The sequence below is a fragment of the Bos javanicus genome, chromosome 9 (genome assembly GCF_032452875.1).
Source record: "Bos javanicus breed banteng chromosome 9, ARS-OSU_banteng_1.0, whole genome shotgun sequence".
Classification (NCBI taxonomy): domain Eukaryota; kingdom Metazoa; phylum Chordata; class Mammalia; order Artiodactyla; family Bovidae; genus Bos; species Bos javanicus.
Window position 1 is genome coordinate 81,488,554 of NC_083876.1, and position 72,089 is coordinate 81,560,642.

The following is a 72,089-nucleotide window of genomic DNA, read 5'->3' on the forward strand; positions in this document are numbered from 1 at the left end:
TTTTTAAAGAACTTGTAGTCATACAGAATTTATGTCATATTTATATAAGCTACATTGTATTTATATTATATTCAAGTAATTTGTCAACACTGCTGCTGCTGCTGCTAAGTCGCTTCAGTCATATGTCCGACTCTGCGCGACCCCATAAACGGCAGCCCACCAGGCTCCCCTATCCCTGGGATTCTCCAGGCAAGACCACTGGAGTGGGTTGCCATTTCCTTCTCCAATGCATGAAAGTGAAAAGTGAAAGTGAAGTTGCTCAGTCGGGTCCAATTCTTTGCAACCCATGGACTGGAGCCTACCAGGCTCCTCCGTCCATGGGGTTTTCCAGGCACTGGGTGCCATTTATTCTTTTTCCTTGAAGAGCAGTGTACTCTTTACTTAAGCTGGAAAGATGATGTAGCAGGGCCGTAAAAGAAATAAGGAGTGAATGGATTATGTCCAACACTCATATCTACATTGTAATCAATTAGGAATTTCAATTGCATGGGGGCGTTTGTTTTGTAAATGTTTCTCTGTGACTAGGGATGTTGAGTTGTGTCAAAAGTTCCTGTTTCATAATTGACCTTTGCCATCGTCAGCCTACAGAAAATGGGGTTTTAAGAAATCAGATGGGGTGGCCTGCTTTCAACACCCAGTACTGGTGACACAAGACCATGTCAGCTGCTAGAAAGGATTCCTGCTCACACTGGGACACGTAAGGAAGGTGAGGAGCTGTGCACCTGAGAAGACCATCTGTCAGCTTCTCCACGGTCTCCTCAACAATCTCATCGTTCCAAGCAGGCATCCTTAAGGAAAGCTGAATCTGTGACTTCTCTGCTCGGACTTCAGTCTGTTTTCATTGCGTCACTTTTTTGTACTAAGCTCATCTTTAAAATACTCATCATTTAAAACACACTTGTTTTTTGTGGCGCCAATATTGTACTTTTACATTTTCTTTAGGATCACAAAGGAATGCTGGTTGTGGTCTATGAACTCACAGAAATTATAAACCACCTTTGATGAAGGAATCCATCCATTTGAAGCGTGTGTTAAAGGGAAAAATAAGACAAATAAAGACATGGAGCTGCCTCAAGGGGATGAAATGGATGACGAGGAAAAAAAGAAGACCACGTCTCAACCACAAAGTAAGGCTTTTTGCTATAGGCTTATAGTTTCTAAATGGATGGCACAAATTCTTCTAAATGAATAAACTATAGATGTAAAAATGTTTAGTCTATTTGTGAACACTACACTTTTGAGAACTAATTTAATTATTCAAATTCGAAACCAGCATTTGCTAAACATTTGTAAAAGGCATGGCTTATTTGTTACCTTCTGTTGGTGATTTTTTTTTGTTTCACTTTTATCAGTTCCTCAGGACAGGGCTATGGTGCAAAAGGGATTTACCAGAAGTGAGCATTGATCAACAGTCTCATCTTAAAATACTTTTGCAAGTTGTTATGCAAAATCACAGTTGCAGAAAAATTGAGGTATTAAACAGATCAATTATGCTATCTCTAGTCCAGATTTTTTTAGCCCATTCTCTTTCACAGAGAAGGTTCTGTTTGTATGCATAGAGTAGCCAATACATGCTAAACTTCGGGCCTCTTACAGCAAGTATGCCAGTATATCAGAGGAAAGTTTTCACTTATTTGCAATTTCTGTTAAATTGAAAATACAATGGTGTCATTTCAGGAACTATAAGCAAAGATAACATTTAACTAATACCAAGATAGTACAATTTGCAACCTCACTTTCTACCCCTTCTTGTGTACCACGCACAGAAAAATAAGCTTATTAAAAAGGAAATTGCTTTTCTAAGAGAGATGTCTGTTGCATGCTTTATTTTTTGAATATAAATAAGTAATTTAAAAATATTTTTAAATTTTTTAAATTTTTATTGGAGTAGAGTTGATTTGTTACTACAATGTTGTGCTAGGTTCAGGTGTACAGCAGAGTGAGGCAGTTATACACACGGCCACTCTTTTTTAGATTCTTTTCCCATATGGGCCATTACAGAGTATTGAAAAGAGTTCTCCTTATTAGTTATCTATTTTATATATAGTAGTGTGTATATCTGCATTCTTGTTTCTTTTCTTTTTTTAGTAGTTTTTCTAAGCTTACTCTGAGTTTGCTATAACAGGATGAAATAAATCATTTGCTTTGGAAAATTTTTCTTTTTTGTTTTTTCTGTGGGCTTTGAGTTGCTCTTGGACACTTTTTTGTAGTTCAGAATATCAACTTTTGTGTTGGGCGCTAAGATTTGGATCCAGGCTCCTTTGCTTGCAGGTCCTGAGACAGTGGGCAGGAGATTTGAAGGCTCTTTTCCTCCTCGGTCAGATGGGGTTGAGTTGTGCATACCTCATGCTTTGTGATGCAAATGATAAGTGTTGGTTATCTTTGATATGAACCTGCCCTCAATGTGGGAGACCCAGGTTCAATCCCTGGTTCCGGGAGATCCCCCTGAAGATGGGAATGTTTAACCACACCATTATTTTTGCTTGGAGAATTCCATGGACAGAAGAGCCTGAGGGGCTACATATAGTCCATGGGGTCACAAAGAGTTGGACATGACTGAGCGACTTTGATCTATTAGCATTATGGGGTTTATTTTTTTTTGTAATGATCTGTTGTTTGCTAATATTTGTACATTTAAATCTTGAGTTTCCAAGGTGTCTTAATCTGTTTGGGCTAAATGGTACACAAAAATACTCAGACTGAGTGTCTTATAAATGACAGAAATTTATTTCTCACAGTTTTGGAGGATGTGAAGTCTTATATCATGGTAGTGATGAATTTGGTGTTTGATGAGAGCTTGCTTCCTGGTTCATAGATGGCTATCTTATTGCTATATCCTCTCACAGCAGAAGGGGCAAGAGAGTTTCCTGGGGCTTCTTTTATAAGGGTACTATTCATGTTCTTAAGGTTTCTATATTCATGACTTCATCACCTTCCAAGGTTCCACCTCCCTATGTAACCACCATCACATAGGGATTGGGTTTAAACATATGAATTTTAGAGGGACAGAAACATTCATTGTATAGGAAAGGTTAGCAACTTTGTTCTCCTATATGCTGTGTGTGTTGAATAACAATGGCTTGTTTGAAGTACTGATGTACTAATTTCCTCACATACCTTTAAAAAAGAATTATTTGGGAAAAATAAATAAATATGTTTAAAAAAAGCTTATTAGATACTGGATAAATGAAACCTTAAAAATTTACCTATTTACTTTATAAAGTCTTATTTCTGTATTTCCATAAATTACATTTTATATAAATAAGTGATATGCAAAAAGATTTAGACGTAAATCTGAGAATATTTTTCTAGTCTGAGTGTACTAGAGAAAAATTTATATCATATGACGTACAACATTGTTTCTTTGAAAAGCTTACCAGTGGATCTAAATAAGATGAAAATATCATCAGGGAACATTTTTCATAGACTGTGGGTATAAACATTTCAGAGCAGATTCAGGTTCTATGCTCTGGTGGCTCAGTAGTAAAGAACCTGCCTGCCAGTTTAAGAGACCCTGATTTGATCACTGGGTCGGGAAGAGCTCTTAGAGAAGCAAACGGCAATCCACTCCAGTGTTCTTGTTTGGGAAATCCCATGAACAGAGGAGCCTGGCAGGCTATAATCCATGAGGTCAAAAACGGCTGGACACTACTTAGCAACTAAACAACAATACCTATGCTCTAGCTACCATTTAAGGATGCTGTGTCAGTTAGAGTCTCAATGTGAAAGAAATGGCACATTCAAATTAAAATAATTCAAGGAAGATTTATGAATAAGGGTACTATTGTAAAGGTGTGAGCAGAGAGGGAACTGAAAGGGACCTCTGGGCTGTCATATCCCAGGCCTGAGAACCATGAGTAGAGAGAGGTAACCGGAACCAAGGGAGAGGGAATCACGTAGAACAGACCACATTAGAGAAGAATGAGCTTATGCTGACCCAAGGAAAGCCAAAGGGCACAGGAGCCTGTTAGAATAGTCCATTCTTAGCCTTCTATTAAAATGAAAAAAAAAAAAAAGAATTAGTCCATTCAGATCAACCTCCCAGGGTTGAGAGCAGAACAGAGGGTGACAGAAAGTGGATCTTAAGGAGCAAACAGAAGATAGCTACACACATGCTGACATTATAAAATCTAGAATTCATTTTTTCTTGTTATATCCATTGGTGGCAAGTGTTTCTCTGGTGGCTCAGATGGTAAAGAATCTGCCTGTAATGCAGGAGACCTGGGTTTGATCCCTGGGTCAGGAAGATCCCCTGGAGAAGGACTTGGCTACCCACTCCAGTATTCTTGCCTAGAGAATTCTGGAAAGAGTGGCCTGGCGGGCTACAGTCCATGGAGTCGCAAAGAGTCGGACATGACTGAGCAACTAGCACTATTCATAAAATAGAGTTAAAGCTTTATAAACATGCAATAGAATCCTTAGAGGAATTGTAAAGCAACTTTTTCAACAGTAGGATAAAAGAACAAAGCTTAAATTCCATGTTCGGTTTTTTTAAAAAGTCTTTTAAAGCTACACCAGTGCTAGAGACAAATTCCAAAATCTCGTTATACCTGGCGTCAACCTCTAAAATGTTCTCTCCGTGCCCTGAGCTCCCTCAAGTTCCACTTGGGGCTTACGTTGGTTATTTATTCATTCGTTATTTAACAGATATCAATAGTAATAAGTAGAATGGTCACAATCTCCACTGTGAATCTGAGAATGTTTTTCAAAATTTATGGTTTAGTAGGTAAGTAGTTTAAAGGATGTAAAGAAAGATTTAAATAGTTTATAGGGATTTTCCTGGTGGTCCAGTGCTTAAGAGTCTGCCTTCCAATACAGGGTACACTGGTTCGATCCCTGGTCAGCAAACTAAGATCCTGCATGCTGCATGGTGTGGCCAAAAAAAAAAAAATGTTTTTAAACTTAAATAATTTATAAGTCTGTGTACATAAAGGCAATCATCCAGAATAACAGAACCACATGCTCATCAAAAGTCCAAATTAATATTTAAGCACAAAATTTGGGAGAATTCACAGAGTAGCCATTTATGTACTAAAAAGCCACAGACATTTTAGGCAGTGTACTTTCCCCTCTCTGAAGAAGATCAAACCAGTTAGCCTTGAGGGAAATCAATCCTCAATATTCCTTGGAAGGACTGATACTGAAGCTGAAGCTCCAGTATTTTGTTTATCTGATGTGAAAAATCTGACTCATTGGAAAAGTCCCTGATGCTGGGAAAGATTGAGGGCAGAGGAGAAGAGGGCATCAGAGGATGAGATGACTGAATGGCATCACCGATGCAATGGGCATGAACTTGGGCAAATTTTAGGAGATGGTGAGGGACAGGGAAGCCTGGAGTGCTGCAGTCCATTGGGTTGCAAAGAGTTGGACATGACTGAGTGACTGAACAACAACAACAACAACTTCCTCTCTTATTTAAGAAGGATTTTTATCTTAAACATTAGTTATCCAGGTCTGGGAAAATGTATCCAAATATAATTAGTGAGACAAAGAATAAGTGGCTACAGAAGGCAATGGTATCCCACTCCAGTACTCTTGCCTGGAAAATCCCATGGATGAAGGAGCCTGGTAGACTGCAGTCCATAGGGTCGCTAAGAGTCAGACACAACTGAACGACTTCACTTTCACGCATTGGAGAAGGAAATCGCAACCCACTCCAGTGTTCTTGCCTGGACAATCCCAGGGACGGGGGAGCCTGGTGGGCTGCCATCTGTGGGGTCGCACAGAGTCAGACACAACTGAAGTGACTTAGCAGCAGTAACAGCAGCAGCAGCAGCAGCAGCAGCAGCAGAATCTAGAAAGTGCTGTCCATCACAGTAGCTAAAGAGCTGTCTGCAATAATGGAAATGTTCTATTCTGTACTGACTGATACATTAGATACTAATAAGCACTAGTTATTATGGTGACATGTCAGTAATGAGACTGATGAACTGAATTTTAAAATCTGCTTAATTTTAATTAATTTAAATTTAAAGAGCCACATGTGGCTACAGTAAGAACAAGATGTATGAGGTGGGGCTTGCTGAATACAAGTTGATTCATTTAATCTCATTTCCCTTTTCTACAGAGGTAATAACAGTTATTTATTTACTCATGCAACATCATGGGCCCAGCAGGATGTCAAATAGAGAGGAAATTAAAGATAGGTTATATGAAAATAACAAGTGTTAACAAAGAAGTGGAAAATTTGGAACACTTATGCGTTGCTGTGTGAATGTAAAGTAGAGCAGCTGTTGTGGAAAACAGTATAATGATCCCAGAAGAAATAGAATTACCATTTTGTTATTGTTCAGTCACTAAGTTGTGTCCAACTCTTTGAGATCCTGTGGACTGCAGCATGCCAGGCTTCCCTGTCCTTCAATATCTCCTGGAGTTTGCTCAGATTCATGTCCATTGACACATCCACAACTGAGCATCATTTTTGCTTTGGCCCAGCAGCTTCGTTCTTTCTGGAGCTCTTAGTAATTGCCCTTTGCTCTTCCCTCCTTGCATATTAGATAGCTTCCGACCTGGGGGCTCATCTTCCTACATTATATCATTTTGCCTTTTCATGCTGCTCGTGGGGTTCTCATGGCAAGAAAGCTGCAGTGGTTTGCCATTCCCTCCTCCAGTGGACCACGTTTTGTCAGAACTCTCCACTAGGACCCATCCATCTTGGGTAGCCCTACACAGCATGGCTTATAGCTTCACTGAGCTATGCAAGCCCCTTTGCCACGACAAGGCTGTGATCCATGAAGGGGAGAATTACCATATGATCCAGCAATTCCACTTCTGGGTCTCTACCTCAGAAAAATGAAGGCAGAGACTGAAAAAAAATATTCAGTCTTTAAAAGGAAGATTTTGACACATGTTATAACATGCATAAACTTTGAAGCTATTATACAGACTGAAATAAGCCAGTTATAAAAGGGCAAATATTGCACAGTTTTACTTATTTGTGGTCTCTAGAGTAGTCAGAGACAGAAAGTAAAGTGGTGGGTGCCAGGGACTAGGGAGAGGGGGAATGAGGAGTTAGTGTTTAATGGCTACAGAGTTGTCAGTTAGGGAAAATGAAAAAGTGCTGGAAATGGATGGTGGTGGTTGCACAACGTGAGTGTACGGAATGTAACCGAACTTCTCATTTTTTAAATGGCCACAATGGTACGTGTTATGTCACATGTATTTTATTGCAGTTTTAAAAAGATAGGTTAAACACCTGTCCTCAAGGAATTTGAAAATTAGCATAGAAAAGAGAAATGGGAGCTGGTGATTGCTACATGGTGTAGGGATATAAAATGGCTATTTATAATATTGTATGAAAGGAGAGATTGCTCTATAGCAGAGATTGGCAGAATGTCATAAATCAACTATAATTTTAAAAAGTGAAATGAAATGACTGTTTACAGATGATCTTCTAACACAGAGACTGAATGGGTTTATGAGCCCTTCCCGTGAGGGATGGCAGTGGTACACAAGATGATGTACGCAGTATCCAGGGGGTGAACCTTTATGTGGCAGTGGTGCCCTTCTTCAAGTGCTTGCCCTGCTTTATCTGAGCTTTACCCTAAAGTACTAATGGATTCAAGAATCCAGACTGGAGGGAGACTTCCCTGGTGATCCAGTGGTTAAGATGCCATGCTGTCATTGCAGGGGACTCGGGTTCCCTGGTCAGGGAGGGAATTAAGATACTCCCTTGCAGTGCAGTACAGCCAAAAGATAAATAAAGAAGAATTTTAAAAAAATCTAGACTGGAGGTGAAAGCCACATCTCCAGAAAAATGTCTGTAAATATAGAAGACCTATCTGGGAGCCTAGCCAGGGTGGTCAGGCCAAGTGCAGAGAACCAGGTCAGTCTAGATCTTGCCATTATCAATATCTGCATCTATTCATAGTCTGCTGTCTGACAACCAACTTTTTTTTTCAACTGAATCTCTCTAACCACTCCCCTCCCAACTGCAGCAATTTCTTGATACCCTGGATCTTCTGATCCATAGACCTAATATCCTTTCACATGGCCTTATAACTATCATTCATGTCCTCTCTTCTCTCCTTACTCAGTTTAGATGCCATGGTCCTGAATTATGGTTATTCCCTTGCACAGAGCCTCAACACTCTGGTCCCTGTCGCCTCTATCATATTCATCTGGCAGCTCCAAACTCTGATTATCTCTGGACCTCTGCCTAATTTTATTGGTGCCCAAGTAGACACCTGAGGTTCATGAAAACACAACTATACCAACTGGTCTCCCTTCACATTCATGATTCCCGATTTCAAATGAACTCTTAGTACCACTTAACCATCTGACTATATTTTCAAAGTCCATTTGCTCTCTCCCTGACCCAAGATGCTATTTCCTACTTTCCCCTCTCTTCTCAAACTTCCTCTTACTCCTCACTCTCAGCTGATGACCTTCCTTCTTCATTGATAATACATGTTCCTGTTTCCACATTCAGTAGCATCTGTACCCGTACCTGCCTCCCCCTCTGCTGCCATGAGGGGAGAAACCTATCTTCTCTTTTTATTCCCAGCTTTCCATCTGTGCACTGGATTCCACCTCTGCTCATCGAGAGATGAGCTCGAGATTTCATCTCTCTGCTCAAGAGCACTGCTTTGGCAATTATCCCTTTTCTCTTCTGTCTTGTCACCTTTTACTTGTCTTCTGGCTCATAACCGTGAGCGTACAAATATGTATATTTTCTAATTAAAAAAAAATTCTCCCTTGACCATACATTTCCTTCCAGCTATTGCCACCTCTCTCTGGGCTCCTCAGAAGTATTGGTCATCACACACCACTGAACCCTTATCAATTTTGCCATCAACCTCCGTATGGCTAAGCCCATTGCTCAGTTTTCATTCCTAATTTTACCCACTTTAGCAGCCTTTGATAGAATTGACCACTCTTGAAATATTTTTTTCATTTGGCTTCTGGAACATTCTTCATCAGTTTACCTCCTATCTCACTGATTACACTTTCTCATTCTCCTTTCTTGTTCTTCATCTTCCTGACCTCTAAACTTTGTAGTACCCTATGACTCAGACTTCAGACATCTAAATTCTGTGTGCTGAAGACTTCCAGATTGAAACCATCATCCCAGACTCACCAGTCCAACTGATATTCTTGAAAACTTAAGACTCCAAACTTCAAGTGTCCAAAATGGAGCTGTTAGTCCTCACAAACCTCCCCTCCCCTCCCCCAACCCCCACAATTTGTTTCCCAGGCAGTCTCCTCATCTCAGTCTAAGGAACTTCTTTCCTTTAGTTGCTCCAAGGAAAACCCTTGACTCATCCTTGACTCCTCTCTCTCTCCCTCCACATCCAATTAATCAGTCAGTCCTCTCAGCCCCTCCTTGGGTATAAATCCAGAATCTGTCCAGTTCTCACCAGTTCCACTGTCATGGCTTTGTGTCAATCCGGGTTTTCTGCAGAAACAGAACCAATAGGAGATACATCTATATCCAGAGACTGAGATAGAAGGAATTGGCACACGTGATTATGGAGGCTGAACAGTCCCAAGATCTGCAGATGACAAGCTGGAATGCAGAAAAGTTGGTGTTATAGTTCTAGTCTGAGTCCAAGGGCCTGAGAAGGAGGAAAGCAAATGGCCTAAGTTTCAGTTTGAGGTCAAGTCTGAAGTCAGGAGAAAACTAATGTCCTAGTTCAAAGACAGGCAGGCCTAGGGAGAACAAATGCTGTCTTACCCTGCCTTTTGTTCTGTTCAGGCCTTCAACAGCTTGGATGAGGCCCACCAACACTGAGGAGTGCAATCTGCTTTGCTCAGTCCATGGATTCAGATGTTAATCTCATCTAGAAACACCCTCACAGATGTACAGAGGGTTAAACAGAATAATGTTTAACCAAATACCTGAGCAACCCCAGCCCAGTCGACACATAAAATTAATCATCACGGCTTCCTAACTGGCTGGCCTACTTCCATTCTTGTCCCTTAATCTATTCTCAATACAACAGTAGACTAAACAAACAAAAAAAGCCACATCAGGTTACTCCTCTGTTAAAAAATTTCCAATGTCTTCCCTTCTTAATCAAAGTAAAATTTAAAAACTATCAAGCCCACCAAGGCTCTACATGCTCTACTCCCCACCCACTCTCACCAGTTACCACTCTTCCCCATTTTCTTTCCCTACCACACTGGTATTGCTCCAGGAAGTCAAGCATGCTCCTACATGCTTGACATCTGAGAGCCCTTACATCTGCAGATTCCTCAGCTTGAAATGGTCAAAATAGGTGGGCGGTCCTGAGATGGCGGAGGAATAGGACGGGTAGACCACTTTCTCCCCCACATATTCATGAAAAGAACATTTGAATGCTGAGCAAATTCCACAAAACAACTTCTGAGTGTTGGCAGAGGACATCAGGCACCCAGAAAGGCAGCCCATTGTCTTCGAAAAGAGATGGAGAAGTCTTGAGGCTACTATAAGAATAAGACTAAAGATTCATCTCGATATATGGCAAAACCAATACAATATTGTAAAGTTAAAAAATAAAATAAAAAAGAATAAGACTAAAAACCACTGGCAGGAGGCTTAAATTCAAAACCTGAGAACACCAGAGAACTCCTGAGTCCAGGGAACATTAATCGATGAGAGCTCATCCAAAAGCCTCCATACCTACACTGAAACCAAGCACCACCCAAGAGCCAACAAGTTCCAGAGCAAGACATACCACGCAAATTCTCCAGCAACACAGGAACATAGCCCTGAGCTTCAATATAGAGGCTGCCCAAAGTCACACCAAACCCATAGACATATCAAAACTCACTACTGGACACTTCATTGCACTCTAGAGAGAATAAATCCAGCTCCACCTACCAGAACACTGACACAAGCTTCTCTAACCAGGAAACCTTGACAAGTCACCCATCCAACCCCACCCACAGTGAGGAACCTCCACAATAAAGAGGAACCACAAACTGCCAGAATACAGAAAGGCCACCCCAAACACAGCAATCTAAACAAGATGAAAAGGCAGAGAAATATAGAGCAGGTAAAGGAACAGGTAAATGGTAAAGGAGCAGGTAAATGCCCACCAAACCAAAGAGGAAGAGATAGGGAATCTACCTGAAAAAGAATTCAGAATAATGATAGTGAAAATGATCCAAAATCTTGAAAACAAAATGGGAGTTACAGATAAATAGCCTGGAGACAAGGATTGAGAAGATGCAAGAAATGTTTAACAAGGACCTAGAAGAAATAAAAAAGATTCAATATATAATGAATAATGCAATAAATGAGATAAAAAACACTCTGGAAGGAACCAACAATAGAATAACAGAGGCAGAAGATAGGATAAGTGAGGTAGAAGATAGAATGGTAGAAATAAATGAAGCAGAGAGGAAAAAAGAGAATTAAAAGAAATGAGGACAACCTCAGAGACCTCTGGGACAATGTTAAACACCCTAACATTCAAATCATAGGAGTCCCAGAAGAAGAAGAAAAAAAGAAAGACCATGAGAAAATACTTGAGGAGATAATAGTTGAAAACTATGGCAACTCATTCCAGTATTCTTACCTAGAGAATCCCATGAATGGAGGAGCCTGGTTGGCTACAGTCCACGGGGTCACAAAGAGTCAGACACGATGAAGCGACTTCACTTTCCCTAAAATGGGGAAGGAAATAGTCACCCAAGTCCAAGAAACCCAGAGAGTCCCAAACAGGATAAACCCAAGGCAAAACACCCCAAGACATATATTAATCAAATTAACAAAGATCAAACACAAAGAATAAATATTAAAAGCAGCAAGGGAAAAGTAACAAATAACACACAAGGGGATTCCCATAAGGATAACAGCTGATCTTCCAACAGAAACTCTTCAGGCCAGAAGGGAATGGCAGGACATACTAAAGTAATGAAAGAGAAAAACCCACAATCCAGATTACTGTACCCAGCAAAGATCTCATTCAAATATGAGGAAGAAATCAAAAGCTTTACAGACAAGCAAAAGCTGAGAGAATTCAGCATCATCAAACCAACCCTCCAACAAATGCTAAAGGATCTTCTCTAGACCAGAAACACAGAAAGGGTGTATAAATTCGAACCCAAAACAACAAAGTAAATGGCAACGGGATCATCAGTTCAGTTCAGTTCAGTCACTCAGTTGTGTCCAACTCATTGCGACCCCATGAATAGCAGCACACCAGGCCTCCCTATCCATCACCAACTCCTGGAGTTTACTCAAACTCATGTCCATCGAGTCGGTGATGCCATCCAGCCATCTCATCCTCTGTCATCCCCTTCTCCTCCTGTCCCCAATCCCTCCCAGCATCAGAGTCTTTTCCAATGAGTCAACTCTTTGCATGAGGTGGCCAAAGTACTGGGGTTTCAGCTTTAGCATCAGTCCTTCCAATGAACATCCAGGACTGATCTCCTTTAGAATGGACTGGTTGGATCTCCTTGCAGTCCAAGGGACTCTCAAGAGTCTTCTCCAACACCACAGTTCAAAAGCATCAATTCTTCAGCGTTCAGCCTTCGTCACAGTCCAACTCTCACATCCATACATGACCACTGGAAAAACCATAGCCTTGACTGCTGGATCTTTGTTGGCAAAGTAATGTCTCTGCTTCTTAATATGCTATATAGGTTGGTCATAACTTTCCTTCCAAAGAGTAAGCGTCTTTTAATTTCATGGCTGAAATCACCATCTGCACTGATTTTGGAGCCCCCCAAAATATAGTATGACAGTGTTTCCACTGTTTCCCCATCTATTTGTGATGAAGTAATGGGACCAGATGCCATGATCTTAGTTTTCTGAATGTTGAGCTTTAAGCCAACTTTTTCATTCTCCTCTTTCACTTTCAACAAGAGGCTTTTTAGTTCCTCTTCACTTTCTGCCATAAGGGTGGTGTCATCTGCATATCTGAGGTTATTGATATTTCTCCCGACAATCTTGATTCCAGCTTGTGCTTCTTCCAGCCCAGTGTTTCTCATGATGTACTCTGCATAGAAGTTAAATAAGCAGGGTGACAATATACAGCCTTGATGTACTCCTTTCCCTATTTGGAACCAGTCTGTTGTTCCATGTCCAGTTCTAACTGTTGCTTCCTGACCTGCATATATTTTTCTCAAGAGGCAGGTCAGGTGGTCTGGTGTTCCCATCTCTTTCAGTCATACTTATCAATAATTACCTTAAATGTAAATAGGTTGAATGCCCCAACCCAAAGACAAAGACTGGCTGAATGGATACAAAAATAAGACCCCTATACATGTTGTCTACAAGAGACCCACCTCAAAACAAAGGACACATACAGACTGAAAGTGAATGGCTGGAAAAAGATATTCCACACAAATAGAAACCAAAAGAAAGCAGGAGTAGCAATACTCCTATCAGATAAAATAGACTAAAATAAAGGTTGTGAAAAGAGACAAAGAAAGACACTACATAATGATCAAAGGATCAATCCAAGAAGAAGATATAACAATTATAAATATATATGCACCCAACATAAGAGCACCACAATATGTAAGGCAAATGCTAACAAGTATGAAAGGGGAAATTAACAATAACACAATAATAGTAGGAGACTTTAATACCCCACTCACACCTATGGATAGATCAACTAAACAGAAAATTAACAAGGAAACACAAACGTTAAATGATACAGTAGACCAGTTAGACCTAATTGATATCTATAGGACATTTCACCACAAAACACTGAATTTCACCTTTTTCTCAAGTGCACATGGAACCTTCTCCAGGATAGATCACATCCTGCCATAAATCTAGCCTTGGTAAGTTAAAAAAAACTTAAATCATTCCAAGCATCTTCTCTGACCACAATGCAGTAAGATTAGATGTCAATTACAGGAGAAAAACTATTAAAAATTCCAACATATGGAGACTGAACAACACGCTGCTAAATAACCAACAAATCACAGAAGAAATCAAAAAAGAAATCAAAATATGCATAGAAATGAATGAAAATGAAAACACAACAACCCAAAACCTATGGGACACTGTAAAATTAGTGCTAAGGGGAAGGTTCATCTTCCAGGCTTATCTCAAGAAACAAGAAAAAAGTCAACTAAATAACCTAACTTTACACCTAAAGCAACTAGAAAATGAAGAAATGAAGAACCCCAGGGTTAGTAGAAGGAAAGAAATCTTAAAACTTAGGGCAGAAATAAATGCACAAGAAACAAAAGAGACAAGAGCAAAAATCAACAAAACTAAAAGCTGGTTCTTTGAGAAGATAAATAAAATTGACAAACAATTAGCCAGACTCATCAAGAAACAAACAGAGAAAAATCAAATCAACAAAATTAGAAATGAAAATGGAGAAATCACAACAGATAACACAAAAATACAAAGGATCATAAGAGACTACTATATCAGCAACTATATGCCAATAAAATGGGCAACTTGGAAGAAATGGACAAATTCTTAGAAAAATACAACTTTCCAAAACTGACCCAAGAAGAAATAGAAAATCTTAACACACCCATCACAAGCACGGAAATTGAAACTATAATCAGAAATCTTCCAGCAAACAAAAGCCCAGGACCAGACAGCTTCACAGCTGAATTCTACCAAAAATTTAGAGAAGAGCTAACACCTATATTACTCAAACTCTTCCAGAAAATTGCAGAGGAAGGTAAATTTCCAAACTCATTCTCTGAGGCCACCATCACCCTAATACTCAAATCAGACAAAGATGCCACACACAAAAAAGAAAACTACAGGCCAATATCACTGATGAACATAGACGCAAAAATCCTTAACAAAATTCTAGCAATCAGAATCCAACAACATATTAAAAAGATCATGTATCATGACCAAGTGGGCTTTATCCCAGAGATGCAAGGATTCTTCAATATCTACAAATCAATCAACATAATACACCACATTAACAAATTGAAAGATAAAAACCATATGATTATCTCAATAGATGCAGAGAAAGCCTTTGACAAAATTCAGCATCCATTTATGATAAAAACCCTCCAGAAAGCAGGAATAGAAGGAACATACCTCAACATAATGACAAACCCACAGCAAACATTATCTTCAATGGTGAAAAATTGAAAACATTTCCCCTAAAGTCAGGAACAAGACAAGGGTGCCCAATCTCACTACTACTATTCAACATAGTTTTGGAAATTTTGGCCACAGCAATCAGAGCAGAAAAAGAAATAAAAGGAATCCAGATTGGAAAAGAAGAAGTAAAACTCTCACTGTTTGCAGATGACACGATCTTCTACATAGAAAACCCTAAAGACTCCACCAGAAAATTACTAGAACTAATCAATGAATATGCTTCCCTGGTGGCTCAGAGGTTAAAGCGTCTGCCTGCAATGCGGGAGACCTGGGTTTGATCCCTGGGTCAGGAAGATCCCCTGGAGAAGGAAATGGCAACCTACTCCAGTATTCTTGCCTGGAGAATCCCATGGATGGAGGAGCCTGGTGGGCTACAGTCCATGGGGTTGCAAAGAGTCTGACATGGCTGAGCAACTTCACTCACTCAATCAATGAATATAGTAAAGTTGCAGGATATAAAGTTAACACACAGAAATCCCTTGCATTCCTATACACTAACAATGAGAAAACAGAAAGAGAAATTAAGGAAACAATTCCATTCACCATTGCAACAAAAAGAATAAAATACTTAGGAATATATCTACCTAAAAAAACAAAAGACCTGTATATAGAAAACTATAAACACTGATGAAAGAAATCAAAGAGGACACAAATAGATGGAGAAATATATCATGTTCATGGATTGGAAGAATCAATATAGTGAAAATGAGTATACTACCCAAAGCAATCTATAATTCAATGCAATCCCTATCAAGCTACCAATGGTATTTTTCACAGAACTAGAACAAATAATTTCACAATTTGTATGGAAATACAAAAAAACCTCGAATAGCCAAAGCAATCTTGAGAAAGAAGAATGGAACTGGAGGAATCAACCTGTCTGACTTCAGGCTATACTACAAAGCTACAGTCATCAAGATAGTATGGTACTGCACAAAGACAGAAATATAGATCAAAGGAACAAAATAGAAAGCCCAGAGACAAATCCACACACCTATGGACACCTTATTTTTCACAAAGGAGGCAAGAATATACAATGGAGAAAAGACAATCTCTTTAACAAGTGGTGCTGGGAAAACTGGTCAACCACTTGTAAAAGAATGAAACTAGAACACTTTCTAACACCATACACAAAAATAAATTCAAAGTGGATTAAAGATCTAACTGTAAGACCAGAAACTATAAAACTCCCAGAGGAAAACATAGGCAAAACCCTCTCCAACATAAATCATAGCAGGATCCTCTATGACTCACCTCCCAGAGTAATGGAAATAAAACCAAAAATAAACAACTGGGACCTAATTAAACTTAAAAGCTTTTGTACAACGAAGGAACCTATAAGCAAAGTGAAAAGACAGCCTTCAGAATGGGAGAAAATAATAGCAAATGAAGCAACAGACAAAGAATTAATCTCAAAAATATACAAGCAACTCCTGCAGCTCAGTTTCAGAAAAATAAATGACCCAACCAAAAAATGGGCCAAAGAACTAAACACTTCTCCAAAGAAGACATACAGATGACTAACAAACACATGAAAGGACGCTCAACATCACTCATTATCAGAGAAATGTAAATCAAAACCACAATGAGGTACCATTTTACGCCAGTCAGAATGGATGCTATCCAAAAGTCTACAAACAATAAATGCTGGAGAGGGTGTGGAGAAAAGGGAACCCTCTTACAGTGTTGGTGGGAATGCAAACTAGTACAGCCACTATGGAGAACAGTGTGGAGATTCCTTAAAAAGCTGAAAATAGAACTGCCATATGACCCAGTAAACTCAATGCTGGCATACACACCAAGGTAACCAGAATTGAAAGAGACACGTGTACCCCAGTGTTCATCACAGTACTGTTTATAATAGCCAGGAAATGGAAGCAACCTAGATGTCCATCAGCAGACATGGATAAGAAAGCTGTGGTACATAGACACAATGGAATATTACTCAGCCATTAAAAAGAATACATTTGAATCAGTTCTAATGAGGTGGATGAAACTGGAGCCTATTATACAGAGTGAAGTAAGTCAGGAAGAAAAACATCAATACAGTATACTAACGCATATATTCGGAATTTAGAAAGATAGTAACAATAACCCTATATGCAAGACAGCAAAAAAGACACAGATGTCTAGAACAGTCTTTTGGACTCTGTGGGAGAGGGCAAGGGTGGAATGATTTGGGAGAATGGCATTGAAACATGTATATTATCATATGTGAAACGGATCGCCAGTCCAGGTTCAATGCATGGGACAGGGTTGCTCGGGGCTGGTGCACTGGGAGGACCTAGAGGGATGGGATAGGGAGGTAGGTGGGAGGGGGGTTCAAGATGGGGAACACATGTACACCTGTGGCTGATTCATGGCACTGTATGGCAAAACCACTACAATATTGTAAAGTAATTAGCTTCCAATTAAAATGAATAAATTTATTTTTAAAAAAGAAAAAAAAACAAAGTTTTCCACAGAAACAAACAACAACAACAACAACAAAAACCAAACAACAACAAAAAAGAAATGGTCAAAATACCTACATTGCTTCCTCCGTAAACTGTTTTATCTTAGATGCCTTTGCATTAAACCCATTTTCTTCAGTTCTTATAGCATCCCTCATGTCTCTTACTTTGCTTCACCTTTAAAATGAACTTTATTATTTTATTTATTTATGGCTACATCTGGTCTTAGTTGCAGCACCCAGGATTTTTCATTGTGGTGCCTAGACTTCTCTCTAACTATGGCTCATGGGTTCCAGAATGCGTGGATTATGTAGTTGTGGTGAGTAGGTTTAGTTGCTCCACAGCATGTGGTATCTTCCCAGAGCAGGGATCGAATCTGTCTCCCCTGAATTGGAAGGCACATTCTTTTTTTAAATTGTTTTATTAATTTTAATTGGAGACTAATTACAATATTGTGTTGGTTTTTGCCATACGTTGACATGACTCAGCCATGGGTGTACATGTGTCCCCCTGTCTCGAACCCCTTCCCCTCCCCCCTCCCCATCCCTTCTCTCCAGGTTGTCCCGGTGCACAGCTTTTGAGTGCCCTGTTTCATGCATCAAGTTTGGACTGGTCATCTATTTCACATAGATCTATTTCACATAGTTTCAATGCTATTCTCTCAAATCATCCCACCCTACCTTCTGCCACAGAGTCCAAAAGTGTGTTCTTTACATTGGTGTCTCTTTTGCTGTCTTGCTGTCTTGTTACCATCTTTCTAAATTCCATATGTATGCGTTAATATACTGTATTGGTGCTTTTCTTTCTGACTTACTTCACTCTGTATAATAGGCTCCAGTTTCATCCACCTCATTAGAACTGACTCAAATGCTTTCTTTTTAATACCTGAGTAATATTCCATTGTGTATATGTGTCACAACTTTCTTATCCATTTGTCTGCTGATGGACATCTAAGTTGCTTCCATGTCCTATCTATTGTAAACAGCAGAAGGCACATTCTTAACCACTGGACCCCCAGGGAAGTCCCTAAACTTAGTTTTTTTCAAATGGTTTTAGATTTACAGAAAAAAAATTACAAAGATAATGAGAGTTTCCATAAATCTTGTTCCCATTTTCTCCTATTATTATCATTGTACAATTAAGTATGGTACATCATCATAACTCATGTACTAATCTTGATATTGTAACAGAAGTCCATACTTTATTCATATTGCCTTAGTTTTTACGGAAAAGCCTTTCCCTGTCCCAGGATCCCATCCAGGATCCCACATACATTTAGTTGTCAGGTTTCCTTAGGATGCTCTAGGCTGTAGCAGTTTTTCATACTTTCTTTGTTTTTTATAATATTCACAGCTTTTAGAAACATTCAGTTAAGTTCAGTCGCTCAGTCGTGTCTGACTCTTTGCGACCCCATGGACTGCAGCACGCCAGGCTTCCCTGTCCATCACCAACTCCCAGAGCTTACTCAAACTCATGTCCAACCAGTTGGTAATGCCTTCCAACCATCTCATCCTCTGTCATCCCCTTCTCCTTCTGCCTTCAGTCTTTCCCAGCATCAGGGTCTTTTCAAACGAGTCAGTTCTCCGCATCAGTTGGCTAAAGTATTGGAGTTTCAGCTTCAGCCTAGTTTGTAATCTAATACTACTTTATCTTGCTGTTCAAATTGCTCCCCCTCTGGCTGTGGAAGCTCTTTCGGTTGACTCTGTATTTCTTTGACATTCCCCATCAACGAAGATCTATTTCATCCCCCTTCTTGAGCATTTTCTAACTTTTAAGCCTCAGGCTTATTCAATATACCACTAATCTCCCATGACAAGCACTTTATCTGTCGATCTTTCCTCACTGGAATTCCAGGTCTTTGCGGGTAATGTCTTGGCGGTGCTTTAGACCACATAGCATCCTCATGGCCTGTGTGGACGCTGGGTTGGTACTGAATGAGTGAACGAGCCGGACTGGTGTTTAAAAGCTCACTGGAAAGGGGTGAATTAGAGTGAGTTCTGGGAATAAGATACTCAGCCTCGGGGTGACTCGCAGCCTCCCTGCCGGCCGCCTACAGGGTAGGGACAGGTGCAGGGCCGGCCACAGTCACCTCCGCACTGAGAACCGCGCGGGAAACACACCGGCACGGCCTGCAAACGTCACCAGCGCGGGGGGATCCCCGGGGAAAATCCAGCGCCTTTGAGCCACCCCCGCCACTCGGCTTCCAGGGGGCCCTCCAAGGAAGAGGAGGCTAGGGAACGCGGTGAAGTGCCCCGGGCGGCACACTTCGCGGCTGATCCTCGTCGCCCCCGCGCGGAGCATCCGGGGCGCACGTGAGTGAGAGGAGGCTGGAGCGGGTCGGCCCCGCTGCCCGGGGTCCGGAAAGCACACGCTCAAGGCGGGGAGGGGCGGGGCGGGGAGCCGGGGCCGTCGCCCGGGGGCGGGGCCTGGTCCCCAGCTGTGGGTGCTTCCGACGCCCGCGGGGCCGGGCGGGCGCCCAGATGCGGCGGCGGCGGCGCGGAGCTCGGGCGGCCCGGGAGGAGCCGCGGGAGGCGCCGGGAGCCCATCCACCGGGAGTCGAGCCGCAGGTTTCCACCCGCGCTGGGACGCGCGCCCACTGGAGCCGGCTCCTGGGGTCGCCCGCGCGGTCCCGTTCCTGGTTCGTGTTCCTCTCCTTGGGGCTCTTTTTCTCTCTTTCAGGAGAGGTAGGCGTGCGGCCGCAGGGGTACTCGCTCGCTCGGGGACGCGAGGGATGCCTTCGGGGAGGGAGCGCCTCGGGTCCCTCGCCGCCTGTTCACGTCGGGGGACACCTCTAATTCTGAGAGGAGTGATTGTTTTTTCCACCTAATGGACAAGGTCTGCGCATTTAGGGCTTCTTAGAAATTATTTCACTGACACCTGTTGGTAGGCTTCTTTTATACGGTATCCACCCAAGACTGCTTTTGTTTTTTCAGTCGAAAGGCTGAAGTTTGGGGGGATTGTGTTTGTTTTTGGAATTAGAAGGGGCATGATTTCGATCACCTCTTCACTTCCTATTAGGTTGCACTTTCTAACCAGCTTGGCAGTATGACTCAGGAGCCAAGAAATACAGAGAAGTCGTACTGACTTGAAATATTTCCTTCCCAGCCTACAGAAGACTTTTTTTTTTCCTTCTTCTTCTTCTTTTTAGTAGAATGGAGACAAGAGATAGTTGCAGCGCCTAGGTGCTCCACACAGTCCAGAGAGGGAATTCTAGGCTTGGCTCGCACTGCTCAAGATCTGTATTACTTCCGGTGATTCTCACGCACTTGTTGAAGCCGTTTCTCAGCAAAGGGAGGAGTTGTTATTTCGGGTATCCAAAAATGAGTCATAGAGCTGCTCTCTTACATGTGAGACTTCGTTAATGAACTTTTGAAAAGTGAGGTTTGCTCTGGCTGTATTTAAAATGAGATTAAGATGTGAAATGCAGGCGCTGATAAACTGGAACTGGTTGTAAAGGAAGTAATAGTTTAAAGTTTTGTTTCCAAGAGCGCCTGGATGGTACAGCATACCAGCTAGGCTCACCAGGCTGATGGAAGATAACCATTAAAATCATGTGCTTTGCCACAGAGGCCCCAAGAGAAATTTAATTTCGTTATTCAATAACTGGTTTGTTACTGCTTCTGCTGGGATGGGGTGGTGGAAACATGTCATGTTACATAGTAATTGTATGTCACGCTGAATCGAAATCTTCTGGACAGTTTGTCTTTATAAATTAGTGCCATGTAAAAAATTGTGAAGATGGTGGATACCCCTTGGAGCTGAGAAATTAAAATGTTCAAGCTGGTAAGTCCTATTGCAGCTGGATAGAGATACAGTAGAGATGTGGACAGCATCACTGTTGGAGTTGAGTTGAATTCAACCCAGCAAACAGTTATTGGACACCTTCTCTGTACCAGTCTCCTTATCGAACTCTGGTTATATAATTGATAATAAGACAGGATCTTGCTGACAAGAACCCTAATGACCAGTGTAGAAGGCTGGCAAATCCCCTAGAAAATCCAGTAGGAGATGAGTGCAATGACAGACCTATGCTCACAGTTGAGCCTCTGTCCCAATATGACTGAAGTTCCTGCAGCTCTGGGATTCTGAATGAAGAGGATCATCATTGCTGGAAGAATGATGAGGATTTGAGTTTAATCATCTACTTTTCTTTGAAGGCAGCCTGTTGAGCTCATTCAGTCAGTGTTTCATTCAATAAGTGATTTTAAAACATATTAATAAGAAAGGCATGGTTTTTAGAGTGTATTTTTTAATTAATCACATTTCAAATTATCTAGTAATCATGTAAAAATAAGCCCAATCTGTTATTACCCCTAGATAACCACAGACATTTTAAAGTGACTAATTAATGGCAATGGCACCCCACTCCAGTGTTCTTGCCTGGAGAATCCCAGGGACAGGGGAGCCTGATGGGCTGCCGTCTATGGGGTCACACAGAGTCGGACACGACTGAAGCAACTTAGCAGCAGCAGAAACATTACAACACCATATTGAAACAACTTTCTGATCATTGTTTTTACAGTTCAGATCAATCTTTTCTAACACATTATAGCTGTATAACTCAACATGAGTAAATCCACTGTTGGGACTGAAATCTGCTGAAGTACTTTTTGGAGCTAATACCAAAATAGATCCAGTTTTTTCCAATTCTGTAAGATATCCACCAAGTAAGGGAAACAGTGCTAAATTTGACACAAATTTTTCTTAATTTCCATATTTTGTTTCAAGAGCCTCAAAATTACTTTTTCTGTGAGAAAATATTGAGTGTGATCTTCATCATTGTACTCCTTGAATTTGGCACAGGCTTTGTCATGATAAGTTTTAGGGAGTAGGCATCGATTAAATAATGAAGCTTAATGTAAGAGGAGGATTAGTCATCCAATGGAGGGATAGATGACCCAGCAGAAGGATCAGCCTGTTCAGGGTGGACACTGGCTGGGGAGAGGGTTGGAGACAGACTGGGTCAGATCACATAGGCCCATATGTCATGTAAGAGGTTTGAGTTTATCCTATAAAGGACTTTAATCATGTGAATGATATTATCAGATTCATCTGTGTTTGGAAAAGCCAACTTTGACTCAAGATAGAGAATAGGTTGGATGAGCGTGGCACTGGCCGTTGGGTGACATGGAGGAGATTGTTGGAATAGTCAAGATGAGAAATTAAAGAAGCCTTGAGTCAAGCAGTGATAGTGAGGGACAGAAAAGAGGGAAGGAGCTGAGAGGTGTTTAGTAGGTGGAATCTGGCCCGGAACCCAGAAGTGGCAGTGAGAGAGCGGGAGGAGGTTGGGATGACTCCCACATTTCTAGTTAATGACTACGATGGGAAGATAAATAGAAGCGTAGGCTTGGTTTCAAGGATAATGAGGACCTCTACAGGGTTTGGCATATAGTCAGTACTCATAAAACACTTTTGAAGGAATACTAATAACAGCTAACGTTTACTGAGTACATATTAAGTTCTAGGCTTTATTCTAGGCTCATTATGTGAATCAAGTCTCTCACTCCTTATTGCAATCCTCTGAGATAGGTACTGTTGTTAACTACTTTTGACTGGTGCAGAAAGTGCAGTGTTAGTAATTGTCAGAGCCAGGATTTGATCCTGAGCGTCTTTGACTCCAGAACTTGCTTGTATTCTGTTTTCGTTTTTTATGTTTAGAATGTTTACTGACATAACTAAATATTAACAGTCTATTACTGAGTTATAAACTGTATGAATAGCATGTTCTTAACTCTAAAAAAATGTTCATATGTACAGGTACATTTATGATGCACTTTAGAAAGCTATACATCAAAATGCAGAGCTTGCTTGTGTACTTTTTGTGTGTTTGGGTTTTGTTTTGTTTTACTTGCTTATGTTCTTACCACTTTGCTCTGATAGGCTGTCTCTATGAATGAATGAGTGATGTTTTGGACACTGTGGTAAACTCAGATTGGAGTCATTCTCCTGATTCTGACAATCCTCTCACAGCGAGGAATAGCCCAGTACCTGAGATGGCTCCCAGGCGTCCCATTGTGCTGCAGCACCTCTGCCCCTCCCCTTATCCCAAGAAGTACCTGGTTGGTCTAAGAATAAGCTTAGCTTAATCAGAGCATTTCTCCTGGGAATTGAAAATATTTTAATGGAGATTTAACATGTCTGAAGGTTCCCAGAGCTTCCACAGCTGTGTCCTCAGAGGTGCCTCAGTTACTACCCTTCCCAAAGCACTTAGATGCACAACACTTTGTGTTTCCTGCCTGTGCATGCATGCTAAGTCACTTTGGTCATGTCCGACTCTTTGCAGCCCCAGAGACCATAGCCCACCAGGCTCCTCTGTCCACAGAATTCTCCAGACAATACTGAAGGGGGTTTCTATTTCCTCCTCCAGGGGATCTTCCTGACCCAGGGATCTAACTCGCATCTCCTATGGCTCCTGCATTGGCAGGCAGATTCTTTACCACTGAGCCACCTGGGAAGCTGCTTGTGTTTCTTAGATGCTCAGTGTGTTATAACTAAGATCTGTAGTATGCCTCCCATGGGGAAGCAGAAAGGCTGGCCAGGGGATATACATCTACTGAGCAGGGTCTGATAGTAGAAGATTTACTAACAGATGCAGGCAGGTCCATAACAGCTCCAGATCTTACAGTCTTGGTTTATCATCTGTATTCTGAGGCTTATTTTGCTTTGGTTTTACCCCAAACCAGGTAATTACCAACCTCTCCTGCTTCTAACTTTCAGAATCTTGGTAAGTTGAGGCTGGTGCCACTGTTTCCCGATTTCTTGATTTAAGCTGGACAAAATGATTCAAGTTTCCTGGGTTTGGGCTGTCATTTTTATTTACAAGTCCATTCCTTTGGTCCTGATAAATATATTTTTCACTATCAAACCCCGAAATCTGACCCCAACTCTTCACTATTCTCATCAGCTCATGATTCGCTCTCTTTTGGCTTGAAACAATTCTCTGATTTTTGCCCAGCAAGCAAGGTCTAATTCTCTTTTTCCTCAGCGGCCTCTCCTTTGGATCATGTAAAGGTTATAGACACTGAATTACTGTAGTACCTAAATGAATCTACAAACTGACTTAAGTTTGAAATTATAAAATGCTCAAATATCTAACACTTGAAGTTTTGAAATGTTTTCTCCACGCATGAACAAAATGTTTCATTCAGCGTTTCTTTAGATTTACCAGGAAATCTCGATATTTATAGTTTTCCATTATATGAAACTGACATAAAGCCTTCTGAGATAATCCAGTCCACGTGTTTACCCCTTGCTCTAAATTCCTATATGCCTGCCTGTTACTCATTCAGTGTTCAGAGAACAAGCAAGGAAGGGTTTTGGTTAATATTTCATGTGGGTTTGTCTAGCCTCCTCATTTCCACTGTGGTTTCCCTGAGTGCAGAGAATTGCCAGAGTTAAGGGCTCTTGTAGGTCTCTCAGCCTCCTCTGAGTTCTAACTATTCTGTGACTTTTGCTGACTATGAAACCATCTGTCAGAGTAAGTTTGCTGGTTACTCCTTCTGAGTTTGTGGATACCAGACACTATTTGTGTATCTCACTCAAGTTCTTTGTAAAACTCAATAATTTGATTATTTTTAGTAGGAAGAAGTTTTAGGATTGGTAATTTTCATTTATCTTTCTTGAGCTAATTGAATGTTTTCAATTAGTTTATATACTTTTTTTCTTTCTAGTGGATACAGTATCAAGGTAATTTAGAAAGTACAAAGTTGCTTAGTAAAGTGTTCCCCATTTTGTATATCCAATTGTTTCACTTATTTCTCTATTCAAAGATATACGACATTTCATGCTGTTGCATAACTTGTTGGGTAATATTGTAAATTCTGACTTTTTAGAGTAATGGGAATGGCTCAGTTGCTATCTTCACATGGAAAAAGAGGCAACAAGGATTGTTCTCACTTTTGTTTCAGAGTTGCATCAATGCCTGTCTCATTCCTGGTTTTGCTTTTAATTTCTGTCATGTTCCTGGGTGACATAACACACAGATTGGTGACACAAATCTATTGATTTGAGATAAAATCAAGTACAGTGTGTAAGCAGAATTCTATAATATTAGTAGATATCCCCCCCTTTTTTTCCCCCCTCTTCCCTGATTATTACATGGCTAAACCAACATATGGACTTCCCTGGTGGCTCAGGCAGTAAAGCGTCTGCCTACAGTGCGGGAGACCTGGGTTCGATCCCTGGGTCAGGAAGATCCTCTGGAGAAGGAAATGGCAACCCACTCCAGTACTCTTGCCTGGAAAATCCCATGGACGGAGGAGTGTAGTATGCTACAGTCCATGGGGTCGAAAAGAGTCAGACACGACTGAGGGACTTCACTTCACTTCACTTCAAACCAACATACAGTGATATCAGTTGACAGGATACTACAGTTCTCGTTCCTTACAAAGTAATCTCATAGATATTTTCTCTTTTAATTCTCATAAAACTCTGGCAAAATAGATATGACAAGTATTATTATTTTCTGTATTTTAGTTGTGTAGATGAGGAAGGAGACCACTGGAGAGGTTAAATGACCTCCCAGCATTACCTGAGAAGAGGCCCAGTGCACTATGCTGTCATTACTTGACTAAAAGAGGCAAGTTTCCTCTTTTGACCTTAGGTCAAGTTTCCTGGGAACAGACTCTGAGACTTGCATATGAGAAACTTATTGGGAGGTACTCTGAGAGAGGACTTGGAGGCGGAGAGGAGAGCAGGAATGTGCAGAGGGAAGGATGAACTGCAGTGCAGGTACAAGGGTGGTCTTCACAGTGGGGAAGCTTGGAGGTGGGATGGCCCTTCAGAATTGTTATGCCATCTTGAAGCATGGGGCCTGGTCATTGTATCCCTGGCATCAACTCGTCATTGGATGTGGGCTGTATCCAGGCAGAAGTGTGTAATCTTGGGCCAAGCAACTCCCTTTATTTAGTCAAAGGCAGTTGCTGGAGCTGTGAACCTTCTACAGTCAACATTCCTGGCAGCTGGAGGAGCAAGGGCCTTGGTCCTGAAGGGGATGTGAGTATCTCGTCAACCACTGCATTTCTCTGGAAGGCAGCATTCTCCTCCATGAGGGCTTTGCCATGTCCTTCTGAGCCAGATTTGCCCTGCTAAGTGGAGCCCAGAATGCTGGGGTTTTGTCCAAGACCCTGGAGGATATAGAAGAGATAATCAGAGATCAAGAAGATAGTAGTCTTAATCCTGGGAAGATTATGAGCAGAAGAGCCAGGTGAGAGTCGACCAGGATGAGTGGAGAAGGGTGCATCACAGAGAAGGCTAACCAAACATGCAGGCCGTTCAGACAACGGGCAGAAGAGCTGGTCTTTCCTGTAATTCAAGACTTTACTGTATTTGAATTAGTACTTACTAATTCAAGTATTGGCCACCTGATGTGAAGAGCTGACTCATGGGAAAAGACCCTGAAGGTGGGAAAGATTGAAGGCAGGAGAAGGGGATAGCAGAGGATGAGATGGTTGGATGGCATCATGGATTCAATGGACATGAGTTTGAGCAAACTCCAAGAGATAGTGAAGGACAAGGGAGTGGTGTGCTGCAGTCCATGAGATCCCGAAGAATCAGATACCAGTTAGTGACTGAACAACAACAGCAGCAAGGCTTTACTGTTGTTAAATGGTAAGTGATTTTATTAGGCTCTATTTATTAGGCTGCTTGGAGGGCTACAGTCCATGGGGTCGCAAAGAGTTGGACACGACTGAGTGACTAAGCACAGTATATTTATTAGGCTACATTAGGCTACATTTTCTCTCTCCTCTCCCTCCTCACCTCTCCCTTTTTAAAAAGCCTTTGAAAGGCCCCAAATCAGTCCAGTGAATCTCAGTGTGTAGCCTGTAGATTATAAGATCAGAATTGCCTGGGATATTTTAAAACATGCCCCACAAACAAGCAACAAAAAGAAAACAGAAAAGAAAGTCCAGGTTTACATTCAAGATCTGCTAGAGTAGGATCTTTAATAGTGGAAACCATGAATTGACATTTTCAACCCATTTTCCACAGATGGTTTTGATCTGTGCTATAGTTCAAGTTCCATTGCCTGAACTCTTATGCCCTTGATGGTGACCGAGCCTCTTGGGATTTTTCAGGTTAGTGAAAAGTCACAGGAACTGTGGAGCAGAGGAGCACCTGAGCCTTAATCCCAGCAGGATGGATTTAGTGATATTTGCTCTTTGTCCTTTAGAGCATATTCCTGGCTTGGTCACCGGAGAGCCTGGCCCAAATTTCCTGGCTGGGATTGCTTGAGAGAGGAGTTTCTGGCTTGGCCTTTTACTGTCTTGATAACTGGGGGAGAGATGCCAAATTCCTGGAATAGTTGTAGATAAAAAGGTTGGGGGTCGGGAGAGAATCAGCGAATTTATAGGAATCAGTAATTTCTAGGAGGATAAGGAGGTTCCAGAAAATCTTATGCCAGGTGAAACTTTGAGGTGCTGTCTTAAAGCTTTAAATGACCATCTAATAGAATGAGACAGATTACTATGATAGGAAAATATATTACCTGATTCATTGAAATAGGGAATAATTATTTCCGTGGTGGCTCAGATGGTAAAGAATCCACCTGCAATGTGGGAGACCTGGGTTTGATCCCTGGGTTGGAAGATTCCCTGGAGGAGGGAATGGCAACCCACTCCAGTATTCTTGCCTGGAGAATCCCCATGGACTGAGGAGCCTGTCATGCTGTAGTCCATGAGGTTGCAAGGAGTTGGATACAACTGAGTGACTAAGCACAGCACAGCACATTTTTCTTCAAAGGGAAAAGCACTGATTTTGAGGCAGGTTATTGCAGGAAATATTAGTCACCTAAAGAGTAGTCTGATAAACTCCTAGCAAAATTTGATGTTTTGTTCACCCTTGCAGCACCGAATTGCTCTAGTTCCTATACCTTCAATGGTCTGGGTTGTCTCTGCCTGGTCCCTTCCCCTTTTCCTTGCTCAGCAAACTCCTGATAAGCCATTTAGAAGCATCCAGTTGAGTTCTCCATCTTCCAGTGAGTTCAGAAAGTACAACCATCTATCCCTCTATTCTTACATTTATTATTATCCTTCTACCAGCCTGTCCTCTTTTTTTGGGACTGCAACTTGAAGCATGGCATTTAGTTCCCCCACCAGGGATTGAACCCACTTCCCTGAATTGGAAGGGTCGAGTCATAACCACTGGACCACTAGGAAAGTCCCTTGTCTTCTTCATCTTGAAGATAAGGAGTGTCATTTCCTCTTTGTGTACAAGAGACCTAGCTTCATCAGAAATGGTTGAAAGAAATAACCAGTCTGGCAAGCATAGTTATTCAACAGATATTTACTGAGGCTCTTCTATGAGGTGGACCCTCAAGGGCACGTGGCAAACACAGTAAGTACAGCCCTTGACCCCGTTGAGCTTATTGGCCAACAAAGAAGATAAGCAATGAAACAATCAACAATAGAAAACGATGAATGTCAGGAAAGAGGAAGTATCATGGAGCCAGCAACCCAGCTTAGTCTTGGGTCATAGAAAGTTTCCCATTCTTACGGAACACAGTTTATATAAAAAATAGAATCTGTGAGCCTGGCTCTGGTTCTAAGACAAGGGACCTCTTTTTAAATAAAGGAAGATCTTTTGTTCTATCTAGTTCAAAATTGACCAGTCCTTCACACGCATGTGTGTTTGTGAGCACACACACTGGCAAAGATAGAACAAGAAAGTGACTCCATTTTTTTTTTTTTTTTTGGCTGCATGGCATGTAGGGTCTTAGTTCCCTAACCAGGGATTGAACCTGCGCCCCCTGCATTGGAAGTGTGAAGTCTTAACCACTGGCCCACCAGGAAAGTCCTCAATGCCTTCATTTAATGAATAAAATAGATAGCAAGGAACTGAGAAGAAAGTTTCTATTCATCTCTTTCAATGTGCCATTGCTAGAAGCTAATGTATAAATATTTTAATATGTAATATACAGTGAAGGAATATAAACTTAAAGCTGACAATTATGAGCTTATGTTACAGTGTTTTTAAGGGTTAACTTTAGGAATCTGATGATTACAGCCTAGGAGGGTGCTTGACAGATTTGCCTTTGGATCTTGTTTTAGATCAAGGTAGAGGCACCTTTGCTCAGAGGTCAGTGTCTGCTCTGACTTCTCGTCTTTCCACTTCATTTTCTTGGCCCTGCTGTGGGAGGGCCTGGCACTGGTGTTGTCGCTCTGCCTGGCTTAGCAGCTCATGCTGAGTCCTTTTACTCCTTTTATGGCCAGTTCTCGCTCTTTGATTATTTCTGTACCTGCTTATTTCTCACTATACATTTTAAAACTTAGTTGAGGGCAGCAATTGTGACTTCTTGATTTTTTAATCTTCTACATCTCTTCTACTGCAATTTATTTATGTCCAACAAAAGTCCATCTAGTTAAAGCTATGGTTTTTCCAGTGGTCATGTATAGATGTGAGAGTTGGACTATAAAGAAAGCTGAGTGCTGAAGAATTGATGCTTTTGAACTGTGGTGTTGGAGAAGACTCTTGAGAGTCCCTTGGACTGCAAGATCAAACCAGTCAATCCTAAAGGAAATCAGTCCTGAATATTCATTGGAAGGACTGATGCTGAAGCTGAAACTCCAGTACTTTGGCCACCTGGTGGGAAGAACTGACTCATTTGAAAAAACCATGATGCTGGGAAAGATGGAAGGCAGGAGGAGAAGGGGGTGACAGAGGATGAGTTGGTTGGATGGCATCACCGCCTTGATGGACATGAGTGTGAGTAAGCTCTGGGAGTTGGTGATAGACAGGGAAGCCTGGTGTGCTGCAGTCCACGGGGTCGTAAAGAGTCGGACACGACTGAGGAACTGAACTGAACTGATTACAGTAAATAAATAAACATAGTATTTGAATTAAGAGTCCTTGGGTTGAGAAAGTAACCAGATTGCTTCTCTACTAAGAATCTATTTCCTGTTTAACCAGATATCACAAAGCAAATATGTGCACATTTAACCTATGAATGTCTGCTTTACTAAGAATACCATCCATTGGGGAATTCCCTGTTGGTCCAGTGGTTAGGACTTGGGCACTTTCACTCACAAGGCCAGATTCAATCTCTGGTCAGGAAACTAAGATCCCACAAGCCTCATGGTGTGACCAAAAAAAAAAAAAAAGAATCTGTTTGGCTGATTTACGGGAAGGGAGGGTTAGGTCGTCATGGAACAATGTTTACTAGATGTAGATGGAAGTGTAGAATGCTCCGCTGTGTCTCACTTCAGTCAACTTAAACACATCGGCACTGTCCACCATCTAGCATCTCAAAACAACATTGACACTAAAAAAGTGGAATTAAAGACTAGAATGAGAGTTAAAATATAACTCAGATTTGAAGTGTGATTTTAAATGAATGGACAAGTGATGTCCTGTGATGACCATAAGCCATGTTTTCTCTTATCTTTCTGCCCATGCTTGGCATATTCCTTAGTATTGCAAATGTAATTTATGTTCTCATTTTTTTCTTGCTTCTACTATAAATATTGTATTGATATACAGGGAGTATATGAAAGATGAGGAAATCATTGCATCAGTTCTTATACTTTCTATTTTTCATAGTTCGAGCTTGGTTTATTGCTGAGTGTAGGTGGGTGACAAGTTTAACCACGGTGAATCCAATTGAAAACTTTTGTAAATTAGTTCAGCTTTTATATTTTCATTGAGAGTTTTTTTCATTGAGAAACTTCCATGAGATTTTTAAAATATATTTAACTTAAAAAATCTTTATGTATGGCTGCATCAGGTCTCAGTTGCAGCATGAGGGATCTTTCGTTGCAGCCTGTGAGCTCTGGAGTGTGAGGTAGTTGCCCCAAGGCATGTGGAATTTTAGTTACCAGACCTGGGATCGAACCCATGTCCCCTGCATTACAAGGAAGTTTCTTAATCACTGGGCCAGAAGGGAAGTCCCTATATTTAATTTTTTATTTTCTATTGCAGTATAGCCAATGGACAATGTTGTGATAGTTTCAGATGGACAGCAAAGGGACTCAGCCATACATGTATGTGTATCCATTCTCCCCCAAATTCCCCTCCCATCCAGACTGCCACATAATACTGAGCAGAATTCCCTGTGATATACAGTAAGTCCTTGTTGGTTATCCATTTTAAATAAAACAGTGTGTACATGTCTATCCCAAACTCCCTAACTATCCCTTTCCTTCTGTTCTTCCTCCTGGCAACTGTAAGCTAGTTCTCTGTGAGTCTCTTACTGTTTTGTAAACAAGTTCATTTGTATCATTTCTTTTTTTGGATTCCACATAAAAGGGAATACTATACTGTGAGAAGAAAAACTTTTTTCAGTTCCTGCTGGTGAGCTGAAATATTTTTCTCTTTTGAAAATGTAGACCTCTTTAGAGGATGAAGCTTATTCCTTAAAGAGTCAAAATTATAGTAGTACCAACCCATCTGAAAAGATTAACAGTTGGTGGAAGAAAATTCCATGTAGTCAGCATTCTTTTGTTTTTGTTTAATTAGAAAACTTCTCAAGATATTAACTGCCCTTTGCTGAAACTGAGTGCATGGACATTTTCTCCTGTTGACATCTAGACCCCTACACCTACCACTGACAGAGCATAAACATACAGTAAACATTTTCAATTTTGTTCCTTCCATCCGGTAACTAAGGCATCAATAAACCTTGTATTGTGGTTTTTTTCTCTCTTATTTCTGTTAGTCTAAAGTAGTATCTTATTTTTAATTTGTATTTATTTGCTAAAGAGCAGATCTTGTCATTTCATATTTTTATTGAGAATATTTTATTTCCTGTGATTGTCTTTTTATATGTTTTCCTCAATATATTTTGTCATCTTATTTTCTTTCTGTTTAAGATTGTGTATTCATATAACATTGTATATCTATCTATTGTCTATTATGTTTTGTGCAAATATTTTCTTCTGGTCTCTTGCTTTGATTTTTAACATTTATTATTATTTTTGTTGCACAGAATTTTCAAATTTTGTGTAGTCACATTTGGTTATCTTTTTCTTTGCGAGTTCCCTTACAACCTCCAATCCAGTTTAAAGTTATCATTATCCCAGAGTACTGATAAATACTCCATTTTGTTTTCTATTAATGTTACTGTTATTGACATTTGCATTTTTAACTCTCTCATGTTTCTGAGGTATATTATGGGGTCTGTGATAAGGATTAGAGAGAAATAAATTATTTTTTTTAATAAATTCTTGCCCATCAGTTACATAATTCTAGTTGCTTAAATTCTTTCCTCTCCTATTATTTTTCAATGGCTTCTTCTTCATAAACTAACATTTTATATATAATTGGTTTATTTCTCCTTGTTTTATTCATGTCCATTTATTTGCTTTTCATGTTCGCAAAAGTATCACATCTTTGTGTGCTTATTCACTCAGTCGCATCTGACTCTGTGACTCTATGCACAGTAGCCCACCAGGCTCCTCTGTCCATGGGATTCTCCAAGCAAGAATACTGGAGTGGGTTGCCATTTCCTTCTCCAGGGATCACACCTTGAATGTTTGTCTTATAATAGGCGTCCATATCTGCGGGGCTTCCTCTGCTTCACCAGTGTTGTGTTCTTTCCAATTTCTAAAAAAATTAACCATTTATTATTTGAGTTTTATTTTAGGATCACTTTCGTTTTCATATTTATTTTTTAACTCTGTCAGGAATTTTGGATTTAGTTCCGTCAAAATATTAACTTGAGGAGAGTTTCAGATTGCACTTATAACTGTGTCTAAGTGTCAGTGCTATAGCAGAACCTGTAAAGAAATGTTGACATGAGAAGGAAATGAGCAGACAAGACGGAGGGTTCCTAGAGAGCTTCTGGTTAACCCCAAGCCAAACTCATAAATTTGTATCATTGCCCTTTGGACTGGTGTTGTGGATTTCTAGAAAGCCTTCTTTTTTCCTTCCTGCTTTCTCCCCTCCCACCCTCCTCTTCTCCCTTCCTTCCTGCCCCACTTCCTTCTTCTTTCTGTTTCTTTTTCTCTTTTTTAATTTCATCAAACTTACATGTAGAGTGAACTAATTACATAAAACATTTAATAAAAAGAAAAGTCTAATGACAAAAAAGTCTATTTCACTTCCCCTTCCCAAAGGCAGCTACTTTCGACTATTTTTGCTGTATCTTTTAGTATGTATATTCATGTCTCTAAATAACACATTTCTATTACTATTCCTTGATTGCTTTCTATTTTGTTTTAGGTGTGACCTATTGACTTCTCTGTGTGGAAGATGGTGTTTTAATTCACTTTCACACCTCTTTTCCATAGACACACACTCTTCCTGTCCCGTTCTCCCAACACAATTCCATTATACTTTGTTAGGTCAGTATTCTATGATTATATTTTATGATTATGAAAATGCCAATCACAGCTGAGCCATGATTACTTTCCTGTAACTACATATTTCTTTTTGCTTTTCTAGAAGTTAATTGTGTTTTTCTATTGTTGCTGTTAGTTTCTATTTCTTTCTCTCTGGAATTCCTATTATTTGGAATTTGAACTTAAACGGTTGGACCCCTAAAGTCCCATCTATTCTGTTATTTTTTGCTTCTTTTTCTTTCTTTCTACTTTATGGAAAAGGGTCTTCCATTCTCCCGCCTATAGGCTGCAGGTCAGTGTGCTGGACGGTAGGCAAATGAAGACATTCACTTAAAGATCTTCTCTTTAGGTGCGCATCTCTAACCCAGTCTCGGTTCAGATTCTAGCTTTGCTACCCTCCTGCCACAGTAGGATACACTCACCTCTTTTTTAAAAAATATTTTTATAAATATTTTTATTCTTTTGTGCCGGGTCTTAGTCGCAGCATGTGAAATCTTTTAGTTGCAGCATGCAAATTCTTAGTGTGGCATGTGGGATCTAGTTCCCTGACCAGGCCTCCTGCACTGGGAGTGTGATGTTTTACCCACTGAACCACCAGAGGAATTCCTACACTCACTTTTTAAGAAGGCTTCTAACCAAACATATTTGTTATCACCCCACCACCACAGCCTCCTTTTCTGTCCTCAGCTTTCAGTTCTGGTTCCTAAGCCTTTGAGTACTTGTTTATGATGTAATCATTTCTTGGTCTTCTCCACTTTTTTCTTAGGATTCGACTTTCTTGAATCTGCTGCGTTAGTTACCATTGGCCCATTTGCTTTACAAATTCTGAAATTTTGTTGCTGCTTTCTTCTATGTTGTTCTTTATCTTGTTGGTATATGCCTTTTCCAAAGTTCCTTTAGTGGAATTTTGGAAGAAAGAAAAAGTAATGTTCAATTTGCCATTTTACTCAGAATATAGATCTTGTTTAAACGTGTGTGTGTGTGTTAGTCACTCAGTCGTATCCAACTCTCTGCTATCCCATGGACTATCTCCTGGAGTTTGCTCAATTTCATGTCCATTGAGTTGGTGATGCTGTCTAACCATCTCATTCTCTGCTGCCCCCTTCTCCTTTTGCCTTCAGTCTTTCCCAGCAGCAACTTCTTTTATAATGTGGCCAATGTATTGGAGCTTCAGCTTCAGCATCAGTCCTTCCAGTGAATATTCAGGGTTGATTTCCTTTTGGATTGACTGGTTTGATCTCCTTGCTGTCCAAGGGACTCTCAAGAGTCTTCTCCAGCATCACAATTCGAAAGCATCAATTTTTTGGCTCTCAGCCTTATTTATGGTTCAGCTATCACATCCATACATGACTACTGGAAAAACCACAGCTTTGACTATATCGACCTTTGTCAGCAAAGTGGTTTCTGCTTTTTAATACACTATCTAGGTTTGTCATAGCTTTCCTTCCAAGGAGCAAGAATCTTAATTTCATGCTGCAGTCATTATCTGCAGTGATTTTGGAGCCCCAAAAAATAAAGTCTGTCACTGTTTCCATTTTTTCCCCTTCTATTTGCCATGAAGTAATGGGACCAGATGCCATGATCTTCGTTTTTTTAATGTTGAATCTAGGGCATTAATATTCTGTCACCTGAGTTATAGGAATAATATAGAAACTGATATCAGAATAGTTGTTTGGTTTTATAGGATCATTTAAAATCACTTGGTCTGTATGGGTTTCTTAAGGAATAGTACTTGAAGTATTTTGAATAAACTACCTCATGAAATAAACTGATTATGGATGGAAAATGTGCAAAGCCGTAACTCCTAATATCATGTTGTGAGTTTCCCAGGTGACGCTAGTGGTAAAGAACCTGTCTGGCAGTGCTGGAGTTGGAAGAGACAAGACTCTGATTCCTGGGTGGGGAAGATTCCCCTGGAGGAGGGCATGGCAACCCCCTCCAGTATTCTCGCCTGGAGAATCCTGTGGATAGAGGAGCCTGGCGGGCTACAATCCACAGGGTTGCAAAGAGTTGGACATGACTGAAGCAACTGAGCACGCAGTATCATGATTGTAAAATACTTAAAAATTTACAGAGTGCTTTTATATACATTTTAAACCTCATTTAATTATCAGAAAAAGAAACCTTTATAGGTAGTGTCATTACCATTGTACAGTGGAGAAACTGACACTCAGAGGTATGAAATGTCTCCATCCACTTTATACAGCTAGAGTTAGAGACAGGAAGGCCTCTGACACCTAGGGGAGCATTCATTCTCCCACACCTCATTTGTTTTCAGGATGAGGCAGTTAGCCAATGAGCTAGACTCTTCCGTGAATGTGCTTGGAAAGTAAAACAAACCCCTCCCCGACCAACAACAAACCTGGCGGAGTGGGGTGGGGAACAGGGCTTATCTCTATAGACATTTATAGGGGAGGTGTTTGCAGGGTGTTTATTGAATTAAAATTGTTCATCTGTTCCTGAAAGAAAGCCTGGCCACTGACTTTATAACCACTGAATCCTGAAGATACCAGTCCTCAGTATCCCGCTTTGGGATTCTTGAACATGAAAATAAAACACAAGGATTCTCTCATTCTTTTTTTTTTTTTAATTAAGTCTTTATTGAATTTGTTAAAATACTGCTTCTGTTTTATGGTGTTTTATTTATTTATTTTTTGCCTCGAGGCATGTGAGATCTTATCCTCCCCACCAAGGATCGAACCTGCACCCCCTGTGTTGGAAGGTGAAGTGTTAACCACTGAACTGCCAAGGAAGTCCCCTCTCTTTTTTAAAAGAATTTCCTTTCCTTTTCTAGGTTGCTCCTTGGTGTTCCTTTTTTACCTGATATCACCTGCACAAAAATGTTGGTGGTGGAAAGTACAGTGGTCCCCTGGCGAGAATAAACCCCTAGAGAACTCTTGCAGTTTACCAGAAAAATGTTCCATAGTTTGTAATCAGGGTCAGTTCTTCTGGATACTGTTAAGTATTCACAGCCTTCTTGAATAGAAAAGAGTCTGGAAGACTATGTATTAGATGTTAATCATTGGCTATTTTACAGTTATTACATATTGCTATTGTTGTTGTTCATTTGCTAAGTCGTATCCTACTTTTTGCAACCCCATGGACTGTAGCCCTCCAGGTTTCTCTGTCTATGAGGTTCTCCAGTCAAGAATACTGGAGTGGGTTACCATTTCCTTCTCCAGGGGATCTTCCTGGACCAGGGATTGAACTTGTGTCTCCTACATTGGCAGGTGGATTCTTTACAGCTGAGCTACCAGGGAAGTCCTAGTTATTATATATAGTGGTATTAAATGATGAGACATTTTTACTTTCTCTGTAAAACAATTCTGTATCATTGGATTATTTCTTCTTTATCTTTTCAAAGAGCAAGGGTTGCTTTCATAATCAGAGAAAAGAAGAGAGACTTTTACAAAGAAAACCTTAAATAATCTGCTGACCCATGGGTATTAGAGTTCACTTATGATTATGATATGAGTAACAAGATGTTAGTAATAAACTGTTAGTGGTAAATCAGCCAATGCACTATTTATACTGATAGTTACTGAATCTGCATTAGTTTTTGAGTGAATTAAAATCACAGAATAGATGATAACAGAACACATATACAGAGTACTTACTCTCTGCTGGACACTCTTCTAAGACCTTTTTTTTTTTTAATGGGAAGATAATTACTTTACAATGCTGTGTTGGTTTCTGCTATACAGTAAGTGAATCAGCCATTAGTGTATACATATCCCCGCCCTCTAGAGCCTCTCTCGCACCACCTCCTCATCCCACCCCTCTGGGTCATCCCAGAGGACCAGGCTGAGCTCCCTGTGTTTCACAGCAACTTCCCACTAGCTGTTTATTTTACACATGGGAGTGTCCACTCAGTTGTGTCTCACTCTTTGTGACCCCATGGACTGCAGCCTGCCGGGCTCCTCCATCCTTTGGATTTTCCAGGCAAGAATACTGAAATGGGTTGCCATTTCCTTCTCCAGGGGATCTTCCCCATCCAGGGATTGAACCGGGGTCTCCCGCGTTGCAGGCAGACTCCTTAACGTCTGAGCCACCAACGCTACTCTCTCAATTCGTCCCACCCTCTCCTACTCAGCTTGGATTATCTCATTTAATTTTCTTCCTCACCTTCTGCAGTCAGTATTTATACATGTGGAAGATAAGACAGAGAGGAGGTGAGTATAAGGAAACGTGACATCAGCAGACATTTGCAAAGCACTTCTCTGTTAGGATTGCCCTCTCTTACTGCCAGGAACCCTGAAACCAGTGAGGAAGCCCAGGCTACTCCCAAAGGCAAAAGAGTTCTCTCCCCAGGCTGAACCCTTTGCCACACTCTTCCACTGCCCTGAGTGGGTATGGCATTCTAAGCAGATTCTACAACTGGGAAGCAGTATCCTGATTGCCTTAAACACTCTGAAAGACTAGTAAGGTCTTAATCCAGTGCTCCTTAGGAACCTGGTTCATGTCACACTAATTTTTATTCCTTTTAGTCAGCAAGAAATGTCTCTGGTTCAGTCTTGGGTGACGAAGGACTGGAACATGGCAGGAGAATGATGTTTGGAGGTTGCATTTTGTCTACCTGGTGTTTACTTTACTGATTTGGACAATACACTTAAAGTGGATGATACACTTAAACTATCTACCTCCATTTCAAAGCTGGCTTTTCAAGTTCTCAGAACCTCTTATCAGACTGAAACTCAGCCAGAGTTAAAGCTGCCTAGCCTCTCTGTGCTGTCCTGCCCCCACTGCTCAAGAACCTCAATTTAGCATACTGCATTATCAAACAGCTTCTGCAGTCTTTCTTGTGGAGGCTGCTTGTGTGTGAGATAGTCTTTTTTTAGCATCATTTTTTTTCTCCTTACCATGCTTATGACCACAATCCTCAAAAGGAAAGGAAGGCTGTTCTCAGACTTGTTAAGAAACACATGCTCCTTTTATGTGTATGCTTTACATTAATGTGTGTATACAGTATGAACAGGAAGTTGTAAATGTAGACTGTCAAAACCCAGGTGTGTAATTAGGCCATGATCATCAGGACAAGGATTTGGTACATTTTGTTTCATATGTTTGTGTGTTTAAATTGTAGCAATGAACTTTGGTTTAAGTGCAGCAGCCTTTACTTTTGAAGAATTATGATTTATCCGTGAGTCACATCATCCTCCTAGGTGCTCTTTAAGAAGAACACAAATTTGGGGGTATAGAGAAACCTAAAGAGGGGTGTATCAGTTAGCTCTGTCAGTATAACAAAATACTCCCAAATTACCATTGTTATTTCTCATCATTTTGAAGATTAAATGAGATAATCCACAATATGTAAAGCTTCTACAATAGTACCTGGCAGAAAGTAAATTCTGATTAGTTCTTCCAGTGGGTTCACTTTGAGGTCGGTCATACAGATGTAGGGGTGGGTCACCTGCAGGGGGTGGCCTCTCTCTCCATGTAGTCATTATCTTCCAGGAGGCTAGTCTGAGCTTCCTGACATGAGGCTTTGGTGTTCTTGGTGCTAACAGGACACAAGCCCCAGTCTGCTAGTGCTATTCAAGCATCTGCTGGCATCATGTTTTCTATTGTCCTGTCTGTAAAAGTCTCATGGCCAAACCCAGATTGAAAGTGTAGGGGAATTGACACTACGTTTTTGTTTTTGAGAATGATACTTTCTGTTTTAATACAAATAATATAAGCATGTATACATACAAGTACATAGATTGCCAGCTTTTGGTGCCCCCTCACTAAAGAACTGTTAAGAACACTTTGCCAGACAGGTCCAGTTGATGTGTTGGCCTCTGCTCAACACAGGCTGGTTCCTCTTCTTTCATGTGCTCTCTCGTTCTGTTGCACCTGCTCTTCTATGCAGACCCCATTTATTGTCAGGGCTGTGAGTTTCCTAGCCCTCTGCCCTCCTGTGAGTTGTGACTGCTGAGAAGCCAGCCGATTACTCTCAATGAAGCTTTACCTCACTCCCCCAGAATACTGAGGGTGATGAACTTTTATTAACAGGGCATGTCTTTTCTGTCAATACCACTTCTTGATCAGGAGGTACTGCTAAGAATTTGTGGCCTTTTTTTGTGTGTGTGCAATCAAATATAGTCTGCCTTTGGTAAAAATTACTCACATTTCTGCTATAAGAAAGATACATTCACTCCTATCATAGAATTCGAAGAAGCCTTATCACATTCAGGCATCAGCCTCTGAAGTCCAGAGGCCTATCCATGATCTGCATCACTTCTGGGCACAGACAAGCCCCCTCAGATACAGCACATCAGATATGGATCCTCTTGATCTAGTTGGGTCAAGAGGATCTGGATCTGTGGATCTAGATGTGGATCCGATAACTAGATAACTTTTTACGATCATATATTGTATCTATATTGCATCTAGATATTATACATACACAGTATATATGATAACATATATTTTAGTTATCTATCAATAGTTATCATAGTTTTTACTTATCATGGACAAATTATCTCCTTATACACACCCAACACATAATGGTGAAAAGGCAAAAGATAATCCCTCAAAACTACAGAAACAGAATACAGGCAGCACTCAGCAATCCACAGCAACTCAGGCCCGTATGGTTAGGTGCCCCACTCCTGGGCCAGTGGAGGTTCCTTGATTAGGACCCAGTTCTCTTGCTTGGGAATGGTTCACTTGTGTCTCTCTACTGCCCTTGGCTCCATCCTCTGAAACATTCTTCCTTTTTCCATAAGAAATGGCTTATGCTTGCTTCTAAATAATTTCTGTGGCCTCATTCTTATAAAAACCCAAGCTTCTAGAGGCCTCTTTTCCTTTGAATGATCTCTGTATCCTTTAGATCATATTTTTGTGCTTGTCATTGCAGGCGTGCATGCTAAGTCGCTTCAGTTGTGTCCAACTCTGTCTGACGCTATGGACCATAGCTGCCAGGCTCCTCTGTCCATGGGATTCTCCAGTCAAGAATACTGGATTGGGTTGCCATGCCCTCCTCCAGGGGATCTTCCCGACCCACCTTTTCTAATATTTCCTGCTTTGGCTGGCAGGTTCTTTACCACTAGCACCACCTAGGAAGCCCATGCTTGTCAGTAAAACTCGCTTAAAAACTTTGAGGATTTCCTTAGAATCCCATAGAGTCCATGCCCCTAAAATCCACAGCCACAGTTCTTCTTTTTTTTTTCCAAGTCAGACAGACCTCCCTTGACTCTGGGCTGAGCATCAGACTGCTATGAGACAGTGACTCTAGGAGTCTCAGAGCCCCTCTTGTCCAGCTGAGAAGGGCTACGAGGCATCACGTTAAATTTTACAGAAGTCTTCTCTCTGAGGCCATTTCTTGCATTAAGAAGCTTGTCTTCCAGCTGAAGAGACTGGAGATATAAAAGATTTTCTTTTCCAATATCATGAGTTCTGGTTTTTCTCTATTTTCTCAAAATAGTGCTTATTAACTGGATAAATCATTTTGCAGCCCATCTGTCCTTTGCAGAACCTTCTATGCAGCTAGAAACACTCAATGAATGCTTCCAAGCTTCTGCCTGGAGAACTTGGCAGCTAGATTCAAAATTCATTGTGTACATTTTCTGTCCTTTATGCTGCTGCAGGCATCACTTTTACCAGTTGTTTTGCTGATAAAGAATGTGGGTTGCCTTTTTGCCTTACAGCTGGAACTGGACATGGAACAACAGACTGATTCCAAATAGGAAAAGGAGTACATCAAGGCTGTATATTGTCACCCTGCTTATTTAACTTCTATGCAGAGTACATCATGAGAAATGCTGGGCTGGAAGAAGCACAAGCTGGAATCAAGATTGCTGGGATAAATATCAATAACCTCAGATAAACAGATGACACCACCCTTATGGCAGAAAATGAAGAAGAACTAAAGAGCCTCTTGATGAAAGTGAAAGAACAGAGTGAGAAAGTTGGCTTAAAGCTCAACATTCAGAAAACTAAGATCATGGCATCTGGTCCCATCACTTCATGGCAAATAGATGGGGAAACAGTGGAAACAATGGCTGACTTTATTTTTCTGGGCTCCAAAATCACTGCAGATGGTGATTGCAGCCATGAAATTAAGAGATGCTTGCTCCTTAGAAGGAAAGTTGTGACCAACCTAGACGGCATATTCAAAAGCAGAGACATTACTTTGCTAACAAAGGTCCGTCTAGTCAAGGCTATGGTTTTTCCAGTGGTCATGTATGGATGTGAGAGAGTTGGACTATAAAGAAAGCTGAGCACAGAAGAATTGATGCTTTTGAACTGTGGTGTTGGAGAAGACTATTGAGAGTCCCTTGGACTGCAAGGAGATCCAACCAGTCCATCCTAAAGGAGATCAGTCCCAGGTGTTCATTGGAAGGACTGATGTTGAAGTTGAAACTCCAATACTTTGGCTACTTGATGCGAAGAGTTGACTCATCGGAAAAGACCCTGATGCTGGGGAAGATTGAGGGCAGGAGGAAAAGGAGACGACAGAAGATGAGATGGCTGGATGGCATCACTGACTCGATAGACATGGGTTTGGGTGGACTCCAGGAGTTGGTGATGGACAGGGAGGCCTGGCGTGCTGCAGTTCATGGGCTCGCAAAGAGTTGGACACGACTGAGCAACTGAACTGAACTGTACAGTTTCCTCATCACTATCCAGCCTCCACTAAGAGTTTGCCTGCCATTTTCCTGGTTTTTGCTAATAGCTACCTCTCTGCTTTTCACCTGCTGTTTGCTCCCAAAGCTGATGCTGCATGTTTTAAGCCTGTCATGGCAACGTGCTGCTTGTAGGTAACAATTTCTCTATCAGTTAGTTTTTGTGGCTTAAGAAACTGCCACATATCTTAATGGCTTAAGCAGCAATGGGCTTCCCTGGTGGCTCAGAGGGTCAAGTGTCTGCCTGCAATGTGGGAGCCCCGGATTCTATCCCTGGGTTAGGAAGATCCCCTGGAGAAGGAAATGGCAATGCTCTCTGGTACTCTTGCCTGGAAAATCCCATGGACGGAGAAGTCTAGTAGGCTATAGTCCATGGGTTGCAAAGAGATGGACATGACTGAGCGACTTCACTTTCACTTTTAAACTTCAATGATTAATTATTTCTTACAGTTCTATCAGTTGGCTCATCGGTTTTCTATTGATTGTCTCCTGGCTCATTTGTGTAGCTGCAGTCACTTGATGGATTAGCTGGGGGCTGGGTTCAGCCAGGATTACTAAGACTCCTGGGTCTTATTCTGTAGGCAAGTCGAGGCTTTTTCATATGTTTGATATCAGGGTCCCAAGTAACAAGCTCTTTTGCAGATGTGCTTTTCAAGCCTCTGCTTGCATTGTATTTACTACTGTCTCATTAGCCAGAGCAAGTTCCAGTCTCATGGCCACACTCCAAATTCAAGGAGTTGGGAAGTAGTCTATACTTCTTGATTAGAGGACATGCAAAGAATGTGTAGTAAAATTTTTTCAACCTTTCACAAGAGTATGTCCATATTTGGGAGGGGAAAATGGGCCTTATAGGAAGTCAGGTTAAGAAAGTATATTATGAATTGATGGTCAATCACATCATGGCAATAACCTAACAATTTGATGCTTTCATAATTATTATGAATCTTGTTGATGGGTTATATGTCATTTGTCCAGTACAAAGGCAGGGTCGCACTGGACACTCAGTTTGCCACAGGCACTAGCTTTTCCTTCCCTGCTGTGCTTAGGTTTGACCCTAGAGGGCTGCTGACCCACTCATAGCTTACATTGTTAAATGCTTGGTTTTTATGTAATTTCTTGGCCTGATACAACCTGTGTGGGAAGTGAGAGGAATGTCAGTAGCAGTATAGGGAAGTAACTGAGATGAACCCTGAAATTGTAACCGTGCGGAAAGAGAAACGTTTTAAAACAAAAGTGCATCATTACACAATTCAGGGATTTTAGTAATGATAATCTGAGTCACCAATAAATTGTATTCAGTTCCCTCTCTTTAAGGAAACAGTGAAATATATCAGTGCAGTTTAGAAGAGCATCACTGACTTGATTGACATGAGTTTGAGTAACTCTGGTAGTTGGGATGGACAGTAAGGAGTACATTTAAACCATTTAGGGAATATTGTTAGAAGTAGTAGCCTCTTGGTTGACTTTCTGTTGTAGTTTTCCTAATGTTTGCACCTTGGCAACCAGGAAACCTTTTAGATCAGTGGGACCAGCTCATTTGGGGCTGAGCTGGGTCAAGAAAGGTGGGCAGGAAGGCACTGAAGGCCACTTCCTTGTGTACACCTTCTAGAGAATCTCCGGCTTCCACGTCCTGCCTCTCTCCTGACCAGTTTGTAGACTTGAGCCTTCAAGTGAACTTAGACCTTCATCTCATTTAGGATCCATGGCTTCACGTTGGTAGGTCTTGGGAAGGAATGACTATCTCTGAACATCTTCAAAGGCCACTTTCTATATAATTGCAGTGCACTTTGCTCGTCCTACTGTGAATGAAATGATAGCTTTTTCAGGGCTTCAGGAGAGCAGTACTGGGCCTGGGACTTGTCTATGACTAGCACAGACCAACAAGCAGGTCCCTAACATTCCGGTGTGTGATGCTGTCCTTTAACCACCCCTTACCTTCTGTGGTAGTGCTTCCCAAGCCTTCCTTGCATCCATCACCATTTCTTGTCTTGTCCTTCAAAAATTATTCATTCTCTGTTCTATTTATGTAAAAAAAAGTTATTTATATTTTATTCTATCTGTACCTATCTTCAAAAATTATTAATTCTACACTTGCAGAGTAGCATATGTTGGCTGCTAACTTAAGCAGATAAATAAAGCTCAACTCCATACTAGTCAACTCGTGTACTTTCCTTGTGTCACATAAGGTGGTAACCTGATTGTAATGCATACATCTTAAAGGAATTAGCCTTTTAAACAAATACTTATGGTTTTGTGGGGTTTTATCTAATTGATAAATCTACAGGACATTATAAAAATGTTGGAAAATAGAGAAGAGCACAAGGAAGTAATTAAAGTGATTTATATTTCCACAATTTGAAGAAAACTACATTTTGATGAAAGCTGAGCACCAAAGAATTGATGCTTTTGAATTGTGGTGTTGGAGAAGACTCTTGAGAGTCTCTTGGACTGCAAGGAGGTCCAACCAGTCCATTCTGAAGGAGATCAGCCCTGGGATTTCTTTGGAAGGAATGATGCTAAAGCTGAAACTCCAGTACTTTGGCCACCTCATGCAAAGAGTTGCCTCATTGGAAAAGACTGATGCTGGGAGGGATTGGGGGCAGGAGGAAAAGGGGACGACAGAGGATGAGATGGCTGGATGGCATCACTGACTCGATGGACGTGAGTTTGAGTGAATTCCAGGAGTTAGTGATGAACAGGGAGGCCTGGCGTGCTGCAATTCATGGGGTCGCAAAGAGTCGGACACAACTGAGCGACAGAACTGAACTGAACATTTTGATGTGTATTATTCAAGCCTTTATTTCAAGACGTTTGCATGACAGCACTGCTCATTCTCTTCCCTTTACAGATTTTTTTCTATCTAAAATGATATTTATGCTTTTCATCCCATTAGATAGCCTTCTAAACTCTGTGATTATGTAGCCATCACTATCTCATTTTTGCACCTTTAAATTATTTTTGAATTCCTGTGAAAACTGTGGTGATGAAAATATTTACAATGATTAGCTTCATATAACTCTGAATATATGCTTAGAATAAATGTACCTAAAACAAGAACACATTTTAAAAGTTTTTAATACATATTATTCAACTGCCCTTCATCCTGCCCTGTGGCATGAAGGATCTTAGTTCTCCAACCAAAGATTGAACCCAAGCCCCCTGCACTGGGAGTTCAAATCTCAACCACTGGACTGCCAAAGAGGTCCCTAAATTATTATTTTTTTAAAATTCTTGCCAGCTTGATGACCAAAAAAAATTTCAGTGGTTTAACTTGCATTTCCTTGTTTTGATAGTAAAGTCCCTCATGCCTCACTTTTTTACACCTGCTGGAAATAATTGAAGGTAGTGATTAAGCAGGGCCACTCTAGAGCTGGACTAGTCACTTACTTGTGACCTTGGGTATGTTCCTTCATCTCCCTAAACTCACCAACTCTGATAATGACAATACCTACTTCATGAAGTCTGTATGAAGATTAAAGACAGTATCACGTGAGAAGTGCTTAGAACATGCTTACTGGCATTACAATAAGTACCTGATACCTACTAACTATCTCCATGTTCTCTGGCACTTATATTTCTTCTTATATGAATTGCCTTTTCATTGTCTTTGCTAGGGCAAGTGGTTTTTCTATTGGTTTTTTTTTTTTTGGAGGGGCAAGAGTTTTTAATATAGTAAGTATGTTAACTCATTATCTACTATATATTGCAATCCCCTCACCCCCACCAACTTGTGCTTTGTCTTTAAATTTTATTCAAAATGAGGAAATATTTAGGTATCAGGTAATTCAGGCCAGGGAAGGCATAGTTTTGGTCCAGCCTGGTTCTTTTTTCTGCCTCTCAACTGTGCTTCTTGGAGTCACTTTCCCCTCAGTGAGAAGGTCTGGTATTGATCTTTGTCATCAGAAAGCAGAAATGGCATTTTAAGCAGGTAACTTGTTGTATTAAAAATCACCACTATGGAATAAAACTTTGCTTAATTTATGTAACTAATGGTCATGGCAGATGGGAATCCATGGTTAATATTTCACCATTTTCCATTTATCACTGAATCCAAGTTGTCAGCATTCCATTAGTGGTGTTGTGAAATTAATTACTTCAAATTGAGGGAAGCTTTTGAGATCAAGATCCCTGATAGATTGAGTAGCCATTAAATGCTCCTACTTTTCTCCTGTTTCCTGCAAATTATATAATAGAAAGAAATCTTTCTATTTGTATAGAAAGATCTTGTATAAAAGAGCAAAATGTTCATTATTTTGGCATATATACAGTATTAATAATGAAAGTCTTTCACTTCACTGGAAAAAATATGGACACATAGAACATTATTTTGCCTTGCTAAACAGGGAATTGATCAGAACCACCCTTATAAAAGCATGGAAATTCTGCTTGAGCTGCCAACTTATTTCAAAAAGCTATTAGAAATGGGCAAATATTGCTGCTGTGTGATGGGTATATGGGAGTGTGTTATATTATTGCTAGTAGGCTTCTGTACGATTGAAATTTTCCATATAAAACTTTTTTTAAAAAGCAGTTTTGTTAACAACATTTACCACTAGCGATATTGGGAAAAATTGAACGTCTTTTACTTCTGATTCTTCCTTTGGCTTTTGCCATGTGATTCCCACATAGATAAATATCTTCTTTCTGCTCACTCCTCCTACTTATTAAAATCACATCAGTCAGTCAGTGAAAGTCGCTTAGTCATGTCCGACTCTTTGCGACCCATGGACTATACACTCCATGGAACTCTCCAGGCCAGAATACTGGAGTGGGTAGCCTTTCCCTTCTCCAGAGGATCTTCTCAACCTAGGGATGGAACCCAGGTCTCCCGCATTGCAGGCGGATTTTTTACCAGCTGAGCCACACTTAACTATTTCCTGATCTCTTTTACTCAATATCGTTCATTAGCTTGTATTTGGGGATTTTGCCCCAAAATATTTTTAAGCACTGAGTCTCAAACAAATACTCAAATTAAAGTATGTATTGGTAATATTGGGCATGCTGCTGCTGCTGCTGCTAAGTCGCTTCAGTCGTGTCCAACTCTGACCCCCGAGACGGCAGCCCACCAGGCTCCCCCGTCCCTGGGATTCTCCAGGCAAGAACACTGGAGTGGGTTGCCATTTCCTTCTCCAATGCATGAAAGTGAAAAGTAAAAGTCAAGTCGCTCAGTCGTGTCCAACTCTTAGCGACCCCATGGACTGCAACCTACCAGGCTCCTTCGTCCATGGGATTTTCCAGGCAAGAGTACTGGAGTGGGGTGCCATTGCCTTCTCCGGATATTGGGCATGAGAGCAAGGAAATTTCAACTTCCAAATTTTATACTTCCTTATTAGATTTTGATCTTTGTTCATTTTGTTGTTTTACTTTAAGCAGGTTCAACTTTTATGTTTTTAAGATAAAAAATTAAACCATGATTTATATCATTAAAAAATTGTTATGATATACAAGACTGAAGATGCTCACCAGTGCTGAAATAGACACAGAATAGACAACACTTAGAGTTGGTCTCAAAGCTTATAAATTGACTATCCTTATTTAACAATCTTTTTTTTTTTTTTTTGCTTCTTATTGGCCTTTATTTTTCTGCAAGTAGACTGAGGCTATCTGATTGCTTGAACTTTGATAAGTAAAGCAACATTTTCAGGTGATGGATACTACATATGCTATAAGTTTAAATCAAGAGATAACAACAATAAATAGTGGTAAATAAAAACTGTTAGATGTCTCAACAGTAAATAGTAAAATACAGAAATTATTTAAATAAGAAAATAAATAAAATGCAGAAAAAGATCCAAAAAATATTCTGAAACTCAAGGCAGAAATTCGTCATTAATGTGTCAATTTTTTTTTTTATAAGTATGTATTTTACTTATTTAACAATCTTTATCTTTGCTAAGGGGATCTCAGGTGGCACTAGTGGTAAAGAACCTACCTGCCAATGCAGGAAACATAAGAAATGTGCGATCAATCCATGGGTCGGGAAGATCACCTGGAGAAGGGCATAGAAACCCACTCCAGTATGCTTGCCTGGAGAATCCTATGGACAGAGGAGGCTGGTGGACCACAGTCCATAGGGTCGCAGATTCCCACAGGATTCAAGTGAATTAGCATGCACGCACACATACATATAGAAAGGGCTTCCCTAGTGGCTCAGTGGTAAAGATTCCACCTGCCAATGCAGGAGATGCCGGTTCATATCTTCCTGTGTGGGGAGGATGCACTGGAGGAGGAAATGGCAACCCACTCCAGTATTCTTGCCTGGGAAATCCCATGGACAGAGAAGCCTGGCAGGCAGTGACTTAGGGGCTAAAACAATGAAGAATGAAGAGGCTGGGCCAAAGCGGGAAAGACCCTCTTTGTGGATGTGTCTGGTGGTGAAAGTAAAGTCCCTTGCTGTAAAGAACAATGTTGCATAAGAACTGCAGATACCTACAAGCTATAAAACACAAAGGTGACTCCCAGTCACATCAGTCCTTCACTCATATGTTTTGAACCATTTAGCTCCTGTAGTGCATTTGTTACCTACACCCAGGAGTAAAGAATTGAGAGTGATGAGCAGTGAGCGGAACATCTATTTTAATCTTTAATTCTCTCAATGCAAATACTTTGACTCTCGCCAGAGGAATTTAACCTCCATGTTTCTATTTGCAGGCAAAATGAAGGACCGACTAGGAGAACTCGTGGAGTTAACCAAGCAGTTTGACCAGCAGTTCCCAGACGACGACGACGATTTTGACTCGCCTCACGAGGACATCGTGTTCGAGACCGACCACATCCTGGAATCCTTGTACCGAGACATCCAAGACCTTCAGGAGGAAAACCAGCACCTGATTGCCGACGTGAGGCGGCTGGGAAAGCAGAACACCCGCTTCCTCACGTCCATGCGGCGCCTCAGCAGCATCAAGCGGGACACCAACTCCATCGGCAAGGACATCAAGGCCCGGGGCGAGAGCATTAACCGCAAGCTGGGCGCCATGAAGGCGCTGAGCGAGCAGGCGGAAGTCCAGCACGGCGCGCACTCTGCCGTGGCGCGCATCGCGCGTGCGCAGTACAGCGCGCTCGCCTGCATCTTCCAGGCCGCCATGCACGAGTACAACTGCGCCGAGATGAAGCAACGCGAGAATTGCAAGATCCGCATCCAGCGCCAGCTGGAGATCATGGGCAAGGACGTGTCGGGCGACGAGATCGAGGACATGTTCGAACAGGGCAAGTGGGACGTGTTCTCCGAGAACCTGCTGGCCGACGTGAAGGGCGCACGGGCGGCTCTCAACGAGATCGAGAGCCGCCACCGGGAACTGCTGCAGCTGGAGGGCCGCATCCGCGACCTGCACGACCTCTTTCTGCAGATGGCCCTGCTCGTGGAGCAGCAGGCGGACACCCTGGACGTCATCGAGTTCAACGTGCAGAAGACCGTCGAATACACCGGGCAGGCCAAGGTGCAGGTGCGCAAGGCTGTGCAGTACAAGAAGAAGAACCCCTGCCGGACAATCTGCTGTTTCTGCTGCCCCTGCCTCAACTAGCAAGTGGCCCCGGGACGCCACACCTCCATCCCCGAGCGGGATGGACGAGGAAGCACTCTGGGGGTAGATTTTGAGGCCATCTGTCCTCGGGTGAGTTGCGCTAATCACTATGGACCTGAGCCCTTAGAGAAAGGAAAAAAAGGAAAAACACGAGGTGCAAGAATTCCAGCCCAGCTCGTACTTGGAACAAGGGTGGATCCCACCCGCTGATTCTTCAGTCACGACAGATGCCAGCTGAAGTTTTCTGAGGTCGTTTAAAGGGCACATAACACCCTTGCCTCTTAAAGGAAGCCACATAAGGAACTGACGTTGTGACTTAACTCTACGGTAGATGTCCAAGGCATGTTTGTACATGAACCTCTAGCCGGAAGTCAATTCTGGATCGGCTCACAGTATGAACTTGTCATCAAAATTCCAGTTCGTTTACCTTATCCTGAAAGTACCTCGGTTCTATTCCTTTTCGAGTGAAACTGACCTTGGGAAAAACTGCACATCTTCCATTTCTGAGTCTTCCTCTGGTTTATGCTGTGCTATCCCCATCTGAATGTATATCTTCTGCTCATGTCCTCTACTTACCAAAATCACATTTAACACTTATTTCCTTACGTCTTTACTTTCAGTATCTTCCATCAGAATACATTATGGGATATTTTTTCCCCAAAAGTTTTTTGAGCACTCAATATTGAACAAGCACTCAAATTGAAGTATGTACATCACATTATATATATTTTTCATAAAAATAATTTAAAATTTATCTTTTTACTTGATAATTATGAAATACACTTATATGTAAATGTAAAGTGCCAATATTTACTAATGTATGTACATAATGACCAGTTGGTTTAGCTTTACCTTTGTAAATATATAAATACCAAGAAAAACATTTTTACTGTGTTGATGTTGGTTTGCTTGTTTTGAGTTTATCTTGCTCCTGTCTGCATCTCCATAGTTCAGTTTGGATCAAAACCACCTGTTTATTTTGAGTTGGTTGGTTATGGTGGTAAAGAACAGATATAAAATGCTGAAAATGCATACAGAGTTAGAAATATTAAAAAAAAAAGGTCAGAAATAATTACTTTTGTTTTACTGTGACCCATTCCTTTCATGCATTGAAATGTAATTTAAAATAGGGATTCCCTGATGGCTCAGAGGTTAAAGCGTCTGCCTACAATGCGGGAAACCTGGGTTCTATCCCTGGGTCAAGAAGATGCCCTGGAGAAGGAAATGGCAACCCACTCCAGTATTCTTGCCTGGAGAATGCCATGGACGGGGTCGCAAAGAGTTGGACACAACTGAGTGAATAGTCTTGTTTTTCAAGTTAAATAAACATTACATTATAAGCATGCTTTTTATGTATTTGTGTCCTGACCATTTAAATCTTTATCTAACTTTTCAATTATTGTTCTAAAAATTCTTCTACCACCTTGTTTGAGGCTGCAGCTGGTGAATGGACCTCTGAATGGGGGTGAGGGGGATGAAAAAGAATTCACACAGGGATGTGTTGCTTTCTCTCCTGAGTTATTAGTAATAGTTTAGCAAAGTCATCATGTTTCGGAGATTTGGTTTCGTTTGCAAACTTTGTAATATCCTTACCTACACTCACCATGTTTCCTGTCTTTTTTATGAATCAACTCTGAACTCTTTCTACTCATTGTTTAATAGATAAGAGGGTTTATTCAGTGGTCATTATTCTCAGGTGCTTCAGACAGTGAAATTTTAAAAGGAGTAGAAAGAATAGCTGAACTCTTTGGAACTCACTAACTAATCTGCTTATGACCATGAAATCTAGCCCTGCTCCTAATTTTAATTTCATGGTTAATATGAGAATTGTGGAAACCAAGTCCCGCTGGATTCTTCTTAGACTTCTCCCAATTCTTTCTCAGCTAATTCCAGGGATGATATGTTTCACCTTTCACCTAATTCCCTTTCTCTAAAAAAAAAAAAAAGTTCACACAGCTCCATTACTAAGTCTTCCATGGTAGTGAAGAGATAACTGGGAATACAGGACATGGGCTATTACTAGTTTCCATAAAAGAGAATACTTCCTGAGTTTACCCCATAATGCATTTTCTTTGTTTGGAACCATTCATGAAAGTCAAGGAGTTTGCTGGTTCTGGGTATTTTTAAATTTTTCACATTGTAAAGTTAGGTAAAAATTTTACTTTAATATACTCAGAGATTTGTGAACTGTTGCTTATTGAAAAGGCAAGCATTTCTCTTTCTGCTCTTCAGTAACTATCCAACTGTGGCGTAGCAGAAAAGAACACAGATTCAGGACCACACTCTCTGGGTTTAAATCATGACTTTGTCACACACCAGCCATATGACTTGTGCTGGTTTCCTCATCTGTAAAAAGGATATGATAGAACCCACCTCCTAAAGTTGTTGGAAGAAGTAAATGACTAAATATGTAAAGGTACTTAGGATAGCGCCTGGCACATGCTAAGTACTATATTCATTATTGTTATTGCATAACTTTCTTGTAGACTGATAGAGCTGCTATTAATTAATAGCTATTAACTTCTGAGGAAAAACACATGCTTATATGGGCTTCCCTGGTGGCTCAGACAGTAAAGAATCTGCCTGCAATGCAGGAGACCTGAGTTCAATCCCTGGGTTGGGAAGATCCCCTGGATAAAGGAGTGGCTACCCACTCCAATATTCTTGCCTGGAGAATTCCATGTACAGAGGAGCCTGGTGGACTACAAAACCATGGGGTCATGATGAGCTGGACACAACTGAGCAAATAACACTTAAACTTCCACTCTTCTGTTAATAATCTTTAATAAAATAGAAGAAACCAAGACCTTATCTTTTTTGAATATTAGGGTTTAAATTTTTTTTTTTTTTTACAATGAAAGAGCTGTTTTCACAGTGGCATTTCATGCTTCTTATATTCAAGTATGTTACGAAGATGAAATAAGATGTTCCACTCCAAAAAAGTTAAGCAGGAAGCAGCTGTTCTGCTCCATGTGACAAGTGCTTTCCCCTGATCCTTCCAAGCTATGAGTCAGAAAGTCCCAGAAGTTCAGCTGTGGAGGCCAGATCACAATAGACCAAAGACTCTTCCCATATCCCACCCTATTTCTTCAAAGCCCTTCCTGGCTCTGACTGCCCTGCCTTGGGGTGGGTGAAATGCTGGCTTTTTCCTTAAGAAAGGGGGCTCCAGTGCCACGAATGGGTGCTGAGAGTGGGGTTTACCTCATCCTGTGATGCTCACTTGGTAAACTCTGAAAGTTGCCTGTGGGTAAGAAGCAGACTTTGAGGCAAACCTGGTCACTACGTCACTTAGGTACAAAATGAAAGAACCAATCACAAAGAACAATAGATCCTTCAGGGGCTGAAGGTAAAATCTTTTAAAGCTATTTTTAAAAACCTTTTTCCTTTAAAAGGTTTGGCTGCACCAGGCCTTAGTTGCAGCACACAGGATCTAGTTCCCTGACCAGGGATTGAACCCAGGCCCCCTGCATTTGGAGTACAAAGTCTTAGCCACTGGACCACAAGGGAAGTCCCTTAAAGCTATTTTTTTTTTTAACTTTTATATTTTACTTTTTTTAAATTAGAGGCTAATTACAATATTATGATGGTTTTTGTCATACATCAACATGAATCAGTCATGGGTATACATATGTGCCCTCCCTCTTGAACTTCCCTTCCATTGTCCTTCCCATTCCATCCCTCTAGGTTGTCACAGCACTGGGTTTGGGTTCCCTGCAGCATATACTGGACTTCCACTGGCTATCAGTTTTACATATGGCAATGCATAGGTTTCAATGCTATTCTCTCATACCATCCCACCTTCTTCCCCCCACCGTGCTCTACCCCCGCCAGCTTAAAGCTATTTTAACATATGAAGAGATTCCGAACTAGCCAAAAGCCACAGACTTTAGGTGGTGACAACTCCAGAAATGTAAATAATAGGAAAGACGCTCACCTTGGATGCATCAGTATCCAGGATAAAAAGAGTTAGAATTTTAAAAAAGCTGATCAATAACATTAAAATGTTTGAACTGTGACATCACAAGAGTTAGTGTATAGTCTTTCAAGATAACAACTTGGAAAGAGAATAGGGTTCTTCTTGTGTCGATGCTTTATATATTCTTGAAAACAGTTCCAATGCTTTGTAGTTAAATGTCACATGCCAAGATTTTTCAGGCTCTACAGTATAAACTTGCTATCTTGACAGGCAACTACCGAATATTGTACATAGCTTAAAAATAATAGGGTGCCAGTAGTCTTGGTTTCTCTGTATAAATTTTGCCATTCTACTTTCTATTCATACTATCAGAACTCTGTCTTCAAAATATGAAAGGTAAATATTAATTGATAAAATGAGAACCTAATGCATAGCAGAGGAAACTCAGTGATCTGTGGTGACCTAAATGGAAAGGAAATCCAAAAAGGGGATATATGTATATGTATGACTGATCCACTTTGCTGTACGGCAGAAACTAACACAGCAGTGCTGCTGTAAGCAGCTCTACTCCAGTTTAAAAAAATACGGAAGGTATCTCAAACTGCAGCATGCAAGTCTCTCATTTGTAATCAAGGTGATGGTTTGAAACATGCAGTCCATTCTAAAGGAGATCAGCCCTGGGTGTTCTTTGGAGGAATGATGCTAAAGCTGAAACTCCAGTAGTTTGGCCACCTCATGCGAAGAGTTGACTCATTGGAAAAGACTCTGATGCTAGGAGGGATTGGGGGCAGGAGGAGAAGGGGATGACAGATGAGATGGCTGGATGGCATCACCGACTCAATGGACGTAAGTTTGAGTGAACTCTGGGAGTTGGTGATGGACAGGGAGGCCTGGCGTGCTGCGATTCATGGGGTCGCAAAGAGCCCGACACGACTGAGCGACTGAACTGAACTGAACTGAACAGTTGACTTACTTTTGATAGCAGAATTAAAAATCATTGGAATTAATAAAATAAGACTATTAGAAATGGAAAATAAATAAGATCTAGAATGTAACTACACCATCATGTAAAAATTGAGCATCTTTATTAGCAACATGTGTTATGAACAATGAACAAGATATCTTTATACACATAACAATGTGCTGTGTGTAGTCGCTCAGTCGTGTCTGACTCTTTGGGACCGCCTGGGCTGTAGCCCACCAGGCTCCTCTGTTCATGGGATTCTCTAGGCAAGAATACTGGAGTGGGTTTCCATACCCTCCTCCAGGGGATCTTCCCAACCCAGGGATCAAACCCAGGTCTCCCACATTGCAGGTGGATTCTTTACCGTCTGAGTCATCAGGAAAGGCCCATAACAACATCTGTTGGCATAACACCTTTTTTTTTGGCTGCGCACCTGGGAGGTTTGATTCCCAATCAGGGATCAAACACAGGCCCTAGCAGTGAAAGCTCAGAATCCTAACCACTAGGCCACCAGGAAACTCCCCTATAAAATTCTTTGATTTCATTATTTTCATGACAATTCTGTGAAGTAATATTACCTTCCCTTTTTTTTTAAAGTGGAAACTAAGAAGCAGTCCTATGCTGGGTGCTGGGCCCAGAGTAGGGGCAGTGTCCTGGGAGCAGGGGTAGGTCTTGGTGAGAGGAAGACAGACAGGACTGGAGAAAAAGCTACTTGGGGAGAAGCAGATCATCCAAGAGAATGGTCAGTCCAAAAGACTTCATGGAGAGAGAATGAAAGTCTGTCTCAGGGACTGAAGTCGGCAGAATTGGGGTCAAATTGGGACCAGGAAGACTCTGTACCTTATTAAAGGTACAGACTAAGGTGGGCTGCAAAGAAAGCTATAAAACTGTTTTAAATTTCAGTTTTAAGAAGGGATTTTTTTTTTCTTTTTTATTCTTTCAGCCAAACAAAGATTATTTTCAAAATTGTGCACAAGGGCTTCCCTGGTGGTCCAGGGATTAAAAATCCACCTGCCAATGCAAGGGACGTGGATTCACTCCCCGTCCAGGAAGATTCCACGTGCCGCGGAGCCACTAAGTTCACTTGCCACAGCTACTGAGCCCAGGTGCTGCAACTCCTGAAGCCTGCGCCCTAGGGCTGAGCTCCCCCGAAAGAGAAGCCGCTCAATGAGAAGCCCACGCACCACAATTAGAGAGTAGCTCCTGCTCGCTGCAACTAGAGAAACGCCCACACAGCAGCAAAGACCCAGCACAGCCAAAAGTCAATGAAATAAATAAATTTTTTTAAAATTGTGGACAAAATATGTTGGCTCAGGTTTCAGCTATCCATATTCCTCTCTCATATGGCATCTAGTGGGGTCATTTACACAAGATACTAGTGTAAAAATCTGGTCATAAAAGGCTGTATTTCAGGGCAGTGGCTTTGGGCATCAGTCCTAAACTGTCCGCAGTAACTGAGGTCTTTTTGTGAGGCTGCCCTGAGATGCGTCAGTCCATTTTCCTAAGTATGCCAGGCTATATCCACATCCCAATACAGATTCCTTAGAGATCCATAATACTTGTCCAGTACAAAAATGTTCAGCTGCAGGCGGATTGAGCAGAGAAATAACTGGCAAGGCCATTCCTTCTCCTGCAGTAGCTGAAGATCAAGGAGAGATCGGAGGACCCCAAACCGCCCATCCTTTGAGCTGTGAGCTTTTCTGGGCTATGAGGCCTCACTCTCCGCCTTTGGAAACCATCCTGGCAGAACTACTGTTAACGTTCTCCCAGCTGCCAGCAGCTGGTGCTCCAACACTTTCAAAAGACGGTTTGGGACCAAATCAAGGAAAGAATCTCCAGCGGGTAGAGGATATAGGAGGAATGTCACCCCTAGATAAAAAGAAATGATTTAGCCTGCACGTGACAAAACAGGAATTTCTCTTGCAGCGAGACATGTTTAACTAGTTCATTCTTTCGCCCTGCCCTGTGGTTTACCCTGGTCTAAAGCACCTTTAAAAGGGAACAGATGAGGTTACAGAGCCTCTCTTTCGCGATTTTCATCGCACTTGATAATCCGGTTCATGGAAGAAACCTGTCAAACAAGAAATGTTACTGGGTGGCAAGATGTTAAAACAGGCACCAGCGCAGGAGAAAGTAACACCGTCTGGGATATGAAACAAAGTACCTATTCTTTCAATGCTGGGACTCCTCAGTAGGAGAGCTTCTTGGGTTTGGCACCCTGCCTTGGGTCTTATCAATACATGAATAATTTTGCAACAAGTGTTCATTTCCAAAAAAAGACCACAGCTTTATTAGCAAAAGTTGCATCCCTTCTCACTGATAAGAATTTCAGTGTTATATTAAATATGACTGGCAGAGCATACCGGGGAATATAAAAACGATGACGAGAAATCCTTTCCTTCTTGATAAGAGACAAGAGGCTTAAAATCAATATGTTTGGAAGGAATGGTGTGAATGAATTTGATATTTAAAATAGGAAGAAGGAAGGACGACCTGTTCCTAAAATCAGAAAGCAAGAGAACCCTGGATACCCTAAAGGGAGGAGGATCAGGGGACATGATGAAGTGGAAAGAAGTTGAAAGGGGAAGATGAAAATACAAACGTAGAGTTTTCAGTGAATTAACCTGATTGATTTTCATCTGTGTGCTAAGAAATAGAAATTGTGAGCAAATGACTTACTTGGCTGATGTGTCAACAGGGACAATGGTTTCAACTAGATGTTGGCAGGTTGTCTTCTTTTTTTCTCCTCTGTGTATGCCCTGTGAGTATAATTTGGTTACATTATGTACTATAACATTCTAGAGTATAATTTTGTTTGGACCTAACCTAAATTCAGTGTAGTAAGTGGGTTGAAAATTTTGGAAATTTTTCTTAACACCTAAAGGCTTCTATAAATTTCTGATAACTCAGAGTCTTTATACTCACTTGCATATTAATTTATTTTCCTTTCACATTTTTTATAAAACAAAAATGAAAAAACTGTGCCTCAAAGTTTGATAAAATATGATTGTCACTACTCTCTTCATCCTACTATTACATTTTTCTTTAACAATAAATAAAACTGGGAGAGGCTGATGCCATTAATTCCATTTAGTCTCTTGTTTCTTCACCTGGTCTGCTTTTTTATTCAGAAGAAAATGTATATGTATGTATATATGTAATAAAATGTATAATATATACATATATATATATTTCCCTTTTCAAAATTTTTGCAACACTTAAAAACAAAATAACTACTACAGTTTACACCTTAAACAGTAACTCCTGGGACTAAAGGTGCATCATGTAGCAACTGAACAACTGAATTACCTTCTTAAAAAATATTGCTAAAATAAAACCAAACAAAGGAAATATTTATGCATTCAGATTTATATTACCATTTCCTCTGATTTATTTGACTGGAAAAACAAGCTGTGGTCTGTCAATGTCCACATGCTCTTGTGGGCTTAGTAGACAGTGTTTGCCTTCTCCATAGCTACACTACATAGCTAAATTATCAAATGAGTAAGGCAACTAAGAATAAAGGGGGAGGGAAGTGACTGCTCCCCAGTGCTTGGCAGCATAAAAACACAGAGGTGCCACATATATTTTTCAGAGTAGTGGGTCAAATGAGTTTGCCTACACACTGTCATGTGAAATGGCCAAGGGAGTGTACCCTTGACTCTCTCCTCTCTCTACCTTCTTTGTAGATGACTGCATCCATCCCATGGCTTCACTGCTTTATGGTGATAATTCTCAAACCTTTGTGGAGAGAAGACTGCTCACTGATGCCCCCAGCATCTCTCTTGAGTTTGCCTGACAAGGAGGAAATGTACAGTTTTAAGTGCACTCAAGGTGTCCTGGTGCCATCAGCATGAGTGGGCCATCTCCCTGGGCAGGTGGCCCCCAAGTCAGACTCTTCTAGTTGCAAGACCACTCTTATGCTCACCTTTGGAAAATACTGGTTTTGAGTAGCAAGGGTGAGCTCATAATGACCGCACCAGGTCCTGCCCAAGGATATCCTGGGATCACTAGATATGACACCATGGCATCTCCCTCCCGCCAGCCTGTGGTTCTGCCTGCACCATGGGACACTCAGACGTTTGCCTGAGCCATTCACTCAATAATCTATATCTTAAGCCTGGACTTGTCGCCTGAACTGCAGACTTTTATATCCTACTGTCTACTTGAATTCCCTTCCTGAATGTCCCACAGATTCCTCAAACTCAGCTCTTTCTTCCTCCTCCGATAGACCTCCTTCAGTTAATGGAATCATCACCCTCCCAGATATCCCAGGCAAAACATCAGAATTGCTTTCATTCAATTCTGTCCCCTCTGTCCACAACCAAAAAAAAAAAAAAATTAAAGAATTGCTGTTTATACTTTTTGAAAAAAGATGAATATTTGTGGGTTATTATGTGGTTAATGTGGGCTTCCCTGGTGACTCAGTTGGTAAAAAATCTGCCTACAATGTGGGAGACATTTGATCCCAATGTTTGATCCCTGGGTTGGGAAGATCTCCTGGAAGAAGGCATGGCAAACCACTCCAGTATTCTTGCCTGGAGAATCCCCATGGCCAGAGGAGCCTGGTGGGCTGCATTCCATAGGGTCGCAAAGAGTTGGACATGACTGAGAGACTAACCACACACACATGTGGTTAATTTAATCCAAAATGCACATGAGATACTTGAACTCTAAAAGCACCTACAATTTTCTGTCTGGATTTTTCTAAGTGACCCAACAAGAAAGTTTCACATCTCAGGAATTGTGTTTTGATTTACATTTAAGTTTATATAGGGGCTTCCCTGGCTGCTTAGAAAGTAAAGAATCTGCCTGTAATGCAGGAGACCCCAGGTTCCATCCCTGGGTTGGGGAATCCCCTGTAGAAGGGGATGGCAACCCACTCCAGGATTCTTGCCTGGAGAATTCCATGGACAAAGGAGTCTGGTGGGCTACAGTCTCTGGGGTCACAAAGAGCTAGACAAGACTGACTGACTAATACTTTAAGTTTATACAACCATCAATGTGGTTGTTCATTCAATAACTGTCTATTAAGTGCAGAGCTGATATTACTTAATTCTGGTCTAAACTTGCATATCTATTTCTTTCAAATACATAAGTTGCCTAGCACCAGCTTCTTGCAGATCTGTCATCCCAGCATAACTTTTAATAGCTTCTCCTTTCACTTTCACAAGTGTCTGAGTGTGGATGATAATTGTATGGTCACCCAACATATATCTGATGTGTAATTTGGGTGTCCTTTTGTACAACATTTTCTAAGTTCACTGTGCCCTTTAATATCTAGCCAATATAGTCTGAGTCCCCATTGTGAGTGGCTGCAGGAAGACTCTACTCTTTGTTAGACTGTCCCTCTCCTTGTTGTAAGACCATGGGGACAGAGGATATGGCCTGTCTCACTGCCACTTCCTGGCTCTGTATTTCCTACTTGCTAAAAACAGAAAGTAAAATAAATACCCCTAAAAAAATTAAGTATAATAATGCAAAGAAGAGAGAAAATTAAGAAAGACTAAAATGTTAAAATCCAAATAGAGGTTAAAATAGAAATATCATGACAAGTGAACTATAGCAAGATAAAATAACTAGATTTAACTATAAACTAAAAATTAAAAGCTAAATAAAATAAAATAAAAGCTTAAATATAGATTAAGAAAAAAATCTAAACTAAGACTAAATATAACTTCAATCAGATATAAAAACAATAATACTTTTAAAGGCAATGCAAATAAAGGCAAAGTAAGGAAACAGTGTCAGACTTTATTTTGGGGGGCTCCAAAATCACTGCAGATGGTGATAGCAGCCATGAAATTAAAAGACTCTTATTCCTTGGAAGGAAAGTTATGACCAACCTAGATAGCATATTCAAAAGCAGAGACATTACTTTGCTAACAAAGGTCTGTCTAGTCAAGGCTATGGTTTTTCCAGTAGTCACGTATGGATGTGAGAGTTGGCCTATGAAGAAAGCTGAGCGCCAAAGAATTGATGCTTTTGAACTGTGGTGTTGGAGAAGACTCTTGAGAGTCCCTTGGACTGCAAGGAGATCCAAGCAGTCCATCCTAAAAGAGATCAGTCCTGGGTGTTCATTGGAAGGAATGATGCTAAAGCTGAAACTCCAATATTTTGGCCACCTCACGCAAAGAGTTGACTCATTGGAAAAGACTCTAATGCTGGGAGGGGTTGGGGGCAGGAGGAGAAGGGGATGACAGAGGATGAGATGGCTGGATGGCATCACCGACTCCATGGACATGGGTTTGGGTGAACTCCGGGTGTTGGTGATGGACAGGGAGGCCTGGTGTGCTGCTATTCATGGGGTCGCAAAGAGTCGGACACGACTGAGCGACTGAACTGAACTGAACTGAAAATGTTAAAATCCAAATACAGGTTAAAATAGAAATATCATGACAAGTGAACTATAGCAAGATAAAATAACTAGATTTAACTATAAAATAAAAATTAAAAGCTAAATAAAATAAAATCAAAGCATAACTATAGATTAAGAAAAAAAATCTAAACTAAGACTAAATATAACTTCAATCAGATATAAAAGTAATAATACTTCTAAAGGAAATGCAAATAAAGGTAAAAGTAAGGAAAACAAGATAGAGACATAACACTTCAATAATAAAGAACTAAAATATAAATGGGACACATCCCTGGTGGTCTGGTGGTTAAGACTCTGAGCTCCCAATACAGGGGGTTCAGGTTCGACCCCTGGTCAAAGAACTAGCTCCAGCATGCTACAAGGATCCTGTGTGCCACAACCAAGACCCAGCACAGTCAAATAAATAAGTAAATAGTGGAAAGTGTTTCTCACAGTAAAGTGATCTGAAAACACTGCTCCAAAAAACAAAATTTGTCTTTGATAAAACTGGAAAACAAAAGATGAGGGGGAAGGAAGGAGAGAAGGGAGTAAACAGCCCTGTTAAAAGCAGGCTAAAAGTCCTTTGCAAAATTCCCAGGGGGCTTCTCTGTAGTTGAGTCCTGAATTGCCGGGAGGCAGAGGGCACCAGGCAACACAAACCTCCCTCCCCTGTCCGTCCCTTGTCCCAGCAGCCTTGCATCCCTTGGTGATACCTCTGCTGCTGCTGCTGCTAAGTCGCTTCAGTCGTGTCCGACTTTGTGCGACCCCACAGACGGCAGCCCACCAGGCTCCCCCGTCCCTGGGATTCTCCAGGCAAAAACACTGGAGTGGGCTGCCATTTCCTTCTCCAAAGCATGAAAGTGAAAAGTAAAGTGAAGTCGCTCAGTCGTATCCGACTCTTAGCAACCCCATGGACTGCAGCCTACTAGGCTCCTCCGTCCATGGGATTTTCCAGGCAAGAGTACTGGAGTGGGTTGCCATTGCCTTCTCCGGTGATACTTCTAGCCCTTAACTTTCTGAAAGAACCTCATCACTATTTCAGCAGAGTCAGAGCTGGTTGAGCTCACACTTGCTCAGTCACCAACACTGTTCTTTGGAACCCAGAAGAAAAGCACACCGAGGTAGCTGAAAGTGCCTGGGAAGTATTTGGTAATCCCCACTGTAAGCAAACAAAATGCTTCTCTTTCTCACCTTCAGATGAAAAAATATGTCCTGGTGTTAATGCTGTTTAGTGGTAATGTTATCCAGTCTGGTTCTTGGTCTCTTTAATCAATAGAAATTAGTAACAGGCCAGACAAGAAATTCATGCAAAGTTGTATTGGGACTTGGGCTGCAGCTCAAGGGAGTGAAAGCAAATAATAGATTCCCTTGCTTGCTCCCTCAGCAGGGTGAGGTTGTCCCTTAAACGGGGTGAGGGTAGGGCCAGATTTAGGCATTGGGAGAGGGGTGGATTAAGTGGTCTACCCACCCGCTTGGTGGTGCTGTGTGCAGGGATCATAGGAAGTAATCTGTGTTAGCTCCTGACACCTGAGAAGTGGCAGTTGGGTTTTTGATCTTATCAAACCAACTGCCTGTATACACAGTTATTTTTAGTCCCTTACAGTTTCTTTGTATCCTGTTACTCAAGGAGAGGTCTGTCCAGGCGCAAGCACTGCAGCAAAGGGTCCCAGGTCCCAGGTGCAAGCCTGTCATAATAATATTCTAAAAATCTATGATATGGTCATATTTCTTCATTATAGAGATAAAGAAGGGGTTTAAAGGAAGCTGGAAGTTGAAGTGTTTAACTGATGTTGAAATAAAAGGGTGTTAGAATGAAGTCAGGAAATGAGAGATTTCAGGGAAGGTGAAAGTGAAGATTCTATCAAAGGCAAGACACAGCTAGAGAGAAGGCAGCTTCGGGGCTCTACACAGTAATTTATATATTTATTTAAATAACAGAAAGATAGCAAGTGCATTCTCAGGGGACACTCTCAGGGGAAAAAAGATAAATGATAAGACGTCATGCCAGTAATGGGGAATCAGTCAAGGATGGATTCGTGACCTTGGGGGAATACTGCAGAACCCTTCATGAATTCTACATGTACTGTCTGAGCCCTTAGGAACGTTTTGGCAGAAACCCTATGGTGAAAACAGTGCTACCATATGAATGCATATATGTGGAATCTAGAAGGATGGTACCGATGAACCTATCTACAGGGCAGCAGTGGAGATACAGACATAGAGAGCAAATTATGGACACAGTGGGGGATAGCGAAGTGGGAAGAACTGAAACTCATACATTAGCATATGTAAAATAGATAGCCAGTAGGAATTTGCTGTGAGACACAGGGAGCTCAAACCTGGGCTCCATGACAACCTAGAGGGGTGGGATGGGATGGAAGGTGGGAGGGGATTCAAGGAGGGAACATATGTATACCTATGTCTGATTCATGTTGATGTATGGCAGAAACCAACACAACATTATAAAGCAATTATCCTCCAATTAAAAATAAATTTTAAAAATTTTTAAATTTTAAAAACTTTAAAAAATATTTTTAAAAATTAAATTTAAAAAATTAAATAAATAAATTAAAAAAAAACCTGAGCATGCCCCAGTTCTGAGACACAGATTCAGGAAGTCGGGCTGGGGCCTGAGAATCGGCGTTTCCAACAAGTTTCCTGATGATCCTGGTGTTCTGAGACCCACTGGCATGTATTTCAAGACATGCCAATTATCCCATATGGCAGATAGATTGGAGGTAGGTAGTTTCTGGCTAGCAGTGGCTCTTAAAGGTCTTTAAGGGCAAAGTTTCTTTCAAACACACCTTTCTGACATCATTGGGTGTTAGCTCCTCAGCCACAGGCTCATCATCTTGTGGCCACAGGATGTTAACACAGTTCCAAGAATTTCATCTCACACCATGTCATTGAAGGCAGGAAGAACAGGGGAAGGCATAGCACAAGTTTTCACTTCCCAAGACTCCTTTTTTAAAGGAAAAAAATTCTGAAAGAATACCTTTCTCAGAAGCTCAAGCCAACTTTCCTTATCTCCTACTAAGCAGAACTAGATCTCTGGTTCACTCTCCCCCTTATTCCCTGCCCAGGCCAATTATTGGCAAGAGGCCAACAATAATTTACCCCATGGGGAGGGGGAAAATCTTCCTTCCTTGAAATCAAACTGGGAATGACCGTTTGAAAAGCAACAAACAGTGACTATCACAGGAGTCCCCTTCCAGCCAAGCAGCCTGCTCGATGCTCTCCATGTGGTTTTTCACTCAATTCTCACAAGATTTCTCTGAGACAGGTATTACCAGTCCCACTTTACAGATGAGGAAATTGAGACTTGAAGACAGTAAGTATATTATCTACACAGCTTGGGAAAAATCAGAGTTTGAACTAGATCTATTGACTCCACAGCCTAAATAATGTCTTTATAGTATGACATCCTGCTTCCTCGTGTTTCATCTGTAGAAAAATCACTGCTGTCATAACAACAACCCTTAGACAAAAAGGCTAATTTATATGCTGCTTAATATATAGAAAATGTGTATTCTACATTTTATGAGTTTTGAGACAAACTCTATACCTCAGGAAATTATGTTACTAACAATAACATGTTATCACACATTGCTATCACACACACTAATGTTATCACATACCTTAATTATTATAACAAACAAGGTCAAGCAGAGTGATATGGATGCTTCTAAAGTCTAATTTGGAACTTCCTAAGTTTTGTGCACTCATATTTGCAGGTAAATGTAACTGACACTCATTTCACTTTACAATTCAATGTGTAGTGGGGAGGTAGGGTTTATGCTGAGCCTTGGAGGAGAGTTGGGCAGAAAGAAACAGGAGGAGAGAAACAGAAAATGGCTCAGCATTTCTAAGGGACAAGATTCCTGATTCAGTATGACTGGAATGACAGGACTTATGGAAAAGGGTTATGCACTCTACTTTATTCATTTCTATATTGTTTGAACTTCATACAACTTTTTCAATTTGAATCTGTTTTAGTAAAGATGTTTTCATTCTGAAAAGATAGAGAGAAAAGTAAGGGTAGAAGCCCCACAGTAGAGGATTCTGGAGAAAAGTGAAAGCAAATGAGAGGACTTGGGAAGTGTGGGCAACTCCATTTAAGAGTTTGAAAAGAAATGGAAGAGGGAAAGTTCAATTTTAGCAAAAGGGTCAGCTGGATTATTCTTTTAAGATGTATGTATGGACAGATGTAGAGAACAAACATACAGATACCAAGGGGGGAAAGGGGGTGTGGGATGAATGGGAGGTTGGTGCTAACATATACACACTATCGATACTATGTATAGAATAGGAACTAATGCAAGTCTACTGCATAGCACAGGGAACTCTACTCAGTGCTCTGTGGTGACCTAAATGGGAAGGAAATACAACAAAGAGGTGATATATGTGTACATGTAGCTGATTCACTTTGGTGTACAGGAGAAGGCAATGGCACCCCACTCCAGTACTCTTGCCTGGAAAATCCCATGGACGGAGGAGCCTAGTAGGCTGCAGTCCATGGGGTTGCTAAGAGTCGGATACGACTGAGCGACTTCACTTTCACTTTTCACTTTCATGCTTTGGAGAAGGAAATGGCAGCCCACTCCAGTGTTTTTGCCTGGAGAATCCCAGGCACGGGGGAGCCTGGTGGGCTGCCGTTTGTGGGGTCGCACAGAGTCAGGCACGACCGAAATGACTTAGCAGCAGAAACTAACACAACACTGTACAGCAACCATACTCCAATAAAAAAAATTTTTTTAAGATATACGTATAGAAACAAAATATATGCCTGTGAATGCACTGTCAAAGCTAGAGATGGCAACCCATTCCAGCACTCGTGCCAGGAAAATCCCATGGACGAAGAAGCCTGGTAGGCTACAATCCATGGGGTCGCAAAGGGTTGGACACGACTGAGTGACTTCACTTTCATTAAGTATGTCTATTAGTTATCTTTGGCTGCATAAAAATAATCACAAAAATATTTATTATCTTACACTGTTTCTGAGGGTCAGGAAATCAGGGTTTCTCTGGGTGGTTCTGATGCAGGATCTCTCAAGAGGTTGTAGTCGAGATACTGGCCAAGGCTACAGTCATTCAAAGGCTTGATTGGACTGAGGCCTCAGTTCCTTGCGGGCTGCGTTTTACCACATGGGCCTCCAAAAAGCTTCTCAGGAGGTGGCAGCTGGTTTCCTCCAGAGGGAATCATCCAACAGAGAGAAACCAAGCTGATAGAGCAGTGCCTTTGATGACCTAGTCTCCCAGCTTGCATATTGTCTCCTCTGTTTTATTCTTCTTGTTAGAAACAAGATCCATCCACACTCCCAATGCTGGGGACCCGGGGTTTGATCCCTGGTCAGGAATTAGATCCCTGGTCAGGAATTAGATCCCACACACCACAGCTAGGACCCCAAGCAGCCAAATAAATAAATAAGCCTTTAAAAACTAAAGAAACAGGATCCAGCCCACACTGAAGGAGAAGGTAATTAGCCTCCATATCTTAAAGGGAGGGGGGCTTCCTAGATGGTCCTAATGGTAAGGAACCCACCTGCCAGTGCAGGTGAAGATCCCTTGGAGGAGAGCATGGCAGCCCAGTCCAGAATTCTTGCCTGGAGAATCCCATGACAGAGGAGGCTGGTGGGCTATGATCCATGGGGTCGCAAAGAGTCAAACATGACTGAAGCTACTGAGCACAGTCTTGAAGGGAGTATCAAGGCAGTTATGAACATATTTTTTAAACCACTATAGAGTGCATAAAGCATGTCACATATTAAATAAACATGTACACAGTGAAAAGTAGTTTAAATAGAGTAAAACATTTCCCCACGAGAATTATGTCAAATGCAATTTCCTGAACATGAGCCCATTTCAACCTTAAAAAACCCATTTTAATACTGTCTTTTGCACTCTAGTAGTGTCAGTCATAACAAATGTCATTGCACGGTGCTTTTCATATTTTGTTCTAGCTTTCAGGTGGATATCTGTCATGTCCTGCAGTTGTCAGCATTTTTGAACACCTTCTGACATTTGAGGAATCTCCTCCATTCTGAGGCCGGCTTCCTAAGGTACAAGCCAGCACTCGGCCTCCAAGATGGAGGTGGTGAGTAGTGGGTGGTGCGTCAGCACCAGATTGGTGCCCGTAGACCCCGGCAAGAGTCCAGGTTCATCTCCTCTCAGCAGGGCAGGGCCGGCCTGAGAGATGTTCTGGCTCTGTTCTCCTCTGCAGGCTCTGGGAGGGCCAGGCCTCATGGCCAGTGGGTGGGACAGTGTTCAGGCTGGAATGTACATGCAGGCCACTGATCCCGTACGACGTTACGTGGCCAAGTGGGTAGGGGGCAATTCCGTCCATTCCTCTCCTGGGGAGCTCTCTCAGGGGTGGTCCGTATTGTTGACTGGTACTCAGAGAACCAGGGCAACGGGCTGGGCCAAGGCTTCCCAGGAGATCCCTGGCGTCCAGGAGGTGGCAGGGCAATGGGCTTCTCCGTGTGACCCAGTGGGTGAGGAGCCAGTTGGTGATGTGAATGTGTGTGCAGTCTCCAGGACGATGGAAGCTCTCACTCAAAGAAAGCCAGCCTGCACAATCTGGACAAGGGCCTGGCTGCCAGATGGTGCCTCCCTGACGCTCCAGAACGCAGATGCCTCGGCTCTGAGCTGGATTCCAGGTCCTAGGTGGTGGAGAATGGAGAGAAAGCCCTGGAAAAGGAAGCGAAGTCAAAGGGCCATCTGCAATCTCCGGTGCACAGGGAGGAAGGAGAGCATTGCAGAACAGTTAAGATAAGAACGTAATCATTTAGGTGCACGGGCGGGTCAGGAAGAGAGACGAGGTCCCCGCACTGCACGGAGGCCGTGTCCGCAGCCAGCCGGGCGGGCCCGTCGTGCACTTGGCGGCTCTGTGTCGACCCACGTTGCTACAACACTCCCTGCCCGTGTGACCTGTCGAGGAGAAAAGCAGCCCACAGGGACAGGGCCGGGGAGGGGAGGGTGTCCCCGAACTCTGCTGCTGCCCGTGCAACTCACTCCTTGAAGTTTATCCTACCTGGTATAAAACAAACCAACCGCCACTATCTGGGCGGCGTCGCAGCGCCGCTCCCAAACGCGGTCGGCAGAATCCAGAGGTTCACCGGCGTGTTTGTTTCCCGCGCCCGCGCACCTCGAAACCGAAAGCAGAGTGCCTGGGCCCGAAGCCCGCCTGAGCGAGCGGCCGGGCCCGCCGCCGCCGCCCAAAGCGCGCCGAGCTCGGCTGCAGTTGCCTTGGCGGCAGCGGCCGGCCGACAGCAACAGTGAGTTGCGGCGGCAGAAAAAGTAGGCTCCGGCTGGCGGGCAGCTGCTGCTCCAGCTGGGGGGGGAAAAAAAAAAAAAAAAAGGAGCGGAGGCGAAGAGGGAGACGGTGTAGTACGCCTTGTAGGGTGAGCGAGTGAGACACCAGGATGGCCGAGTGGTTAAGGCGTTGGACTTAAGATCCAATGGACGTATGTCCGCGTGGGTTCGAACCCCACTCCTGGTAGTTACGTTTTTTTCTCATACTAAAAATTTTTAAAATATATATATACATTTTCACTAAGCACTCTACGACTTAGACTCAGGAATTCTGTCTCCTAGTTGAGAGAATTCTGTCTCCTAATTAAGTCCCACAACACGCGGCTCGGCTTCCCACAGGCCAGAGGCAACCCAGCGAGTGGGCCGGGCGTGGGGCTGGGGCGCGGGCGCTGACCCAGGGTCGGGGCGGCGGGGTCGGGTGGGGTGGGCGTGGCAAGCGCTCAACTGTTTCGGGGGTCCAGGCGGGGTCGGGACTCGGGAGGCAGCCGCGCCCCGGGGGGCTCACCTCCCTCGCTAGCTGGGCAGGAAGGCCGCCTGTGACAACGGCAGGCAGCGTAGTTAGAAAAGTGCAGAAAAGTCAAGAATGCCTCTCTCCCGTTTCCTAATTTCTCGCCAAAATTAATTGTGTGCCCAGAATTCTTTCGTTAAATCCATGAAGGCGGATACAATATGAATCACAGCTACAAAATGGACTCCACTCTGTAATCGGCTAAGAATTTTAAAATAAAATACACTGTCTAGGTTTTTTAATTTTTTGTCTTTGTTGTTTTTAAAATACTTTTAAAAAGTGAAAGTAATCTAAAATCTAGAGGGGCGGAGTTGCAAGTACAGTGAAAATTACTTCCCCCCCACCACAAAATCATTTGAGAGTAAGATACCAAATAGATGCTCCAGGACAACCGTTAAAATCAATAAATTAACGTTGATAATTTACTACCATCTAATCCCCAGGCCCCATTTAATCACCAGTCGTCCTTTAAAAGGCTCCTGTTCTGAATAATACGTTGCATTTACTGGTCACATTGCCTTAAGCTTCTGCAATCTGAAATAATTCTTCACTGTTTCCTGACTTTCATGATCTTGAAACTTCTGAAGATGACAAGCTCGTCATTTTGCAGAATATCTCTTTGTCAATTTGGGTTTGTCTAATGTTTTCTCGTGATTCGATTCAGGTTATACTTATAAAGCCCAGAGCTATCCCAGAATTGATGTGTGTTTGCTTTGTGGCCTCTTAGATGGCATGATTTTGGTGTGTCCTGTTACTGATCTGAATTCACTTGATTAGGCTTTTCTGCCAGTTTCCCCGACTATACTTAACCCTTTGTGATTGACGCATATTTTGATGTGAAGTGCTTTGAAGCTATGTAAATATCTCATTACTCATTTAACTTTCTGTTTATTCAATTATTATAGAATCACAAGTTGGGCAAGTATGCATTCATGGTGTCCTATTTTTAATTAATGGTTCCAATCTATTTTATTTCTTTTGATGCTGAACGTGTCCCAGATTTGGCCCCAGTGGGAGTCTATTCAAACTGACTTTTGACATGCCTGCATTTTTTAGCACGTCCTTACGTCCTAGTCCAAGATGGTCCATGCTTACCTTGTATTGCTCTTGATCCAGACGATGCAGGATCAGACATTTTGAAAAGAACCTCAGTTTCCTTTAGTGGACAATGGTAATTAGAAACCAAGCTCTCAGTAGTAGGTGTGCTCCTTGGTTTTGATGTGTTACTGTTCCCAGGCCCTCTCAGTGGACAGAAAGAGATATGTGTGTGTGTGTACACACCTGTATTTATCTATATATCTATTTATATTTAGGAGTTCATACCCATACTCTAATTCTGATACAACACTATACATTTTGTTCTAGTTTTTCTATCCATATTTGTAATTCCCAAAATTGCCCCTTGGTCCCCTGCCCCAGTGTACCATCTACCTTTTTTGGGCCCATCTAATGGATTTAGGAATTGAATTGTTCAAGAAGAAGGGAAGAAGAAAGAGGGTCTAAACAGGTTAGACATAAGCATCCTGCCAGCACCTAGAACTGGCTATGAACAGTCACCTTTGGACTTTTCAGATGTACAGATAAATAAGCCAGCTTTTCCTTCAATGAGCTTAGATAGTGAGAGACCGATTGTAATAAACTACATTTATGATGAGAAAATATAAACTATACCCAAGATGCTAAAGGAGCAGTGCTGAAAGCCCTCTTTCCCAGAGAGTCAGCTTTAGATGAAAACTGAAGGAAGAGGAATAGGGTAGCAGCAGAGAAGGCAATGGCACCCCACTCCAGTACTCTTGCCTGGAAAATCCCATGGACCGAGGAGCCTGGTGGGCTGCCGTCCATGGGGTCGCTGCGAGTCAGGCATGACTGAGAGACTTCACTTTCACTTTTCACTTTCCTGCATTGGGGAAGGAAATGGCAACCCACTCCAGTGTTCTTGCCTGGAGAATCCCGGAGACGGGGGAGCCTGGTGGGCTTCCGTCCATTGGGTTGCCCAGAGGAACACGACTGAAGCGACTTAGCAGCAGCAGCAGCAGCAGAGAAGGGCAGGGAGGAAGAGGGGTACATGTCGGGGAAAACATCTTGAAACCATACTAAATATGGTGCCTGAAGTCCACTGAAGGATCCGAAACAAGAAGCAACCTGATCAGTGTTGCATTTGAAAGTATCTCTTGTCTATTGATGTGCAAACTCTTAATGTACAAACTCAATGGGTCTCTTTATGCTCAGGACAGGGGGCTTGTTGAATTGGCAGAAAAAATATTTCTTAGGGAAAAATTGTTTAATGCGGTCAGTAGCCAGTTAGACTGAGTTCTATGCCTCTCTTCTTCCTTAAAAGCTGAGCAAGGAGAGAAACAATATTGACTTGAAGCCTTCCCAGTCTGAACCCAGGAGTTCTTGCTGATTTGTTTTTATTAATATGTTCACGTGCAAAAATGGAACAAAACTTCCAAGAACAGGCAGAGTAGTGTAGAATTGTACTTTGTTCCTTTAGAAGTATGTTGTATATCAAGGTTCTAGTCAGTAGTAACCAGCTACTGTGCTATAGCAAAGACGGTAAAAGACAGCTAGTATTCTTTCTTGTGCTTGTTAAAATTCTGACAGATCCCTGAGATGCCACGAAAAGGAGTGAAATGATGTTTGAAATCTGCTGGTCTGGAAACAAGAGAATTTATTAGATGAATCCTAGGGCACTGTGATTGATCAATATAGTTGGCCCATTTAATCGCAATCTTCACATGGCAATTTAGACGAAATTTTCTGCTTTACTATATCCTTCTCTATGAAATGTTCTATCATTGATTTCCTCAGGTTAGAAGAATTCTCTAAGTGAATTTCAATTTAGTGTGGCAAACTCTAAGACTATGATTCAGTTTATGAAGTACATATCCCAAAGTGACTCGGTAGGAAGAATCCAGGCTTTGGGGTCAGACAGAATGTACCAACATTCTCAGGTTATCAGCCTTCTTTCTTCATTTGCAAATAGGAAAATAATATTTTACGCACACAAACTGGTTGTGAGGCTGTAATATTCTTCTCATAAAAGTGGGTGTTTTGTAACTGCATTCACTTCCCTTTTCTGGAGCAATCTTTTGTGGAAAGTACAGTAGAACCCACACTGTGCAAGTAGGAAGGAAGCTTACCTTGCCTG

General features: G+C 41.6%; 1 protein-coding gene and 1 non-coding gene across 8 annotated transcripts; both read left to right on the plus strand.

The window, feature by feature from the left end:
- Positions 1–690: 690 nt before the first annotated feature.
- On the plus strand, positions 691–51,226 carry STX11 (syntaxin 11). Of its 7 annotated transcripts, none has more exons than XM_061428208.1 (3): positions 691–706; positions 943–1,127; positions 49,013–51,226. In XM_061428208.1, exons 2-3 carry the CDS (start codon positions 1,061–1,063, stop codon positions 49,879–49,881), a joined length of 936 nt encoding a protein of 311 aa, XP_061284192.1. In that variant the 5' UTR covers positions 691–706; positions 943–1,060; the 3' UTR covers positions 49,882–51,226. The 7 variants fall into 7 exon arrangements, with proteins under 7 accessions (XP_061284192.1, XP_061284191.1, XP_061284193.1 ...); XM_061428207.1 differs by lacking the exon at positions 691–706 and adding an exon at positions 732–856; XM_061428209.1 differs by lacking the exons at positions 691–706; positions 943–1,127 and adding an exon at positions 19,935–20,116.
- A 17,308-nt stretch (positions 51,227–68,534) lies between these two features.
- On the plus strand, positions 68,535–68,617 carry TRNAL-UAA (transfer RNA leucine (anticodon UAA)). The gene has a single exon. It is a non-coding gene; the product is annotated as a tRNA-Leu (tRNA).
- The last annotated feature ends 3,472 nt before the right edge of the window (positions 68,618–72,089 follow it).

Excerpts from the sequence above, each read along its gene's own strand:
- STX11 (XM_061428208.1), top strand. The coding sequence starts at position 1,061 with ATGGAGCTGCCTCAAGGGGATGAAATGGATGACGAGGAAAAAAAGAAG. Across the intron at positions 1,128-49,012 it reads GACCACGTCTCAACCACAAA|GCAAAATGAAGGACCGACTA; the intron begins GTAAGGCTTTTT and ends TTCTATTTGCAG.